Genomic DNA, 72089 nt, shown 5'->3' with positions numbered 1-72089 from the left:
TGTATATACCTCACCAGACACCTGCAGCAGCTGGAGAGACCTCAGAGGTTTCTGACCAAGAAAATCCAGGGCCTTCAACACATGACCAACCTGAACAGATTGAAGGCACTGTCACTGTACTCTGTATCTTACAGGCTACTGAGAGGTGACTTGTACTTGGCCTATATAGTAGTCTCGGATTCGGCCCTAATGGAAATCCTGCGCATCCACAAGTCAAATGGAACAAGATTCACTTGGTCTAGGGATTTTAACATAGAGTGCAACATTAACAAGACATGCTAGAGAGACAGATATGTCTCCCAGAGATTGCCACTCCTCTGGAACAAACTCCCAATTCATGTAAAAAAGAGCTCCTCAATGATCCTATTTAAGTGTAACTTAGACAACTGGATGAGACACCATAAATTTACCCTAGGGTGTCACCTATATCCCTCTTATATAAGGGCAGTCAATGCTGATCATAGACTCATGCTGCAAATATAGACTATACAGCTTGGTCAATAACGGAACAAGGGTATAACATGACTAGGCTTATAATGGCCATAGTGCCAATAGCCTAGTAACCTCCTATGAACCTATGAAGGAGATTGGTATTGCCTTATGAGAAACAATAAAAAAGTGCAGCTGTAAAGTTAATGCATGAGATAATGGGCTGTCATAATCTTTTCTTAGGACCTTACATAAGGCTAGCTTATCACATAGGTAAATCATCCACTGAGATAATTTTTTTTAGTACTGATTACATTTCTTTAATGTATTCTGTTCTTATTCATTTGAATATAACTTTGTATATGGCTTCGGTTTTTGAGCGTGTTAGCAATGTATCTAGTTTAACAGTTGGTAAATATATTAAAAAGTTAAATGGGTGGAATGAAAAATAATAGAATGGCAAGGTATGTTGAATTTGTTATGAAAACAAATATTCACTTTAATTGACTTTGAAAACTGGTCACAGTAGTGACTATAAAGCGAAATGTAAAACTGTATTTTGTTCTGTAAAAAAACAACTTCTTGATAAAAAAAGAGAATAAGTAATTCTCTCCTTGGAAGAATTATAAAACTTCCTTACAGCCTGTAAACTCTGATGCTTGGCTAGAAAGTGAGAATGTTTTAGAAACACAGCTGCTAGAATATTTTTGTTGGCAAAGCAACACTAAGTTATTCAAAGATCTAAACAATACATTTCTCCCTTTTTTAATAAGAAGTTAAAAAACTTAATTATTGCTAGGGTTGCCTAATACTGATAGGATTGTGGCCACCACCCACTGTGAAATAATGTAGATAGTGGATATTTATGTTTAAACTTTGTTCTCCACCTCTGAATCTGTAACAAAAAGGAATATCCCCCAAATTTCTGCATATGAAATTAAGGTATTAGATGGTCACATAACTTTGGCAGAATAAGAGTCTCCCCAGGATTTAATAATCTTCCGTGTAAGACTGCATTAGTCTTACACTGAAACGCCAGTCTAAGACTATGACGGCAGCACGCCATGCATATTAATGAGGGCACGCTGCCTCAACTCTAAAGCTTACACGGAGCATGGACGAGTGTAGGGGGTGTGTTGGACTGTCAAGCAGTCCAAAAATCCACGCCCCTGCAATTTTGAAACTCAGTAAATGTCGAGTTACATGAATGAGTAAGCTCACATATGTACATTCTAACACTACACTCCCCCATGTAGTAAACCCTGTACAAATATAAAAAGTAAAATAAATGTTTTTTTTTTTTTCATTTCCGATATAGTTGCCCATATTTGCGAGTGTTTGTGTGGGTTTGCCCATTGCTTAGCTACAGTTAGCAGTTTAGACACTGAAGAGGATAATAAGAAAAATATATGCAAATTAAGTGAAATAGTGATAACGTAGAGGTTAGAGCCTTCGCACAAAGAGGAGGCATTCCCAGTTCGAGTCCCACCACTACACGTTCCATTTTCTGTTGGAAATCTGTATGCAAAAGTATTTCCTAACATTTATTATTTAAAGTTTTGTAAAAAGCATTGAAATGTTATATTCAGTAGTGAACCAATTTCACATATTTATATATATATATATATATATATATATATATATATATATATAGGAAGGTGAAATGGTTATGCATACTGATGCATGAATAACTTATTTTAAGCAATGTAAAGCACTGCTAAGCATATTTTTCCAGTATTGAGCATATTTATATTTAATTGCTTGTAGATGAGCACTGCGTTAACTAGCGCAATGTCTTTGCGCAGAGCTGTGCATCGCACTAACTGGCGCAACGTCAGGCGTCAGGCAACGTCAAGCAACACTGAACAAATTTGGGCAAAGATAAGCAAAGTCGGCTAAACATGGTCACATCTTCTTTACTGTACCTTAACCATTCAGGTCTGGCCAGTAGGAAAATAAAAAGCAGGGACAGGGCTCGAACTCAGGATACTGTGCACTATAGTCACAGTACATAACCACTAAGCCATGACAGCATTTCATAACCATGCACTTTCAACAGACACATATCTATCAAAGGAATATTAAATATTGCTAACATCAGCTAAGCAGGTGTGCCTACAGCTGAGTTTTTTAAAAACTGGCCAATCACAAATAAGTGCGGGAAATGAGGCATATTTAAGCTCCACAGGCGGGAATACTTGCCATAACTGGTTGTAGCTCTGTTCTGCAGTCAGCATGGACAGTGTTGGAGAAGGCACTTGATTTTGAGCGCAACGTTGGGGCATTGAGGAGCCCAAAGTAATGGTTTGGCTCCTTGTCCACAATCATGAGGAAAGACTCCTGTGGGGCCAGTACCAGGGCACCCAATACAAAACGGAGGCCTGGAACTGTCTAGCTTGTGATGTCACCAGTGCCGCTGGCATTCCTCGGACTGGTGAGCAGGTCAGGCACCATTACTCTGACCTGAAGTCATGTAAGGAGGATCAACTGGACCAGTGGATCCAGGAGGCCTGTGGGATAGCAAATGCCCCAGTACTGAGTAAATAGCCATTGTATTAAGTAGTTAAGAATTGCTATGCTTGTCTATACTATGGATAGGTATGTCTCAATATCACTGCATTTACTTCACAGCTGCAGGTGTCCGGGCTATGAATCAGCAAGTCCATGAAGATAGGCTGCAAAGGCTGCGTCATCAGGCAGGTTAGTAATTATTCTGCATGTACTGTTATATAAAATAAATGAGAGAGCCTTCAAAAAAGTGTTTTAACCCAATAAATAAAGTTGTAATAATTCATTAATAAAAGTATAATTCCTGGAGTGCGTCTGTGTGATTTTCTTTGATATGTTGTTGTACTGTTGCATTTTAGAAATAGTACTGTTGTATTAAGCAGTGTTAACCCACACTTGGGTAGGCCCATATAAAGTGGATGAAGGGAGTGCCAGTAGCTTTTATGCATATTTACACCCCTCAAATGTTGGTTCATGCCCAGCATGTACAGGTTAATCTGGCACATGAGTGGCTTGGTATTGTGTTCCCCAGAAATGTCAGTGTGCTGCCAGAAATGTAGGGAGCTGTTAACATATAACTGATAATTTCACCTGAACATATCTAGATAATTATATGAAAGTAGAGCTGTCAGTGTACCATCTCAGCAGTAGTGTGTGTGAACAACTCTCAAAATATGTAGCAGTAACATCTGCACCCTGGACAGTTTGTATGTCAGATACAGCTCATGTATATAATGATCTAGAAAAATCCAATTGAACAATATAAGGACATTGGGTAGTGTAATAATACATGTAAGGGACATATAACTGCAGTTAATAGGAATGTAGTGTAAACTAAAAGGATATATAAGTTGTTAATTGAGCTATCTTTTTTCACCCTACTGTATGTGCATAAAAATGCAATTCCACACCTCAATGGGTATGTCTAATCTCAAAACATTTGTTGGGACATATGTCCTATTGGTTTATAAATATTTGCATTTATTTATATGCATGTGCCCTGTTCATATAGCACAATATTGGTGGCCTGTTGCCATCAATTAAACCTGCATGCTGTTGTAATGTCCACTATTGTTCTATATATGCATGTGTTATGCTTGCTTTTCAGCTGTTGAAACTCTGGTGTGTTGGGTTAATGGGAATACTTCTGCATGCTGTTATAACTAACTGGGAATGCTGTTGACTGTTATTATCTCATATCTTTATTAAATTCTCCAAAATATAGTTTGTATGGGAAGGCCAGTCCCAGCGGACCCACCTGTCCCACCTTAGCTGGCCATGGCACCTGGCACCAGCAGGTCCGGTGCCCAGCCTGGGACCTCCTCCTCCATTGGCCCAGTGCCACCTTCTGGTGGAAGTGCTGCAGGGGATGGGGCTCACCCCCCCATGCAAGTGTGGGCAGGGGCTGTGGTGCGTAGAAAGATCGAGCGTTCTGTTGCAGAACCTCTACACCAGCTTGAGGCACGAGTGTCACAACTCCCTGGTCAGCCTGCCCCTCCTACACAGCCCCCAGCACAGCCACCCTCTGGGCTGTGAAGGTGCAGTGGTGACTGCCCATGGGTGGGGATCTCAGTTCCACTGTTGCCATCTGTGGGCTCATGGGCTTGCGATTTCCAAACAACCCTCCCCGTCAGTGGTGTTCACCCACCAGATGTGTCATATTCCGCCCCTGTATGCGTCTTGTTTGTCTTGTCTGTTTACCTCCCCAACCTACCTCCCCAAATATACCTACTTCCCCTACCCACATTCCACTCTCACCTGAAAAAAAAAAGGGCAATCAGCTCCCAAAAAAAAAAATTATGCCCCATACATAGCTACCCATTTTGCACACATGTCCCCTGGACACATAAAATGTAATTTAATTGGCATTACAACATACTTGTTGTCCTCGCCCCCCTCCTCTCAGGGGTTGAAGGTTTCATATTTATCTCCAAATTTATTCCATATGCACAGCTGTTGCTGTTAAAGAAATGGGCAGCTATGGACCTTCCCTATACCTGTCCTGCACATCCCGAGCTATTTTCCCCTACTGTCTTTCCATATTTGTGTCCCTTTTTCACCACTTTCCTATCTCCCCATTTTTCTTTTCTTTCAAAGACATGAGCGCGGGGGTTAGCGAGAGTAAGCACTATTAAGCAGTAGTTAGCGGGCTTGTGCGAGTGTGCGCTTGTTTGCGCTTAGCTAAGCATTGCTAAGCATCACGCAAACCCACTCAAACCCACTTACAACTGCTTAAAAGTGCCTTAGTCACTCTGTATGTGAGGGCCCTTGTTCTGCTCAGCAGCAAAATAACACACCTCTGTCAGTCTCGAACCCCAGACCTTGGACACACTACACTGCATGAAGTACCACTAAACCACAGTAGATATACAACAAGTTGGTGCTGAAATAAATATATCATGCATCAGAATGAGTGAATGTAAAGAAAAAATAGGAATGCCATACCACACAACTTGTTCTGTTGATCTTTACCAACAGTTGTTGTGGGATTTTATTACATGACTGTGATAAGAGAAGCAGCCATTAATGCAGGAAATGTTACACCATCACTTTACAATCCCCACACAGTATCATAGCAGGGCAAACACTGGCATATCTGTTTAGGGCGAGGCCATACCTCCCAACTGTCCCTAATTTTCAGGGATGTCCCTGATTTTGAAAAAAAATTGAGCTCTGTCCCTCTGAATCCCCCCAAAAACTATTGACTTTGGCCAGAAAGGTGGTGAATTACATGTAATGAGTAATGACAATAATTAAGAGTTAGACACTTCTTTTACTTCAGAAAAAGTGTATTAATCCATATGCTCTGGTTCTCTCAAAGTCTCAACTTAATGCCACTAATATTTTAAAGGTGTCTCTGACTTTTTCTCTACTTTTCCCTGAGTCTGTTCAAATATCTACCTGAGTGTTTGAGAGGTCTGGCAGAGGCAGAAACACAGAGGCATATCAGCCTTTCTGCTGTTACACACTGTGCAAATAGCTTTGGAAGGAGTTCTGGAAGCATACCTTTATGTAGGAATACAACACTGAAATACAAAAGGATGTAGCCATGTACTGGTAGCAACCAACTGTAACCATGCCATTGCTCTAGTGCTGAAAAGACCTGTGTGGTGCACAGACAAAGAATAACAGGCTAATCCCTGTCTACCATGTGGATAGGTCCACAGTTGGGAGTTACGCAGACAGACTACTTGCCTTGATAAACTAACATGTACACAGCAACCCTGTAAGTCAAGCAAGATAAAATTCACACAATAATACGTACACTCCCTGTACTTCTGCACCCTACCCAAATGTAGAATATACCTGTGTGTGCAGGGCCTAGCAAGGATGTAGGTAAGCATACTCACAGTACTGAAATGTGTCCAGTTTTCTTGAACAGCTTGTGCTCATGTCAACACTAAAAAAGCACAAACTGTTTAGAACTGAGTAAATGAATACACTAAAAAAGCACAAACTGTTTAGAACTGAGTAAATGAATATTCACAGTATAGCAGTTCACAAACAATTCTTGTGCCAAAGGAATACATCTCAATAACTAGCTTTGTATGGCAGTTAATTGTAAAATTTGAAAAGAAAGTACATCCTCTCATGTATCTTGGGTTAGCATCTTGAGGGGTGAGTACATTTCTACACTGACAAGTGTGTACTGGAAGCAGCAACATTTAGGTTTGAGTAGAAAATGTAAATCACTGGCTACACCCCTGGCTTCTGATATAAGAACTATACCAACCTTCTGTCTTAAGAAATGATGTCCACAGCAAACAAGGATGATCTCCATATTGGAAAGCTGAAAGGGCCACACCTACATGAGTTAGCAATTTATAGTACTGGGTAGTTATGACAGTGATTACTGCAATTACTACACAGCAGGCTGCATGCAATTAGCAAATGGTGGCCACTAATTGGTGCAGTGGCCATCACATGCTCATGTGCAAATACCTACAAAAGCAGGCTGCAATCGCTGCCAACAAACTCAATCACTCTATTGCAGAGACTGACAGAGAGAGAGAGAGAGAGATACAGAGAAAAGGAAAAAGAAAAATAAATAATACCAAATCATACAAAGAAAAGGTATGTGACACATATGTATTTACTGGCATGTAGTAGATGTTTTTGAAGAGTAGTCTACATAATGTGAACCATTCATATGTGACAGCAGTACTTATCAATGCACAGATGTCCTGCTTAACTACTGCTATGGACAATACAGTGTGTACCTGTGGGCAGTGGGACATACCTGTGAAATGTGTATCTCAGCATTAAATTTCAAAGATCTGATCCATGTTATCTGTGTTCTGTACAGTAGTGTGGCCAATGGCTGTTGGGGGCATTAGTGCTGCCATTATATAAACATGGGTGTGATAGAGCAACACATGCATGATAGTCCTATTAAAGTGTAGCTTAGCATTGGCAACTGCTGTAGCAGTCTAGTATGCTTACCTAGCATTTGTAACTATATATACCCTGTGGCACCTGTTTGTGTTGCAGCAAGGCCCAACAGTTCAGCTGTGAGGTCCAGAGACTTACAACAGTGTGGACCTTGTGTGTGTATGCCACACACATATGGAGAAATATATATGTGTCATATATATATTCACATCTGTATAAGTGCATAGAGCAGGGGACATATTGCAACTGTTTGTGAAGGGTGGAGATATATATGTTGGTGAAGGTTAGTATGCACATATTTGTATGTAGGTTTGTGACAAATAAGACAGCATACAGTGCTGGTGTATGACATGTGGTGGTTAAACAGTGTGGGTGGTTTCTTCAGTTTGCAATGTTGAAGCCAGTGAGGCCTGCTAAAGCTACCTGGGCTGTGAACACTTTCAACACATTTATCACAAGACTATGCAATATTATTACATTACTGTACACCTCACATCCTTTGTATAATTGATATTCCCACTATGAAAGGATGAAAGGTGAAATGTATATGTGCCTACACATATATATATATATATATATATATATATATATATATATATATATATATGTACACCAATAGATGTGTATATGTATATACATATATATATATATATATATATATATAGAGAGAGAGAGAGAGAGAGTCATATATACTCATACACACCTACATCTACTTGTTGCAATAGATTCTCTGTACTGTTGACTGACTGTGATGGTCAATGTGTTTGTGAATACGTCAAATATATGTATTTGTGGGATAGCTTAGTGGGAAACTGTTTATGTCATGGTATTATGGGTCCTTGCTTTGATCCCAGCAAAAGCTGTGTATTCTGTTGCTAGGCAGAAAAAGTGCTATGGCATACAGTGTGATTAAGTCCCTTGGTTTTAACTGGGGTGTGTCATTGGAGGCTAAAGCACTACATCTATGATTATTGATTGGTACTGATGTTGAATCCAAATCCTGTGTGTACTGTAGTACTACTTGAAGTTCTGGGCCTGTACAGCAAAGTAAGGTGTATGTCCACATTGCTTGCATCCACTGTTTTGTGTGGTCTCTGTATTCATCACAGATTACATTCCTCAAGATTAAGGTTTTGCAAGTACTGACACACAGTACTGTATAGTACACATGTAAAGCTTATCTGGGTTGACACACCTTTGTGTCCTGTAATTATGTCTGATGTGTGTGTGGGTATGTCTGTAACATGTCCTCTGTCATATGTGTGGTAAAACATATAACTGCGTATCTAGCAACATTTATAGTGTACTACAGCAGTATGCGACCTATATTCCCAATTGTGTACATATTTTGGCCACGAGTTTGCCATTAACAAGTTGTGTGGTATAATAATAATACATTTACTTGACCTTACACTCATTGTGATGGATGGCATATTTCTTTACACATCAGCTTGATGTATATCTGCTGTGGCTAGGTGGTGCATTGTGTTGCATACAGTGTGCCAGGTACTCTTGGATAGTCTTATATAGTTATTTTATTTTGTTGTTGTGCAGAACATGGTTCATTAGATAGAGTGAGCCAGGCACTTTCAAGCGGTTGTGGGGTGAGCAGTGATAAGTGGTAGTTAAAGTGGTTCACTCTCAGTTAGCTAATAGGTTGCTATATATGGCAGTTCAGTGATATGTGTACTGTATAATGTTAAATGTGCCATATGACTTGCTCAGACATATTTTTTTCTTTATGTCTTCCAGGGATTATGGCACATCACAGAAATCCCAGCTATAGTAGTGCTGAAAATGAGATCATTACTAGCTGTATGATTCAGCACTACAGTCTAATGTTCTCACGAACCAGCCAGGACCAGCAGGAGCATACTGCAATGTGGCAAGATGTTGTCAGGAGGGTAAATGAGGTAGGCCTGCATAACCAGACATATGAGCAGGTACGCCACCACTGCAGTGATCTACTCAGACATGATCGTCAGCATGCTTCTGATGTGCAGAGACAACAGCTTGCAACAGGAGGTGGTGTTAATATCCATTTCCCCCTCACCAGAGTGGAGGAGCTGCTCCTGAGCCTCGTGGCACCTGCCAAACAACAACAGCAGCAGACATACACCATGATGGAGGTTGGAGCCACCCAGCAAGAACACATGGAGCATGCAGGCAACATGGCATATCTGTAGACTACTGTTATCTGTATTGGTAGATCATACATATGTGAGATGTGGAGTGTGTAGTTAGAAGATGTGGAACCTATTGTTGTGCAACACTGATAATTTGGAACATAATCTGTAGGCCTGTGAATGTAAACTCATGTTCTACTGTAAGATTGCAAACACACAGTAGCAATGCCACAGTTGTGGCCACTGACAAACTGTCTCATCTCTATGTAGGTCCCTCTGGGGTGACATCAAGACAGCAGACAGATGCTGGTGAGTGTGTTCTACATGTATTATTGTAAATAAAAAGTGTATGTCATAGTTAAGGTGTAGGTCATGTGCACACCTACCCATAATGCATGCTGTGCATGTTTGGTGTAAGACCACGCACATCTCACTAATGTGATTAGCTGCCTTAAACACATGCAATACCCAGACCATCTAAAACAAATGTGGCTACAATGTAGTGACCATTGGATAGGCAAAGTTGATACTCAACATGCACATAACATACACAACTATGTCATACACACAGCATTTTAACATGCTACACATAAAGGATTCAAAAACCCTCTGTAAAGACGCACTCCAGTATCCAAAATCTCACCCACACATTACACATAATATACCTGAGGGGTAGAGGCCTATCATGGGGCATTTAAACACTCTGCAACACACTACACATTCATGTAAGGGAATGCTCCTTATTGGCCTCCTTACAAACCCATGTAACAACTGGTTGTGAAATGGTGAATATAGCCAAGGTAGTACAGTTCCGGTACAGCATGATTAGTGCTGGTTTGGGAAACATTTGTAGCCTTGAGTGACCACATGATGCTTCATAATGATCGCCTGTGGTACTATACCCCATCCAGTTATTGTAACCACAGTACTACACATAGCTTTCATTGCTATACACCTCAATGTTGTGTGTGTGCAAACATATACACCTCTAAACAATATGCATACCAATCACCATTTGCACAATTGAAACATATATGTCTTGTGATGCTATTGAGTGGCTAGGTCATATAATACACACTGGGTATGCGTGATGTTTAAATATGCAGTTGTGTTTTAGCATGCCATGTCATGGATGACACTGGCATGTCCACAATATGATCTACACTCACCATAACTACTGTACATTGGGTATGTGGACGAATGATATTCCATCAATTATACATGCACCACTGATGATGTTGTGTGAATACTCACCATGCATGTGCTAAAACTGTGTCCACAATTATTTGCTAAAGACAAAGAGGCTGTAATCAGCATTGGATGCCTATCTGACACACAGATACATATCTAGCCATGGTATGTACACCTGTTTGTTATAGTGCACAGTACATTACAGAGTTTTGAATACCTGCACAGCAATGTTGTGTCCATGTATGCATTAATTTCCAGGGGGAGGCCCATCACCTAATAACAAAAACACAAGCATCAAAGCCATGTATACTGTTAGTAACAAGGACTGTCTACACTTGCACTGCATGATGCTGAGCAACACATGCCCTGCATGCTGACATGTGTGATATGACTGTTTTGCTTGTGATACTGTACCCCACCATCACCTGCTATTGTGTATGTGCTGAGATTGCTGGTGTTGTGTGTGTGTGTGTGTGTGTGTGTGTGTGTGTGTGTGTGTGTGTGTGTATTTGTGTGTGTGCATGTGTGCATGTACGTATGTGCATGTGTGCATGTGCACATGTGTGCATGTGCAGGTGTGCATGTGCGCATATGGTCTGACATCATGTTCAGGTCTTAAAGTGTGTTTCCTCTTTTCCTCTCACAGGTGCTGAGATGGGACTGGTTCAGTACAGCAGGGAACCTGATGTCACTGAGACAGACAGTGATCATGAGGATAGGTGTGTTGAGGCACAGGCAGGTTTGTCAGGGTCTGTTGTTGGGCCACCAATTGACAGTACACAAGTCTCCACCCCATCCATGCACACAGTCATACTGCCTGTACATCCATCATCACCATTGCCCTTAGCTGAGGGACAGTGTACAGTTGGCAATGGCCAGGGCAGTGTGGTATCTATGGCACATATATCAGGACACAGCAGCCATAGCCAGATGTCTGGAATGGTACCACATAGGCAGATAGCCACGGATTCTCATCACAGCACTGTTGGTCATCATGCCCCTGGCAGACGTGCCACAACTCTTTCAACCACATGCATGTTCCAGGCTGTCATGGCATCATAGGCACCAATGGAGTGGTACACCAGACATGGACTAAGGGCACAGAGGGCTCATAACACCTCTGTAAATGACAGTATCCATGACCTAGCAGGTGCCATACGTAATTGCACTGAGGTCATTGATATACGTTGGGGTGAGACATTGGATGCCCTCCACAATGTCATGTTCATGTGTCAGGACAGTGCAGGATGGTTGAGATGTCAACATGGATGTATGCCAGCAACATCAGCAGCTGGAGGTCACCATGGACGTCCAACAAGTCACAGCCTCTCCCGTAGTGCCAGTACCAGCCCCAGCAATGTTGGGGGGGCTGTCCATAGACCGTCCTAGAAGACCACATGCACATGGCTCTGGCCAGTCCCAGCAGGGACCTGGCTCCAATGGACATATGTCAGACACTTTGGATAGTACCCAGTCTGGATTAGTACCTGATACTGTCTGTAGCAGCCCTGCCAGGCACAGGTTCCATATCCATGGCCAGAGAAGGAGATCTATAAAACCTGCCAGGTACAGTCTGTTCCTGTCCCACAAATCCCCGTATATGGCAGCCACATGGTGGAACTGTGTGCATGCAGACACACACACACATAAACCAGAAATCTAGGGCAAACACATACCCGCACATATTACATCAACATTGGCCCATAACAGTACTCATGGCCCTCACACACACACACACACACACACACACACACACACACACACACACACACACACACACACACACACACACACACACACACATGTCAATTGTATGGCTCAGTGTAGGCCTCTGGCAAACCAACAACACACCCTGTGCATATGGTGAAACCTGTGCCACCTCCTGTCATCTGTAACATTGATGCAAGAACAGGCTAACATGGTGGTGATGCACAGGGTGACTTTGATAAAGTATAGCAATGGTTGAATGTGTAGCATGTTGTCAGCAGTAAAGTGTAATGATATCCTTGAAGGTGTAGCTGAGCAGGCATGATGCATTAAAGCTGTAATTAGCAATGTTGTATTGTTCACACTAGTGTTTATTCAAATTGTGTTTTGTTTGCCCATGTTCCACTTGGCTGATGTGTGTAGTTGTGTCAGCATGTGTTATGCAGTGGACAGTAAGTGTGGGGTGTGTGCAGCACAGGTTTGCAGGTGTACATTTGTGAACATGGTGGAGGTGCACTGTCTGCATTTACGTGCATATTGGACACATGGCAAGGGTAACATGCCCTGTATTGGCCAGTGTTAACACTCCATAGTTTCTATTGGTGGCCAGTATGCATTGTACTGCACACATTGTGGAACTTGAGTACGCATGCGTGTGTATGGCATGGGTTGACACTGTGCTGTGGGTGATGCTGTTGTTACTATCTGTCATTGGTTTGCATTACTAAGGTTAACACTGTCCCAGCTGCATAATCCTGTATTAATGCACACTGTTCATCTACAGGGTTGCATGGACTGTGCTATCACAAACACAAGAAATTCTCACTTATACAGTAAAAGTGCATTAGTCTCATGGACCCCTGCCATAAGCTAAATATATAATAGAAGGTGTGATGTTATACCAAAAAAGAGTTACATACCAAGAAGGGATAATCTCTCTGGTCAGTATCATTGGGAAAATTCAATCCCAGAATAAACATACAAGACAAGCTTCAAAATACAAAATGGCAACAATTCCAAAGGTAACACTAAAGCTTTCCTTACTGTTGTTCATAATCTGCAGGGGAAATCTCAGATTGGGTCACAGTTAATTTAAATGGTTACAAAGTACACTTATCTGACTGACATTACCAATTCCTTGTCAGACAGTTTGAATGTGGATTTCACCACCCTGTCGCTACACAAGGGCCACATTTCCAGACCTGCAGAATGTAATACCTGATGAGTCACAGACACTCTAACTGAAACATCTCTTTAACAAGGTCCACACCACAGTGGCAATGGTACTGGACAGTGTCCCTGGCTGTGTCACACACAAGCTGACATATGAAGTCACCACTCACCTAAACGCTCTGTCCAGATGGAGCCTCTATACAGGTTACATACATGTGGAATGATGTACGGTAATGGTGTTCACAGTCCACAAGGGTTGAGCTACAATGTCTTCTTCTCCTTTTGGATGGTCCCATTAGGGGTCGCCACAGTACATCATCTGTTTCCATGTCCTTCTGCCCTCTGCATTTTGCACTGTCACACAATCAACCTGCATGTCCTCTCTCACCACAGCCATAAACCTCATCTTAGACATTCCTCTTTTCCTGTTACCTGGCAGCTTCATCCTTAGCATCTATTTCACAATATACTCTGCATCCCTCCTCAGCACATGTACAAATCAACTTAATCTTGCCTATCTGGCTTGGTCTACTAACTTTCAAACCTGGCCTGACACTCTAATATACTTTACTCTTAAACCTGTCCACCCTCATCACACCCAGTGCAAAAGTTAACATAAATTGATTAAGGGTAGAACTACAATAGGTCCTGGAAACTGTCACCCTATAAGCCAGACAAATGTTATCTGGAAGGCTATGGAGCACAGCATTATGGAACTCATTAACAGAGATATTATGCGCCTGTAAACACTGTACTATACCCACTTAGGTTCTCTAAAGGCCAGATCATGGCTCCTTCACCTAGTAGACTTCAAGCCAGTCAACAAGGCTATAGCTGAGGGAGGGGAGGTCAACACAGCCAAGCTATAGCTCACCAGCAATTTATACCCATCCCACATTCTGGTATTATACATAACCTCAACAGCCTGCCCAGAAAAGATTGTTACATGATGGCTTGACAACTGACGCACAGATGTAGGACACACAGTAACATTTGCAGCCTGCATGTACTATTCTATGCCAGTAACAACTGGTATTCACCTGCACTCAGTCCTGGGACCACTCCTGTTTGGTATATAGCTTTCTTAGGTACAAGCAAACACAGTAGGGATATGTCTGCCCACATTTGATGACAATGCATACTGTGGGCTATACCTCATTCTCCAGATGACATACACATCTTCCAAAAGGGTATCATACAGACATATACCTGGTGTCAAACTCATGCTGTAAAGCTATAAGTCAAAGAAAGCATAATTTTCCACTTTTACAAAACAAAGTATCCCCAAAGGGTTTTGGAAATCCCTCTCTGGAGCACATAAGCAATAAAGGGTTTGCATGCAGATCCGCAGAGGTTGTTGCACACTTATAATGATTAGTCATCTTTGCCAGACTTTGCTTGCTTTTGAACAGGTTTCAAATATGCCTCAAGCATAAACTCTCACTCACACTGTTCAATAGAAACCGTGATGAGTGGATGTGAAATGGATGACATAGCCCAGGGATTACTGCAGTGGCTAAGCTTGTCACAAGCATACAGAAGTGACCTAAGGTCTGGAAAGTTCCAGCATGCTCTGGCAAAGATAACGGATGTGTTCATGGAGAAAGCAGAGTACCCACCTATGAAATAATTGAGGTCACATGTATGTATATGTATTTGTCCCACAGCTACCTTACATGTGTAATGCACATACAGTTGTCATTGTGATATGTCATACACTAGAAAAAGCAAAACCCACTCTACATTGACCAACAGTGTCACACACCTGGAGCATACACACACAGTCAGCACGTGCGAGGTTCAAACTCCTTCCTAACTACATTATGATACTATAGCAACACGCATTTACACAACGAGCTATACACATTACTGGGAGTTCTTCTTTCCACAGGTATATTTGTAGGATGGTGACATCATCAGACTTGACAAAGATGACTATACCACTTTTAAGGTGTGTGAGTAGTCTCCAAAAAGGTTGCTCTTCTCCAGGGAGACACACACACACACTTGGCAAGTGCAGGATTCAAACCCCTACTTAACTACGTTATGATACGACATCCATATGCATTTACACAACGCGCTATCCACATTACTGGGAGCTTTCTTTTCCACAGGTATATTTGTAGGATGGTGACATCATCAGACTTGACAAAGTGGGTTACATTAGGTGACATTAGGTGGCCTACATAGAAGGAATTTCTAAAAATTTGGCAATGTGATTATCAAAGGAGAGTTTACTATCTACCTGGGTCCCCTGGTCCCTAATTACATTTTCCGTACCTACTGGATTACCACCTATGTGGTAATTTGCGGGCACTTTGTTTTATCCAAAGGGGATGGCTATGCATTTTTTGGCATTCAGCTTGAGGCCATTGTTTTGACACCACGTAACTGTCTCTGTAAGACCCTTCTGGAGGATGTCTGTGTCAGCCAGAGAGTCGATTATGGCCCACAGTTTACAGTCATCTGTGAACTTGGTCAACCATAGTCCTCCCATGCTTGCCTGTACCTCAGAGAAGTATATACTGAAAAGGAGGGGTCCCAGGACCAAGACCTGTGGGATGCCATTTGTGACTGGTTTAGAGTTGGACATGGCACCTGCAACTCTGACCATGTGTGTTCTATCCATGAGCCAGTTGGCCACCCATCTCATGACATAGAGGTTAATGTTCAAGCTGGTAAGCTTGTCTATGATGCCAGAGTGGGGAATGGTGTAGATCTATGGCCTTGGTAACTGTTTCAAATAAATCAACTAGGTTTAGGAGGCAGGATCTGCCTTTAACAAAGCTGAATTGGGTAGAGTCCAGTGTCTGGAGTTTCCCAATGTTTCTGTTTATGAGTTACATGATAATTTGCTCCATAGCTTTGCAGACCAGGCTGGGTAGGCTTATAGGGCAAAAGTTCCCAGGTTCTGTTGTGGAACCACCTTTGTGGAGTGGGATGACTGTTGCTGTATGCCATCCGTTGGGTACATAGCCTGTGGTAAGGTTGAGTCTGAACACTGAATGTTGGAGAGGGTTTAGTTCCTTTTGGAGCTTGTGTAAGACGCAGCCTGAGACACCATCCAGTCCCATTGATGCTGTGTTCTTAGCTTTGGAGAGGGCTGTTTTTACCTGCATGTCCATGAAGTCTGGGGCTCTGCATTCTTCTGGGATGGATACGGGCCCTTTTGTGGGTGAGGGGGGGGGGTTAAGTTTGCACTGAACTTGTCCACCAGGATGTTGGCAATGTCAGTTGGTTCAGTGTATTTTTTGCCATTTTGCAGTAGCTGAAAGCATATCTGAGAGTTGCCTCCTAAATGTTTGATATAGCTAAAGAAGGCTTTGTGGTTATCTTTAAATTCCTTGGCAATTTTTCTTTAGAAACTGGATTTGGATTATTTTATGAGCAATCGTAGTTTCTTGCTAATAATGATCAGTGATGCCTTTCCTTTTTGGAATTTTGCTGTATCATGTGTTAGTTTCCTCCTTCCATTGTATAGCGTATTTATGGGCAAGGACCATCAGATTGTTTTTTTCTTTTTGGAGAAGTGAGTCTTGGTTTTATTTGGGATGGCTCGATCCATGCATCCCTGTAGATGCTCATATAATGCACTTGCAAAGGATTCTGCAGATTGGATGCTGTAGCAAGGGGGCTTTGAAACTTTTCACTTCGGTCTTGAGAAGTGTGAAGTTTGCTTTTGAAAATTTTTCACAGTGGTTTCATTGACTGGGGGGGGGGGGGCTGTGGATGTCCAGTGTGATTACTTCATGATCTGATATTACCAGCAAGGGGTTTACCTCTGGTGTGGAACACTGATCCCCCATGATGGTGATGATTAGTTCCAGCACGTTGTCACCTCTAGTGGGCATGGTGACCAGCTGTTCCAGGCCGTTTGAGTTTATAAACTCTAGGAAGCATTGGGCAAAGGACTTTGTACTCAAGTAATTCTCCCAGTCAGTGTTTGGGTAGTTGAAATCTCCTCATATCATGATGTTTGGTAGGACCTTTATATTTCCCAGTGTTCTCAGAAATACTGAGTGAGGGTCCTGAGACAAGGTATGTGATCTGTAGCAGGCTACAATCTGATAAGCAGCTTTGCCCAATGTTAGTTGCACTTGCATGGTCTCCAAGGCCTCGTGCTGTGCCACTAACTTGGAGGTGTGGGTATCCTTTATGGAAATGGATACACCCCCTCCTTTTGTATTTCAGTCTGGGTTTTGGGGCCAATGCTTGGAGGGATTGGGATTTCTTTAAGTGGAGCATGTCCAACAGCTCTGTGTTTGACATAGCTTTGTATGTTAGGCAGAGATCATCTCTGAGTAGGCGATATGTGACAGAGTAAAGCTGGAGTGTTTTGAGATGGTCTGTGTATGGCATGTATTTGAGGCTGCTAATCCTCTTTGTGAGGTATTTCTGCAGGCTTTCCAGTTGTTGTAGATATCTTGTGAGGTACATAACAAAAGGGACATTGTACTCTATAATGGATCTAATGAGTGATGAGTAGAGGGGAACAATGACCTCTTTTATTCAGCATGAGACACCTTTTGTGATGTGGTGTGCCACTTAGAAGGATTTCCTGACTACTGTGGCAATGTGATTATCAAAGGAGAGTCTACAGTCCACCTGTGTCCCAAGGTCTCTTATCACACTTTCGGTGTTAAGTATACTCCTGCCTATGTTGTAGTTCATGGGTACAGTGTTTTTACCAAAGGGGATGACAATGCACTTTTTGGCATTGAGCTTAAGGCCATAGCTTTGACACCAGGCATCTGTCTCAGTGAGGCCCTTTTGTAGGATGTCCACATCATTAGTAGTCTCGATTATGGCTCCTAGTTTGCAGTCATATGGGAACTTCATTAGCCATGTTCACCTGTACACAGTGTGGGTTCTGTCAGTGAGCCAGTTGGCAACCCATCTTGTGCCATAAGGATTTATACCTAGTTTAGTGGGTTCATCCATAATTCCAGAGTGGATGATGGTGTCGAAAGCCGTGGCAAGATCTAGATAGGCTGTGTGAACCACCTTAACCTTGTCTATGGCTTTGGTGACTGCTTCAAAGAAGTCTATCAGGTTTAGGAGACATGATTTGCCTTTTACAAACCCAAAGTGGTTGTGGTCCAGAGTTTGGAGATTACCAATGTCTTTGTTTATAAGTTCCATGATGATACGTTCCATGGCCTTGCAGACCAGGCTCATCAGGCTAATGGGGCACTAGTTCCTGGGTTCCGTGGTGGCTCCCCCCTTGTGTAGTGGGATAACTGTCGCTGTGCGCCATTCAACAGGCACAAAGCCTGAGGTGAGGCTATGATTGAACATGGTACGTAGGTGTGTTGCCAGTTCATTCTGTAGTTCATGTAGAATGCAGCCTGGGATGTAATTTGGTCCCATGGATGCTGTGTTCCTGGCTTTGGAGAGTGGTTTTTACCTGTGCAGCCATGATGATAGCAACTTTGCATTCTTCCGGTATAGAGATGTGCTCTTTCATGGGTGAGAGGGGCATAAAGGTAGCACTGATCCTATCTGCCAGGCTGTTGGCAATATCAGTTGGGTCTGTATATTTAGTGCCATTGTGCTGTAACTCAGAGCAGATCTGAGTGTTGACATTGAGATTCTTGACATAGCTATAGAATGCTTTGTGGTTGTCTTTAGAATCAGTGTCAACTTTGTTTTCGTAACTAGCTTTGGAGGATTTTATCAGGGATCGCAGCTTCTTCCTGATGCTGACCAGAGAGCTCCTCCACTCATGGGATTTTACCCTCTTTTGCAAGAGTTTCTTACTTCTGTTGTGCAGTTTGCTTATGGCAGTGGACCACCAGATTGGCTTCCTCTTCTTGAAGGATAGCGTCTTGGTTATGTTTGGGATAGCACGACGCATGCACTCATGTAAGTGCTTATAAAGTGCAATTGTGAAGGATTCAGTAGTCATAACAGTATTGTCCATCTGCATGGGTGCCCTGAAGTTCAGCACTTCTGTTTTAAGAAGCATGAAGTTGGCTTTGGAGACATTTTTTAACATGGTTTCCTTAATGGGGAGGTGAGTCCAGAATGTGGATATGTAGGGTAATTAGCTTATGGTCAGATGGGACCAATGAGGCGTTGACTTTAGGTGTGGAACCCCGGTCAGTCAGGACAAACCAAACCCCATAACCAATAAAAATAACCACAAAGTTAGCTAAATGCTACTCATTGCCAAAAGTATCAGCCTCCTGATGCACACAGTCGAGGCACATCTCAGTATGGAGAATATTGATATCTGTGCAGTAACAGAAACCTAGTTCAAGGCTCCAAGGTGCACACCAGCACTACCAGGATACTACTCATTCCATACCTTCCAGCATCAGTACCTGGATCATAGCACATAGGGTGGAGATGCATCCATATTCATCAAGGATACCTACACCTCTCTCTACATGCTCTGTACAGGATATGTACCCATAGAATGTTGCACAGCAACATTCTTCACACTCCACAGGGGTGGGGCCACAAAAAACCCTTGGCATTCATGCTCTATGAGCCTGATGAGTCTGATCTTTAAGGCAATGGAGCCAATCATAATGGAAGTCAACAATAAAGAGATTGTGAACCTTCACACAGTTGTGCACACCCAGTCTGGCTTCATCATATGCAGATCACGCCTCCTGAACTGGGTGGATTTCTTTTAGACTGTTAGCCAGGCTACAGATGATTGAAATGAGCTCAACACAGCCTACCTATACCTCACTACAGCCTTTGACACCATTCCCCAGTCAGGTATCATAGATGAACTCACCAACCTGGGCATGAATCCATACATCAAAAGATGGATTGCAAACTGGTTCACAGATAGATCCCACAAATTAAGAGTTGCTGGCTACATGTCAGACTCTACGCCAGTAACAACTGGTGTCCCCCAGTGTTCAGTCCTGGGGTCCCTCCTGTTTGGTATAGAATTCTCAAATGTACATGCCAACACAGGAGGGTTGTGGTTGACTAAGTTTGCTGGGAACTGTAAAGTGTTTGCCATAACAGATTCCCCGGATGACACAAATATTCTCCAGAAGGGACTCCATGAGACAGATATGTGGTGTCTCAGAATCATGGCCTCAAGCTCAATGTGGAGGAATGCATAGTGATCCTCTTTGGTGAAAACAAAGTACACACAAACTACCACATAGGTGTTACCCCATTAGAACTGACAAGGTAATAAGGGATCTGGGGACACAAGTAGATAGTTATCTTTCCTTTGACAACCATGTTGCCAACGTGATTGGGAAATCCTATGTGGCCCACCTAATCAACAAAGTGTTTGCATCAGAATCCGAAGACGTAGTGGTGGCCCTCTACTCTTAAGTCATCAGACCTATCATTGATTACAATGCACCATTTTGGATGTACTCGAGTACGCATATCCAGCAGCTGTAGAGACCACAAAGGTACCTCACCAAGAGGATTACTGGCCTCAAACAGTTGTGTTATGCAACACAACTGGTAAAACTAAATCTTTTCTTTGTTGCATACTGCCTACTCAGAGGCACACTCTGCCTAACATACAGAGCCATGTCCAACACATAACTGCTGAGCATGCTCCATCTACAGATAACAAAATTGAGTCACCCTACACACTCCAGGGATATGTACCTCATCACAACAATGAATACAACATGCTGGTGGGATAGAGTACCATCCCAGACACTTGCCTTACTGTGGAACAGAGTCCCGATGTACATCAGACAGAGCCCCTCGCTGACACACTTCAATATGAACCTTGATGAGTGGATGGGAAACAGACAATTCAGGCCAGGCATCACATCAGCAGCCCCACTAGAAAGGGGCTTAGAGTACTGACTATTTGAACAAGGGCTTGGGAGACTACCCAATGGGGTGGTGAAAGCTGCACAACTTGCCTAGGCTAACATATGCCTTATTGAAGATAGGTTCATAGGTATGTAGTAGACTATCTGACAGGTACATGTCTACAGATAGTAGATGTGTACTTCATTGTACCATCATGTTGTACAGCAGGCACATGGACCACATACACTGTAATGCTTACAGATACTGTTGGCTGTTATGTACACTGGATGAGATGTGCGCTTCATGTCTTTTGTGCCATTGGGATGTTTGCTGGGTGGGACAGTCATGGATGGCTCCTTGTCATGGTCATCCTCTTACACACATCTCTGCCTATATATATATATATATATATATATATATATATATATATATATATATATATAGGTACATAGGTAGGTAATAGGCTATCTGCCTGAAGGCATATATTAGTATGGCCAGAGTGTGCAGCTATCACCACCCATGGAGTTAGTTCCCTAGGCCTCTGTGTAGTACAGCTGATGACGTGATCTATGGTGTGACAGTTCAGTTTCACATACACTCATCAAGGCTCCTCTGGAAGAGTGTCAGTGGGGGACTCAGCTTAATGTAGGTTGGGAGGGAGCCTGTTCCAAAGAAAGGGAAGTCTGTGAGTTAGTAATTTATCCCTCCATGTTCTATTTATTGTTGTGATGATGACATCCCTAGAGCATGTAGTACAGTTAGCTTGGGGTTACTTCAGATAGCACATGTACATCAGTTCTGCATTGGACATGGACCTGTCTTTTGGGCAGAGATCACCTGAGTAGACAGTATGCAACAGAGTACAGATTGAGTTAAATTCAGTCTTGTTGCATGGGGCAACTGTTTGAGGCCAGTAATGCTCTTGTTGAGGTACATCAATGGTCTTTCCATCTGCTGAGGGTGCCTAGTCAGATTCATCACAAGTGTGCTGTGGTACTCTATAGTGCGTCTGATGACTGATGAGTAGAGGGAATCCCCTTTGACCTACATGCAAAGACCTTGGCAGTTTGTGGGAACATATAGCATGATTTTCTAACCACTTTGTGAATGTGTTTCTGGAAGTAGTGATGACTATCCACATGAGTCCATAGATCCCTTATTATTACCTCCATATTTAGGGTGTTGGCACCCATGTGGTATTTGTATGACTGTAGCTCGAGCCCATAAGTTTGACACCACAACTGTCTGACTGAGACCCTTTTTAAGGATGTCTCTTTTGTCCCAAACATCAATTATGACAAACTTTTTACAGTCATCCACAAACCTTGCTAAACATAGCCCTCATGTGTTTGACTGTATATTGGTGCTGTGGTAGCGTTGTCGCCTCACAGTTAGACACTGCCCGTTCGATTCTCAGCTAGAGTGTCATATGTGTGGCGACATGCGTGAATGGGAGTTCCTTCGTTGAAGGTTGTGCGTTAGGCCCGGCAAGCCAGTACGTAAAAATCTACTGCCAATCATTAGCGGACCGGAGTTCCACTGTGGCGACCCCTAACCGGGAAAAGCCGAAAGAAAGAAACAAACAAACATACACCAGACAGGAGGGGTCCCAGGACTGAGCCATGGGGGACAGCAGTTGTTACCAGCTTAAACAGGAGACCACAATTCTTACCTTGTGGGATCTATCTGTGCCCCAGTTGTCAATCCATCAGATAACATACGTATTTATGCACAGGTTGTTGATTTTGTGGAAACGACATATGTGTGGGATGTTGGAAAAGGGCTTTTCAAGGTCTATGTAGGCCATGTGTAGCTCATTTCATTGATGTATGTCCTGGGTGACTGCCTTGAAAACTGTCTAGCAGATTTAGGAACCATGATCTGCCCCTGACCAAAGAACAATGGGTAGGGTTTGGTGTTTGTAGGCTCCCAATAGCTCTGCTTATGAGTTCCATAATGATGGTCTCTATGGCCTTGCAAATCAGGCTTATTAGGCTTATAAGACTATAGTTCCCATGGTCTGTTGTGCACCAACACTCATGGAGTGTGCCAAACGTTGCTGTAACCCATTTAACAGTTTCATATCCTGTACAGACGGTGAGTCTCAACAGACTGTTCAGGTGCAGGGTCTGTTTGTTTTGGAGTTCACATATGACACAAGTGGGGAAACCATGCTATCCCATACACGCCATGTTTTTAGGTTTGGAAAGAGCTGTTTAACCATTGTATATGTGATTTCTTGGTTTTCACAATCTCCAGGTATGATAATGGGCCCTTTTGTCAGTGAGAAGGGGGTAAATATGTATGAACCTGTCTGATAAGATGTTGGCAATGTCAGTCATGTACATGTATTCATTTACAGTTTGCACTGACTCAGAACATATATGAGTTTACATTGATATTTATGACATAGCGAAAGATAGCTTCCCGGTTCTCTATGGACTCTTTGACCATGGCTTGGATAATGTTAGGAGTGCTCATTGTTTCTTGATGATACTGATCGGAGATTTATTGATCTTCTTTGGTTTTTCACTTTTTCTGAACAACTTAAGTACTTAGAGTACCTAGTTTGATTATGACAGGTGTCCAATATATTATATGGGTCTGTTTTCATATCAGTGTGTGCACAAGGCAGGATTGGTGAATAGTGACAAGTGTCTGGAATAAGAACTGCAACTGCCAGATATGTGTGGCCCACTGCTGTACTCAGATATGGCCTAAGTGTGTGAGCATGCCCAGTATGAGCATATATACTATATGTGTGTGAAAATCAAGTTGGTTTTTACTTCAGGGCTCACCTTTGTGTTGTACATCGACAGGAAGCACGGTGTGCCTGCAGGGCTTCCATGAGTCACTTTGCATAGACTTATCAACATTTCTACATACAGTGGGGACAGCTATTATTTGTACATTTCTACCCGGGGGGGCACACCTGATTGTTACTGTGGGTGTACATAGGATGAGGGGTTCACATGACACTTATACACATTTGCTAGGCCTGCACTGCTATGTCAGGTACTCCATTTCAGTCTGTACTGTTGCCTATCGTACTGGCTTGAGGCATACCACTGTACTACAGACCTTAGCTTCCAATTACACGCATATTAGTTTGTGACTTCATAGCCTACCCAACCCATATCACACTGCCTGGCCTGCTGTTATCTGTCTGCATAGGCCTGGGGGAGGTTACTCATATACCTCTTCACAGGGCATGATACAGCATTTGTTTGTGTTTGTGTTTGTCTACATTTGTCCTGCTGGCTGTGACTGTTAAGTATGTGACCCCCCCCCAACTGGTATGTGTGAGTGAGTTAAGTTGTGTCTGTGCCAGTGAAATGCGGTCATGGCTTAGTTGTTCAGTACTGCGACTATAGTGCACAATATCCTGAGTTCAAGCCCTGTCACTGCTTTTTATTTTCCTGCTGGGCAGACCAGACTGCTTAAGGAACAGTAAAGCAGGTGCGAGCGTGTTTACCCGACTTAGCTCAACTTTGCCCGATTTTGCTCGACTTTGCCCACCATTGCCCGATGTTGCCCAATGTTGCCCAAAGTTGTGCTGGTTAGCGTGGTGCGCAGCTACATGCAATTGTATTTAAATATGCTTAATAATGGTAAAATGTGCATAGCAGTGCTTTATATTGCTTAAAATAGGGCACTCATGCCTCAGGTGGTGCTGCAGGACTGCCTATGTCAGATGCACATAGTACACTCCCTATACATGCTTGAAAACAGGTAGTGTCAAGTTAGGCCTCCCTTTTACTGTATGGTATGCATTGCCTCTTTGCCAAGGCCAGGGCATACTGGGCACACCTCCTTCTGCCTACTGGGGCAGGCTCAGGTTGTTCCTCCTCTGAGTCACGCTGTGCCTGTGCAGGCCTTGGCAATGGTGGGGGGCTGTTTGGGCCTGCCCCATGCTGTTCCTGCTGCAACTGTTCACAGGATCATATTGTGTAGCATGGCACATACCATGACAATTTGAGTACATGTAGTTGGTGAGTACTGCAAGGCTCCACCAGATGTGTCCAGGCACTGGAACCTTGACTTGAGCATCCTAAACACACGCTCAATAATGTTTTATGTTTGTGCGACTGCCTCATTATGGAGTTCTTGTTCAGGTGTGTGTGCATTTCTGATGGGTGTCATCAGCCACGGCTTCAGTGCGTATCCAGCATCCCCCACTAGGTAACCATCAGGGATGCCCCCATTGGCAAATCTCTGGTACAGCTGCGTCAGATGCCAGATGTGAGAATCGTGATAGCTTCCAGGGCAGCCAGCACACACATTCATTATTATGCCCTGGGCATTGCACACGACCTGGCAGTTGATGGAGAGGAAGCCCTTGCAGTTGATGTAGACCCTACCCCACTCACCGGGTGGTGCTTTGATGTGTATGTGCGTGCAGTCTATTGCACCCACTACCTCAGAGTATTCTGCTATTTAGTGGAAAAGATGCATATTGCTGGCCAATGCCTCATAGGAATTGGGGAAATATACGTGCTCACCAGCATGTGCTGACTTGGCATCCAGAAACTAGTGCAGTACACTGGATGCTGATGCCTGTGTAATCCCCATCATATCACCAGTTGGTCTCTGGAAAGTACCTGCAGCTAGTATTCTTAGGCCAACACATACTTTGGTATCCACTGGGATGGGTTCCCCTCTGTTGGTTCTGTGTGTGAGGCGTGGCCAGCACAGCTCAACAATTTGCTGCAAGAGGTCTCTGTCCACCCTATTATGCTCCACTATCTCCAGCTCATGTAGCCCCTGGTAGGTCACCCTGGGTCTGTACTCTCTTCTCTGTCTCCTCACTGTGGATTGCTCAGCAGCCTTCACAACATCACCACCCTCAGCACCTTGCACATCTTGGTTTATGATAGCAAGAGTAGCCCCTAACATTTTGTCTGACTTAAGCTTTTTAAGTTTTCACTCTTTGTATACTGCAGTGTTGCAGAGTTCTTGGGAAAAACAGGGAGACTGCTGTTTGCAGAGTTTAAAGTGCTGGGCTGGGCTGGGCTAGTCTGCTGCCTGTGTAATTGGCTGATTCTGATATATTTCACCTGGCAGCTCTGTTAGTTCTCCTTGGTTAACTTCCTACTACTTCTTTTCCTTCCTTTTCCCTTTCTGTTTCTGCCCAGGGCAGTGCCAAGCAAACAAGCACACACACGCTGTGTGCATGTTTGCAAGAAATTTCAGATATATTCATGGTGTATGCCTTTGGTTTCTGGTTTTCAAAAAGGACAACTGTAGACATGCATCTTGCAATCCTGAGCAACTCAGGGCAAACACAAGACACTGTGCTCCAATAAGCTTACAGCCTTTCTGACACACACCCTCATGATGTTACCTATATTCTACTCTACTACTCCCCTACTCCTACACTTACACTCTTGGGACATGGCTCACATGCTGGGGAAAATTGGGATTCACTATCCTTATCCTCATTTGCATAGGATTGCCTACTAATGCTTGGTTACATCTCTCACACTGAGCTTCCCCACTTAGCAGCCACTACTCAGTGGCCATGTTGTCTTCAGCCAGCCACTCACCTGCATGGCAGGATAAGCTTTTTAGTGAAAATGCCTATTTTTGGCTATTTTTAAATTATTTTCTTGTTTTTTAAGCGCCACACGTTTGCACGGCGCTTCGCTACGCTTAAACATGGGAGATTGGGGAAAAAAATTAGATTTTAATAATTTTAAACATTTAAAAATACCAATGGCCTTATATCTGGCCATTGACATGCTTCCTCAACTGGATGCATCTTTTATTTGGAGCTGTCATAGCTCCATTTAGCTATTTGCAGAATGGTACTCCGTTACCAACAGAGTACATTTCTGTAGATAACACTACTCTTCCACGGACAGGTTAGTGTTTCCTGGATTGCAAATTTACCTCATTTGCATAGCTTTCAGCAGCAAATGAGGTAATTTGCATACCATGACACTGTCCGTGCAAGAGTAGCTTTAGAAGCTCTCATGCACGCCCCTGCCAGCTGTTGCTGGATCGCTCGGCAGACATATTGGCTATCTGACGTCTTACTCTTCTCTACAACTCCATGCAAGCTTTCATAAATCTGGCCCTCTGTTTTATACAATTTTTCTGCATATTCATCCACATGCATAGATTGCATTACATACGGCTTCTATCAAAATATATAACCACAAAGCTGTAATCTAGAGGTACAAATTTGTCTTTAACAAAAATGGTACCTAAGTGACTGCAATCAGACAAATACTCCATGGTACACCAGTAACAATCAAGACTTTGAAATAGTTTATTGGTTAAGTGCTTTTGTTTCTAACAGAGACTTCATCAGAACTGAAAATGTAAAGCAATTACTGCTTTTAAAACGTAAGCACCAAGTGGATTGCTAGATCAAATTACATCACTTCCTTTCCCTTGAGGGAGCTAAACAAAACACTTAAATAAGTGAAAACAAAATTTGTAAATGTCGACAAATTTATAACCAACAACAGTACATCTCAAAAATGCATATAAATATTATATACATTACTATCATTAACTATAAATACATAAAATATCCATAGTAATAATAATTCATAAAATACTTCTAACAAAAAAAAATCTTTTTAAGTATTTATAAACTTTTGTTCCGATCAACCTCTTCAATCAACCAATACAGAAATGAGCTAGACTTCTACCTCAATATATGCTTATAAAGTTTATTAGTCATTAGCTGCTTCTTAGTATTATAATTATGTACATTAATTCATGCTTTCAGGGCCTTTTTGTTTTTCCAACATAAAAAAAACATATTCTGAGCAATAAGCCAAATAAACTACTCCTTTTGACCAACAATTAAAATAGTGACTCCACTGAAGTATTTTATATAAGTTAAGTATGTTCAGAGACTCTAAATGGGATTTGTAAGGGTATTGTTTGCACATTCCACACCTAAATGTTTCTCTCCATTTGGAAACTCCATTAATGTTATGATCATTAGTCTTTTCTCTTTCCAAAATATTTTTAATATTTTCTCCCTTCTTCTATGTGAACAAAGGGACTTTAAACAAGCAATGTAAAGTGTTGGGCATTTGGGAAAAAAACATAGGCTCATAGATTCATAGATAGGTACTAGGCTATCAACCCAAGGGCCTAAGAAAGCCTAGCCAACAAGGTTCCCTGGCTGACACCATCCAAGAAAGTTATTTTCCTGTGCCCCTGTCGAGCAGAGCTACCAAAGTGATCCCCAGGGTGTATTTCCTATTTCCCATCAACGTATCAAGATTTTTCTTGAAGAGCGCTAATGAGGAACTTTGCTTGACATAGATGGGTAGCTTGTTCCAGAGTATGGGAAGACTCTGGGACAGGAATCTATCCCTCCAGCATGTCCTGTTTATTGTGGTAAAAAGGTTTAGGTCCCTAGAGCATGTAGCTCAGAGGGATTGGGATTTCTTTAAGTGTAGCATGTCCAACAGCTCTGGGTTTGACATAGCTTTATTTATTTATTTTATTTTTATTTTTATTTTACATTTGTTTACCGGGCTAGTCCAACTGGATATAAATCCGTTTTCAGCAGAGGCCCGGAGAGAAAAGCTCCACAATGATCATACAGACATTGATTTACATACTGAAATACAATTTTGTAGAAGTAAACATAAACAGGGAAAAAACAAAGTATACATACAAATAAATTTAGTAATTAGAAGAAATGCAAGTAATAGAAAAAATAGATTAATTAAGGACAATGTTCAGGAGGAGATAGAAAATGTAGGATCTGAAGATATAAGAGAAAAGAGAGACAATTAGTGAGCAACATGAAGGAAGGCAGGGAATTAAAGATTTAGTCTGGTTTAGTGCAAGGACATAGCCAGTGCGAGTTAAAGAATAGTTTAAGGTTAGTTTTGAATTGGTTGAGAGAGGTAGCTAGTCTTAGGTTATTTGGAAGGGAATTCCATAGTTTTCCAATGGAATTGGCGAAAAGAGCATCGCCACCTGAATTATTGGATTTCGTTGTTTGAACCAGGACACTATTTGAGGAACGAAGACTATTTAGATTGGAATAGGGGGTTAAAAGTTTGTACGATGAGGGTTTTTTTTCTGGTTCTTTGATAATTTTAAATGCTTCACTATGTTGGTTAAACTTGAGAAGATTGGGGAGTTCTAACCAGCCTAGTTTTCTTAGGTTAAGGCAGTGGTGAGTACGGTAAGGTTCACCAGTTACGAATTTGGCAATATGGTTATAAGCTACAGAGAGTTTGTTGAGCTCAGTTTTTTTGAGGAAGGAAAGTACTGGAGAGGCGTAAAGTAGGGTGGAGAGAAGGTGAGTACGTGCGATAGTTAGTTTAGTATGGGGCGTAAGAAAGTTCTTAATTCTATACATGGAACCGAGTTTCTTGTTTACTGTCTTTATAGTTTGGCTAATATGAATATCAAATCTGAGCTTGTGGTCAATTGTGACACCTAGTAGTTTGGTGTTGGTGACAGGCTCAATGATGGTCCCATTAGTGGACTGAACGTGGAAGGCCATATTATTAGAGAGTGGAGGGTGTAGCCCTAAAGAAGAGGCTAAGGTGGGGAGAATTAGTAGTAGGTTCGTTTTTTTCGGGTTTAGGATAAGTTTCCGTTCAGTAAACCATTTTTCCACTGCAGTAAAGCAGTGTTGGGTGGCTTTCTGGAGGTTATTAAGAGAGAGATCAGAGCAAATAAACGTAGAGTCATCTGCATATTGAATGCAGGTGGCTTTAGGGATGACTGAATGGAGGTCGTTTATGAATACAGAGAAAAGAAGGGGGCCAAGTATGGAACCTTGGGGAACTCCTATTGTGTTAGGTAGTAAGTGAGATAGTTTACTTTGCCACTGAACTGCCTGTTGTCTACCAGAGAGGTAAGCATTAAACCAGTTTAGGGCAAGTTTATCAAGGTGAAGGTTTTCAAGGGTTAGTAGTAAGAGTTGATGATTGACCATGTCAAAGGCTTTTGACAGATCAAGAAATAGAGCAGAAGTAATTAGTTTGTTGTTACGGTTGCTGTTGATTGTGTCAACAAAGGAAAGGAGGGCAGTGGTAGTACTATGATGGGGGCGAAAGCCATGTTGAGTTTTGGACAAAAGATTATTTAGAGTGAGATAATGTAGGAGTTGTTTGTGAGCACATCTTTCCATTAATTTTGCTATAGGTGACAGTATTGCTATCGGTTGATAGTTAGAAGTTTCTGTGGAGGAACCACCCTTATGAAGAGGGATGACATAGGATATTTTCCAAAGAGAGGGGATTGTGCCTTCTGTTATAGTCCTGTTAATTAAGATTGAAATGGGGTAGGCTACAGCATCTGATGCTATTTGTAGGTATTCGGCTGGGAGTCGATCGGCCGATAGAGTGGATGGTTTAAGTTTTTTCAATAGGGTTCTGATATAGGAGGTGGATATTGGTTGAAGGTTAAAGGCAGGTGGAACTTTGGCAATAGCAGTAGTAATAGAGGAGGAAGAAGAAGGTAGCTGACTGGCTAGTGACTGGATGGTCTCAGTGAAAAAAGTGTTGAAAATGTTGGCTACTTCTACAGGATCTTTACCAGTGAGTTTCTCTGGGGTTGGGGTAGAGGATTTCCCAGAATAAAGGAGGTTATTGAAACCTGCCCAAAACTTCTTTGGGTTATTCTGGTGTCTATCCTGGAGGTGACAAAAATAGTTATTTTTATCCCGGGTTATGTCTGATTTAGTGGAATTTCTGAGCTGCTGAAATTTAATACGGTCTAGGGGTGCTTTTGTGGTTCTCCACTTGTCCCAAGCTTGGTTTCTAAGCTTAATTTTTAATTTAGTTTCCTTGGTAAGCCAAGGTGCAATCCGGACCTTTGATCTGATAAGTCGATTAGGGGCATGAGAATCCAGTATATTTAGAAATGTGTCATTGAAGAATGACACACTCTCATCAAGGGGAAGTGTTTTTAACATGGACCAGTTACAGGATTTAAGTTCAGCCAAGAATAGTCTTGGGAGAAATTTCTTCTTATTTCTAACATGTCTATATATGGGAGGATTTGTACAGGTCATTTTATGTTTCATGATGAAAGTGACAAGGTGGTCACTGAGGTCATTTGGGAGGGTCCCACTGGTATAGTTTGGTGTATCTTTATTGGTAAGAATCCAATCAATGGTGCTATCTTTTTGATTAGCGTTTCCAAGTCTTGTTGGAGATGTGATGTTTTGGGAGAAGCCATGTAAGTTAATGGGCAGAGGATTCTTCTGGTCAGAGAACTTGGACCAGTCAATGTTAAAGTCGCCCAGTATAATGGTTTCCTGAGGGTAGTTCATTGTTAGCCAACATAGGGTTAGTTCCAGGGTATCTTGGTTATTCCCTGGTGGGATATAGACTACAATAAGGTTGATGCTTTTATGGTTGTTTAGGCAAATTTTTAGGGAAATTAGTTCTATATTGGAGATCATAGGAGGTTGTAAAGAATTCAATATGATATTCAATGGGTTTCTAAACATAACAGCTATTCCCCCTCCCTTTTTTTTTATTCGATCTACCCTAAGCATATTATACCCAGGTGGGAGAATCTCTTCATCCTTTGTGGAAGGTTTGAGCCAAGTTTCAGTTAGACACATGATGTCTGGGAGATGTGTGGCTAGTATAGCATGTAGATTGTGAACTTTGTTATTTATACTTCTAACATTTAGATGGAAGATGAGAAGAGGGCTAGAGGTTCTTAGAGCTGGGTTAGGGGTAATATAGTCTGGGTTTGTGGTTGGGCCTGGGTTGGGGTGAATATCACCATCCTTAGCAATGCATTTTTTCAGGTGGTCTATCAGTCTAAGTAGTTTACATATTATCTTTAGACTATATTTTTTAGTGGTAACTTTAGGGTGATGTAGCATTAGATATACACCTTTAAAGCAGAATGTTGTAGTGGTGTAGTTAGAAGGAGAAATCAGATTAGTGGGAAGGTTTGAGTAATAAGAGGTGAGACCATTGGGGATGTGAATGCCCTGGAGAGTTTGGTTTTCATACCTAGTTGAGAAATAAAGGATGAATAAGAGTAGAGGTATAGTTGGGATAATAGAGTTTATTAGTTTACCCATTTTTCTGAAAGATGAAATAGCTAAAGGAATGGGAAGGGTTAGGTAGACCTGCTGAGATATTGGTAGATAGATGGGATTGTGGGAGGAGATGGTCTAAATTAGAGGGAGCCTATGATTGGTTCAGGATTGAGTGGGATGGGTTTCTTGCTTGATAAATATAGAGATAGTGGGGGCGGGTGGGATAAGGGGGCAGGGTGGGGAGCGGAGCGGGGATACACCAGTCAGGAGTTTGCAGGGTCTTAAGACCTGCTGCATGTAAGTATAGAGACTATGTTTTTAAGCTAAAGTGTTTTCCTTCTTCTAAGACCTAGTGGTTGGGGAATAGTTGGCAAGTTAGGTGAAGGCTTTGCTCAACTGTAATTTAAACTAAGGCTTATTTAAGCACTGCAAGAGGGCTTGGGATATACAAGTTACTAGGGCTGTATAGAGAAGGGCTGCCAGGTTAAGAAACACGATACTGTTTTGTTGCCTGCCTGCAATACGCTTTCGAATACAAATGAAATTGTAACAAGGGTATTTTATTACCCTAATTCCTTGGGGATAGTTATAGTGTAGTTTATTGTAGGACCAGCTTGTGCGTTCGCACCGTGGTAGCAGATCTTCAATCTCACTCCCTGCTGTCTGGGAGCCATGCGGTAATTGTTTGGAGGGGGCTACCTAAGGTGAGAATACAAAGAACAGAGGGTGAATTCTTGAGGAGGAAAAATATATTACCCAAGACTTTTAAAGCCTATGAGCACAGCACACTGATTCAGGCAATTAGCAAATAAAACAAACTTGTCGCTAGATTAGCAAGAAGATAAGGTGAATAGCGTGGCACAGTGCTATGTTACATACATAAAACCACCATAAACTTTAATAAAACAATATGTGTACTGTTCATACAAAGAAGATTAGTCGCCAACAGATACAAAATGATAAGGCAATTCAATTCTGAGCAAAGCTCATGGCTCAGTACCAGGCGATAGCCGTATTATTCAAATCATGAACTGATAACGCTTAATTGTGTCGCACTACCAGAAGTAGGAACAATTGCGACTTTCTACATACTTGGTACATGAAGCACTAGGTCAAATAGTTGCAGAAGTTTGTAAGTTAGCACATAAATATCCCAAACAAGCAATCCGTTTGGTAAGGTTACATACAAAATACTATGCAAAAACCCTTAGTACGCTTGTTCTAAAATAAACAACAACTACTTGGAAAACACAATGAATTTCGCTAACAAACACTCTCATTTAGCATATTATAACAAAGCACTGTCGTTATACCTAGTCGCTGAGAATGCCTCCGTTTGAATAAGCTATAGTCAAATTGTGCACGTGAAAATTAAGCACCTCAAGCTAAAAACACTATGCATACGCTAACAAACATACGCATTGACCGAAGAAATTAGGCTGCAGTAACACGCTAACATTTTCCTGATCATGATAAATAATCCATTCACAACTAGATGCGGTCGAGCTGGGCGCTTACAAAAGCACAGTCGGTTATGACCAAGTGAATAGAGATATAAACCATAGAAAAACAGGCACAATAATACCAGTTTAAAGCATACCTGAAGGCTAGAGCAGGCAAGCAACAGGGGAAGACAACAGTACCAGTAAGGATAAACTTTTGAAAATGGCGGAAAAACCTTGTAGTAACTATAAAAACTCGCTGACGTCAGACACACCAGTCAGGAGTTTGCAGGGTCTTAAGACCTGCTGCATGTAAGTATAGAGACTACGTTTTTAAGCTAAAGTGTTTTCCTTCTTCTAAGACCTAGTGGTTGGGGAATAGTTGGCAAGTTAGGTGAAGGCTTTGCTCAACTGTAATTTAAACTAAGGCTTATTTAAGCACTGCAAGAGGGCTTGGGATATACAAGTTACTAGGGCTGTATAGAGAAGGGCTGCCAGGTTAAGAAACACGATACTGTTTTGTTGCCTGCCTGCAATACGCTTTCGAATACAAATGAAATTGTAACAAGGGTATTTTATTACCCTAATTCCTTGGGGATAGTTATAGTGTAGTTTATTGTAGGACCAGCTTGTGCGTTCGCACCGTGGTAGCAGATCTTCAATCTCACCGCCTGCTGTCTGGGAGCCACGCGGTAATTGTTTGGAGGGGGCTACCCTAATTCCTTGGGGATAGTTATAGTGTAGTTTATTGTAGGACCAGCTTGTGCGTTTGCACCATGGTAGCAGATCTTCAATCTCACCGCCTGCTGTCTGGGAGCCACGCGGTAATTGTTTGGAGGGGGCTACCTGAAGGCTAGAGCAGGCAAGCAACAGGGGAAGACAACAGTACCAGTAAGGATAAACTTTATATGTTAGGCAGAGATCACCTCAGAGTAGGTGATATGCTACGGAGTAAAGCTGGAGTTTTTTGAGATGGTCAGTGTAGGGCATCTGTTTGAGGCCATTAATCCTCTTTGTGAGGTACTTCTGTGGCCTTTCCAGCTGCTGCAGATTTCTTGTGAGGTACTTTCCAAAAGGGGCATTGTACTCTATAATGGGTCTAATGAGTGTCGAGTAGAGAGGAACAATTACCTCTTTTTTCCTAGATGAGAACACTTTTGTGATGAAGTGTGCCACATCGAAAGATTTCCTGACTACTGTGGCGATGTGATTATCAAAGGACAGACTACTGTCCACCTGGGTCCCTGGTCTCTTATTACACATTTGGCATTAAGTAGACTGCTGCCTATAAGGTAGTTCATGGGTACAGAGTTTTTACCAAAGGGGATGATCATGCACTTTTTGGCAATGAGCTTTAGGCCATGGCTCTGACACCAGTCATCTGTCTCAGTGAGGCCCTTCTGTAGGATATCCACATCATTTGGGGACTCAACTATGACTCCTAATTTGCAGTCATCTGCAAACTTCATTAGCCAAAGGCCTTCTGTGTTAGTCTGTACTTCAGTGAAGTAGATACCAAACAGGAGAGGTCCCAGGACTGAACCCTGTGGTACTCCATTTGTCACTGGTTTGAAGTCAGATGTGTAGTCTGCAACATTTACAGTGTGGGTTCTGTCAGTGAGCCAGTTGGCAACCCATCTTGAGATGTAGGGATTTATACCTAGTTTAGTGAGTTTAGCTATAATTTCAGAATGGGGGATGGTGTTGAAAGCCTTGGAGAGGTCAAGATAGGCTGTGTGAACCACTTTACCCTCATCTACAGTTTTGGTGACTGCCTCAAAGAAATCAATCAGGTTCAGAAGGCATGATCTGCCTTTCACAAACCCAAACTGGATGGGATCCAGAGTTTGGAGGTTACCACTGACTTTGTTTATGAGTTCCATGATGATGCATTCCATGGCCTTACAGACCAGGCTTGTCAGGCTAATAGGGTGATAGTTCCCGGGATCAGTGGTGGCTCCCCCTTTGTGGAGTGGGATAACTGTTGCTGTGCACCATTCAGTGGGCACAAAGCCTGATGTGAGACTATTATTGAACATGGTGCTTAGGTGGGAAGCCAGTTCGTTCTGAAGTTCATGTAAAACACAGCCTGGGATGTTGTCTGGCCCCTACGGATGCTGTGTTTTTGGCTTTAGAGAGTGCAGCTTTTACCTGAGTAGTTGTGATTACAGGAACTCTGCATTCTTTCTGTATAGATATGGGCCCTTTAGGAGGTGAGAAGGGAGTAAAATTAGCACTTAACCTATCTGCCAGGACGTTGGCAATATCAGTTGGTTCTGTAATTTTCATGCCGTTGTGCTGTAACTTAGTGCAGATCTGGGTGTTGCCATTGAGATTCTTGACATAGCTATAGAATGCTTTGTGGTTGTCCCTAGAATCAGTGGTGATATTGTTTTCATAGCTAGCTTTGGAGAATCTTATAAGGGATCTCAGCTTCTTACTGAGGCTGACCAGGGAACTCCTCCACTCATGGGATTTTACTCTCTTTTGCAACAGTTTCTTCCTTCTGTTGTAGAGTTTGTTTATGGCAGGAGACCACCAGATTGCCTTCCTTTTTTTGGACATTGCCATATTTTAGAGTAATTCCTTGTATGTATATAGAATATTGATTGTATTTTAAAACATTTGTCCTGTTATTATCATATATGCTGGTTTCATTAACTGATTCCCCTGGAGCAACATTGTTATCTTTGTTTGCTCAAGCAGAGGTTTAAATTTGGTCCCCCAGCCATGAATAACCTCATTCAACATTACAAATACTAGGGACAATTAATTTCTTCAGGCTAGTATTGTGCAAAAACAGGTACCAATGGGACCGAGAGTTTACAAATATCTGAATAATGTGGAAGAAGGATTACAATTCCACAAAGAACTAATGGAGGTGTTTAATAACTGTGGTTTGGACATTATGAGACTGATAATAAAAAATAATGAACAGCAGCTAGAAACGTTATATAAAGAGATTACCATATTGAATAGGGTAAGATGGAATAGTATTATATTATGAAAGAGGTAAATACTAATGTGACAATATAGTAAAGCAGAAAATGGGTAAACTGGAAAGGGACAGATAGAAAGACTATTCTATCCTCTCCCTAAGACTGAGAATAGTATGAGGAAATTTTCTAATTAATATAGGGTAGGAATAATGAATTATGGGGCTAATATTGAAGTTCATTATGGTCACAATGAAAAGTTGCATGCAGAAAATGATGGTGACAGTACTATTGAAGAGGGTGGTTACAATTTGAATGACCCTTTAGAATTTCTCCCATTGAGATGTTCAGAAAGATTGTGGAATAGGCAGAATTATTCAACAGCATACCTGGAGTGCTCTCACAAAGAGAAAACCAATCACTCTAGAATGCCTTAAATCTGATACAAAGTATTTGGTTCAAGCACTTTTTTAACCTACTATTACCTAAGGACATGTTTGATTGGTTGTTTGCATACCACATGAGTGTTTTGGCTACATTTTTAAACAGTATGTTTGAGTTGTTTATTAGACTCTGATGAAGTTCTTGTGTGGATTACTAAAAAAGAATGAAAACACTAAATACAATTTCACTGCATCTGAGTCTTCTCTGATGAGTTGGTACTTGTGGAATTGTTCCTCTGAAGAATTGGTACTTGTAGAATTGTTTTTTTTTTTGGTTTTGTGTTCTTTATTCTATGCCATTTTTGGGATATTATTCTATTTTTTCTTGCACAGCACACCAGTATGTTTGGAGAATCATTTATACAAGATGCAAATTTAGAGTTAGCCACATATCCAGTTCCTGAGGAACTTGTGATTTTACTCAAAAACTGACAGCAGCCATGTCTAACATTTGTGGACTTGTGTAAACATATAAAGTGAGTGGTTTGCAGAGTGGTTATTCTCCTCTTCCTAGGGCTTCCACTGAAGCTCAAGGGTTACCTGAGACAGTGGTACAAGATGTAAGGAGCTCCAGTGACAACAGGAAGCAACTACATGCAGATACAAGGAATTTATTTGAATTAATCTCTAAAAGTGTAGTCAACCCATTCTCTCATAATAGTCTTACAGATCAAAATAGAATGGAAATTGACACTGCAACTGATTATGATAATCACCTTCAAACAGAAGTGTGTAAAAATAGAAATTTATAGACTAGGAAACTTGGTAACCAAGTACAAAATGTGGCAGTATGAAATTCTTTACCTTGAAGAATGCACATGCCTTGAATATATATCTTTTGGCTATGAGTTTATACATTTCCGAATGGTTTGAATACAGGTGCAAGTAGCCAAATACACTATCAATTCAGTATTACAAGTTGCATAGCATTCTATTTTATATTTTTCTTTACTTATAGGATGCTCAAATTCTGTATTACTACATATGTCTTTACAACAACTACAATTATAACATGGCATTGTACCAATTTTACTTCATATATTTATTTATTTTCCATTTAGTCTAAAATCTTTGTAGAATAATTCTCTTTTCAAATTTAAACAGTTCCTATGTGCAAACTTTGGTCTATCTCCTAGAATGAGTGTTAGTTCTGGCATTGATGTTAAAATACGCCCGTTTTTCGTATTATTCTTTCTATATCTTTTGTTATATTACTCTGAGTGGTGACATATCTAAGATGATTTGCATTTTCATGATTTTCCACATTCCTCTCTGTGTTATTACTAAACATAGCTGGTGCTACTACAGCTCTCTGTTTTAGTATTTCATGCATATTAGCATATATCCATGCATCATCATACCCCCTGTCCTTTAGTTCTTGCATTAATATTTCCATTTGTTCTCTACACTTTGTTATATTTGTGTTCAATCTACTTAGTCTTAGCAACTGACCCTTTATTATGCTTCTAAATACATGCTTTGAATGCATACTCATAGCATGAGTATGTCTATTCACTTGCACTTCCTTTCTATACACAGCAATTTCAAGTGTTTCTCCATTTTTATATAACAACATATCTAAATAACGTATTTGCTGTTCAGAATATTCCATTTTAAACTTTACAAATGTTGTTCTACTATTTAAATATTGTACAAAATCAGACAAACCATTCACGTCACCTCCCCAAATTAAAAAGCAGTCATCCACAAAAGTTGGTAAAAGAAGAACATCTCTTTTATATAAGTTCTTTATACCATAGATATATTCATCTTCCCACTGACTTAAAACAATATTTGCATAGGTGTTTGCCATGCGGACCCCCATGGCTACACCTGAGATTTGTAAATATGGGTGACCATTAAACAGAAAGACGTTATTTATCAAAGTCACCTCTATCATACTACAAACAGTTTCTATTCCTACTCCACTCATTCTAGTATTTTTACATAGAAATTCACGTACAGCATCTATTCCATAGTCATTAGGAATTACTGTAAACAGTGCATATATGTCAAGAGTTACCAGGAGATATTTATTATTAAATTTGTCATGCTTATACCATGTATATAGCATTTTCAAAAACACACCAGTATCTTTAATGTAGCTAGGACATAATGATAAATATTGTTTGAGAACATCCTGCACATATATTGATAGTGGCTCTGTTACCCAACCTCTGCTTGACACAATTGGTCTCATTGGGGGTTCCCTAAGGGATTTATGCAATTTGGATATTCCATATATCACAGGGGTAATGGCACATGGTACCAATAAATAATTAAATAATTTTATTGAAATAATTCCTTGTAGTTGTAAATCATATATAAACATATTAACCTTTGTTATCACTTTCTTAATTTCAGCAAAATTAATTTCCTTAAAGTCTTGTCATTCATTAAAAAATTATTCATGCAGGCAATATATTTATTCTTATCATACAACACTATTGCGCCACCTTTATCTGCTTGTTTGATTATCAGATTATCAGCTTTTAGATCACACAATGCTCTGAAATTAAGAAAGTGATAACAAAGGTTAATATGTTTATATATGATTTACGCTACAAGGAAGTATTTCAATATAATTATTTAATTATTTATCGGTACTGTGTCCCATTACCCCTATGATATATGGAATATCCAAATTGCATAAATCTCTTAGGGAACCCCCAGTGAGACCAATTGTGTCAAGCAGAGGTTGGGTAACAGAGCCACTATCAATATATGTACAGGATGTTCTCAAACAATATTTACCATTATGTCCTAGCTACATTAAAGATACTGGTGAGTTTTTGAAAATGCTGTATACATGGTATAAGCATGACAAATTTAATAATAAATATCTCCTGGTAACTCTTGACATAAATTCACTGTTTACAGTAATTCCCAATGACTATGGAATAGATGCTGTACGTTAATTTCTATGTAAAAATACTAGAATGAGCTTTGTAGGAATAGAAACTGTTTGTAGTACAATAAAGGTGACTTTAATGAATAACGTCTTTTTGTTTAATGGTCACCCATATTTACAAATCTCAGGTGTAGCCATGGGGACCCCCATGGCAAACATCTATGCAAATATTGTTTTAAGTCAGTGGGAAGATGAATATATCTATGGTATAAAGAACTTATATAAGAGCAATGTTCTTTTTTACCAACGTTTTGTGGATGACTGCTTTTAATTTGGGGAGGTAACGTGAATGGTTTGTCTGATTTTGTACAATATTTAAATAGCAGTACATTTTTAAAGTTTAAAATGGAATATTCTTAACAGCAAATACGTTATTTAGATGTGCTGTTATACAAAAATGGAGAAATACTTGAAACTACTGCATATAGAAAGTGCAAGTGAATAGATGTACTCATGCTATGAGTATGCATTCAAAGCATGTATTTAGAGGCATAATAAAGAGTCAATTGCTAAGAATAAGTTGATTGAACACAAATATAACAAAGTGTAGAGAACAGATGGAAATATTAATGCAAGAACTAAAGGACAGGGGGTATAATTATGCATTGATATATGCAAATATGCATGAAATACTAAAACAGAGAGATGCAGTAGCACCAGCTATGTTTAGCAATAACACAGAGAAGAATGTGGAAAATCATGAAAATGCAAATAATGTCACCACCCAGAGTAATATAACAAAAGATATAAAAAGAATTATATGAAAAAAATGGCAGATTTTAACATCAGTGCCAGAACTAACACTCATTCTAGGAGATAGACCAAAGTTTGCACATAGGAACTGTTCAAATTTGGAAAAAGAATTATGTTACAAAGATTTTAGACTAAATAGAAAATAAATAAATATATCAAGTAACATTGGTACAATTCCATGTTATAATTGTAGTTGTAAAGACATATGTAGTAATACAGAATTTGAGCATCCTATAAGTAAAGAAAAATATAAAATAGAATGGTATGCAACTTGTAATACTGAACTGATAGTGTATTTGGCTACTTGCACACAATGTGAAAGTTTCTATGTGGGGAAATGTTAAAGATGCTTGAAAGATTGCATAATTGAACATAAATCAGAAGTAAGAAGAATGAGTTTGACTAATGCATTAACTAAACACCATAAAGATAGAGGGTTGATACACGTGTTTAAATTTAAAGTACTACAGGTACTATATAAAGATGTGAGGGGAGGGGACATAAATAATAAACTTGAAACAGCAGAATATAATTGGATGACTATGTTAGAAGCAGATCGGTACCCCGGACCTAATAACTTAGTAAGCATAAAACCTATACTGATAACTAAGCAGAGGCAGTATAAATAATAGATAAAAGCATATGTTAATGTATTGTATTGGTATATTGTAAATGCATTGTTCATGAAAATTCTAGTTTGTTTGATTTTATATAAAATGCTCTTGGTAGAATGCAGTGTGGATTTGGTAAAATAACTTATGTTGCATTGATTTTAAGTTAAATTGAAAATGTTTCTTTATTGCTTGGTAGTGTCATGTATTTAATTGAATGTATTATTTAAAGTGCATTTTAAAATGGATTAAGTATACTGATGAAGGGTGTTATCCAAAAACTTTATCCTGTCTTGTATGAATAAATTGAGTTTGAGCGTTTTTTCATGTTTCGTTTTTGTTTGGAAGTGTAATAATTCAACAGTGAGAACTTTCTGCAGTTGGTTGTTGTATTTAATAATTTCAGTCACTTTACTATTCACCATTTGATTATCCTTCTTTTTAGTTAGTGAACCTTTTATCCAGCCTGCTTTTACCAGTGTTTGTAATCATTAATATTAACTGACTCTAATCTACTACATTTCTCAACAAATAAAATAAATAAAATAAATAAAAGTCCAATTTTAAGAGAGGCTGAGAAGATCTCTGAGTCCACATTGAAGACAGTAAATAATATTTGCATACTGGGATTCTACAAGCTGTGTTGGCAGCTTTACCCCTGAAGAATATTCCAGCATCTTGTCTACAGCCCTTCTTTAAGTTTTACATAATATTCTAGTATTATTATTTTACAGGTATATGAATTCCATCATTAATACCCTGTATGTAAGGGAAGTAGAAGTGTTTGGATACTTCTGAACAGTCACTGATTTTTGCTCAACATTTTGTCCTGTATCTCCAAATCTCTCCTAAAACTGTCAATATTGAGAGAAAGGGTGATGGGTTACATTTAACAAATAATGACAATAATTAGAGTTAAACATGTCTTTTACTTCAGAAAATGCATGTTGTTAACACATTCTGTTACTTTGTCAACTTCTTAAGGTAGTAGTAGTATTTTAAAGAAGTGTCCCTGATTATTTCTGGATTTGTCCTTGACCCTAGAGTTGAGAAGTTGGAAGCTGTGCAACATACCCATTTGGTGCTTTTTAAAGACATCAGACTTCCCCCACCCACAACTTGTACATGGCCACTATGAGGTCTAACATTTATAGTCCAACACTTGGCAACATGTATTTGCTCTTCTCCCCCTTTTCATGGACCCAAGAGTAGCTAAACATTTTCTTTTTGCTCAGATGAGTACAGTTTTTGTTATATCTCAAAGAAATGCCAGCATGCTGATTTTGCACAGGTTTTTGCTTCAGTGATCAATATATATGCAATAATGACATTCTAACTGTCCATGTGCATGATCTGTCATAACATCTGAAAATAGTGTGTATTTAAAATTCATAGCCATCTCAAACTTAATGAGTTCATAAGTTTTTTTGTAAGTTACAGAGAATTGCAGTCCATCAATAATGCATATTGAGTTGCTCTATTAACTTATTCCAGTAATTCGTGTAATATTTAAACAACTTTGCTGATGTAAAACATAACGTTCATACCTGGTAGGGCAGAAAGTAGAGTACAAAGTGTTTTACATGCTCATTGCCTACTACCTCCCTTAAGATGTTTTGTTAATGCTGTAAAGTGACTAACTGGTGTTTCTGTGTGAATGTATATTTTCAGAGTTGATGTTAAATTGGGGAACATTTTCACAATTATTTGAATATTGGTATCCCACAATTCCATTGGAGTTGGTGGAGTCATTATGTTATTATACATGCAAATTTTATGCTGATAAGTGTCCAGATTTTTGGCCAGTTGTACCTACTTTTCATGGACCTTTGTCCAGATTTTTGATGTCTTCAGGTTGCGAGGTGTGACAGGGACATATGTGACATTCAACACACTTGATCCAACCCATTTCATTTTTGTCAAGGGTAGATCTTGCTTATTAAACTTTGTAGACTACCTTGATACTGACTGCAAAGATCTAGATGAGGAATTAACAGGACATACCGCCTATGTTGATTTATCCAAAGCTTTGGACACAATCCCCTATTCATATCTCATATTGAAGATCTCCCACCTGGGAATGAAGCCATACATTACAATATGGATAGCCAACCTGCTCACTGACAGAACACACACTCTCAAAGTTGGGGACTGCACCTCACCACTAACCCATTTGTCAGTGTAAGGGTCTGTGCTGGGTCCTAAACTGTTAGGAAACTACTTTTCTGAAGTCCTAGCAATGGTAGTTGGTCTGTGGTTTACCAAGTTTACAGAAGACTGTTAACTGGACACACTCGTATATAGTCCTCCAATGATGGTAACTTATTACAGAAGGGGCTGACAGAGACAAATGATTGGTCGCAAATTCATGGACTGAACCTTAAAGTAAATAATGCCTCATTGTTCTTTTTGGCAATGATGTTCCCCTGCTAATTATGATATACATTGTGCCCCTTTAAGCTCAAACACAGTGTTGTGAGACTTGGGAGCACATGTTGATAGCAATCTACACTTTCATCACTATGTCCATAGTGATGACTACACACATTCTGCATTGTGAACCTCATACATATGGACATCACATTCAAGATCAGTGAGGCTACAGCTCTGCTGTACTCTACCCTCATCAGGCCAATAATTGAGTACAATGCTCCATTCTGTCTGTACCTCACCAGATGCCTGCAGTAATTGGAGAAAACATAGAGGTTTGTGACTGGGAGAATCCAGGGCCTCAAAGCCTGACATACATGGAAAAACTGAAAGACCTGTCACTGTGCTCAGTATCATGCAGGTTGCTGAGAGGTGATCTATGCCAGGCCTACAGAGCAGTCTCAGAGCCTGCCCTACTGGAAATGCTGGACATCTGAAAATCAAGTGGGTCAAGAATTACTTGCTCCAAGGTTTTTAACCTAACCTGTGGCATAAACAAAACATGCTGGGGAGACAGATATATCCCCGAGTGATTGACACTCCTCTGTAATAGGCTCCCACTGCATGTGAAGCAGTTCTCCTCAATAACTCTGTTCAAGTGCAACCTTGACAACTGGTTGGGTGATTGTAAAGTCATCTCTGGGGTGACATCTGTGTGCCTCATGGACAGGAAAAGCTGGTGCTGGTCACAAAACTGCTTGGCTATCAATGACCATCTAACTATGCTTAATAAAGATGCATGTGTTTTTTACAGAGCTAGGCTTGAAAACTCCCTAGGGCCATTAGACTAGTAGCTGCCTATGAACCTTTGATGCTATGAACCTGTGTAGGCCTCCCAATATCTTATCTCTACATGGCCTGCTGATGTCATCTACTATCAGTTGACCTACATTCTTATAAAAGTCAGACTTGTGCTGTGGCATTTGTATAAAGTACTGTGTTCTGTAGTCTGTGTACTTCAGCAGGAGTTCTATTCTCACTGCAATTGACTGTGTATATGTATGTCTAGACAGAAGAGCAGAACTGTATATCCTGCAGTTACTGCTCCAATGCCAAGGATTGACAGTATTTTGATACTTGCATGTGTCTACACATTCAACATAGCCTGCTGATGTCATCTGCTATAAGTTGACCTGCACTCTTGTAAAAGTCAGACTTGTGCCATGGCACTTGCATAAAGTACTGTGTTCTGTAGTTTGTGTACTTAGGTAGGGGTTTTATTCTCACTGCAGTCATGTGTGTGTGTGTGTGTGTGTGTGTGTGTGTGTGTGTGTGTGTGTGTGTGTGTGTGTGTGTGCTCTTGCTTGACATTACAAAGAGCATTTTATGCCAGCATGTAGGACACTGTTATTAGCATATTCTCCTCAATAAACACTGCTGATTTAATCAGCTATGTGATGATATAAGGTACTTCCAGCCATGCCATGGTGAAGAAGGGCAGTGGATGTATGACTTGTGCCAGCATAGCTAGCTGGAATTTTGTAAATAATTGTATATCATTAGTATATCAAACTGATCTGTACAGATCCTTATGCTGAAAATGTATTTCTGAGCTCTGCTTGTGTTAATTGTGTTGAAATGTATCAACAGTGCACCTGCTGAAATGAAGATAAATGTACATGTATTATGGTATCTGAATTAAATCTATATTTTGTAATAGAAGACACTGGTACAGCAATGGTTAACTAGCTGGCTTATGTTAAGACAATTAAGGGAAATGTAAATGAGCTGTTAAATCATTGAATGGCATCCCACAGTACTAAGTAGACCCATAAATGGTAGGTCTGGGAGCAGCCATTATCTTTTAGCTTTTGTAAAGAAGGGAGGAAGTGTTGTAAATGTTTCTGGCTCCTAGGCATTGCCATAAAGCTCTAATTGTGTATTGTAGCAGTCTGCTAAAGTGCTGAATCAAACTTCAAAAGGAGATATTGTGGGAAGCTAGAGTCAAGTAACCAACTGAGGTCATTCTGCAAGTCATCTTTGATATTATATTTTACAGGGAGTAATCTCAGAATATAGAATATTTTGTTTGGGAGTCTGACTAGAAAGACTGCTCACGTATTTCACCTTACCTTGCCCAAGTAAGTTACTAGGAAACAGTAAATTCTCTTAGATTCAGTCAGGAATATAAGCAAGCTTAGTTTAGAGACTGTTTTTCTTTATTTGTATGAGTCTGTCCTCCAATGTTGTTTTCAATGTTTTCTGTGATTTTAACTCTGTGGTTTACTGTGGATATCTATTTAGTATTTTTTTGTTCTTTTATTATTTATTATTAAATATATTTAATACTTGTCATTATGGCTGGTCCTTTTTAGAAAGAATTTACCTTTGAGAGTACTTATATTTATTTGGTGACACTCTGTGGGCCACTCCAGAAGGCCTAGCTGTCTTGGTGAACTACTACCATTTGTATTACTGTTAATATTACAAAATATAATTGGATACTCTTTGTTAAGGCCCTTAAAATAGCTGATTGTGAAGTGTCTGGTGGCAGTGGTTACTACCTTATAGTCTAGGCAGAAAGGGGGAATTGTTAGGAAACCTGTGCCAGCCTTTCCCAGGTGTGTGTGTGTGTGTGTGTGTGTGTGTGTGTGTGTGTGTGTGTGTGTGTGTGTGTGTGTGTGTGTGTATGTGTGTGTGCAAATCAAATCTCTCAAACTTTGTGTGTGTTAGCTACTTGGGGCAGGGACATGAAGCACTGGTTTACAGAGAGGGTGCTGGAGGACTTGGCTTGGACACTCAGCTGAGGACCTAACCCTACAGCTGTACCAGCAGGAAGTCTTATTGAGGATCTGGAGGGAGACAGATATAGACAGATCCAGACACCAGGCTGAGTGTGTTTCTGTTAGAAAAATATGTATTAATGAATATGTTTAGTGCTTATTAGAAGCTAAAAGGGTTGACACATTTCATTCTATTTTATGTACAGCTTAATTCTGTATGAAATTATAAGATGCTTTTTCAAACTGCAGTATGCTTTCTGAAATTGCAAGATGCTCTCTGACCTAGTATTTGCTAGCACAGCAAAATTCATGTTTATGCCTTTTGGAAATGTACTGAGAGGCAGGTGATTATCTGCTAGGTCAGGAAAATGAATGAATAGTGAATGAATAGAACAATACTGTTTTCTATAATGTGATTGAATATGAGCAATCAGCCCTGTTCGTGTTATGAGAACATGCACAGCTGCGAAAAAGAAGAAATACATCAAACAAAGACTGCTTGAAGAAATTAAGTGTAATCCGTACTTGCTTTGTGCTCGAATTAGCCATAGTACCTTGAATGGTAACATTGCAGAGTGAGAAGTTGTATCAGACCGGTGGTCATCAAGGCCATGTTGTTTTTCTTAGGAAGTTTTTTTGTAAACTTGATATGCCAGCAGAAAATCATGGACAAACAGCTACTGTGAAATAATATTGAAAGAACTTGTGATTTATTACGTCAGCTTAGTAGGCAATACCTTGTAAGAAATGTATAAAAATAGTTTCACTTCCTGATTTTAGTTAGACAAAGTCTGTATTAGCACGTTTTTGTCTCCTTGCTGCAAGATTAAAGTGCCTTAACCTGAACCTGCCGTGTGTTGATCATTTTAAAGTTATTTTTCCTTTGACAGATTGGTCCTTTGGACCGAAACTCTCACTTCACCTCAGGTCAGATGGGCCAGGTGGCATGAAACCATACGGGGAAGAAACCACATTGGTTCTTCTGCTTTGAAAGACCTCCGACTGAATTGTCGTTCAAAAGAGGCCAGCCACTTTTCTGATCTGCGACTGGAGGACGAGTCGATATACGAATCAGAGACTGTCAATCACGGAGGCTCAGGTAAGGTGAGATTTGCCTTTTTTCTGTTTTAGGTCAGGGACTTGATTGAAAATATCTGTCAGGAGATGTGTTTTGTACAAGTCAGGGACAGAAAGATTGCAGTCTTGTCATAGATCAGGGAAACAGAATAGGTAAGACAGTTATTCTAGATAAACTGTGAAACAGAAAATCGTGGTACCACGTGAAAATAAGAAGGGTTACATAACATTCTTTAACAATCAGAACAATATGGGTAATAAGTGCACAAAAAGTTCCCAAAACCCACCGTTAACCGAAGATGCAAAATATATGCAATCACAGCGTGCCGACAATGTTAGATACTATACAAAATGGGTTAATAAATATGAATTTAATGGCAAATTAGAAAAATCCTTGCTTATTAAACTTGTCAAACAGCTTAAAGCTGATGCAAAAGGTCAGGTAAAAAAGCAACGTCAATTGGGGGTTCCTCAGGCACACAGGTGAATTGAGGTAGCAAACCGTAAGGAGCAAAAAAGTAATAATTCAAAAGCTATGTTTCTAGATAAAGAAGACAATAATTTGGTAATAGCATCAGCCCCTCCACCCCCTCTGCTTCCTGCACCGGAATATGAAGTGAGTGGACAAGCTGATCCACCTCCGCTATACCTGGCTGTTACCGCAAAGCCAAGACCATATGTTAGAGATCCAATCGAGACTAGGTCTCAAACACGTAACTTAAGAGGAGATATTGAGTTATATGAAATAAACAAAAATTCATGATCTATGAGTGAAGAAGAGATATGTCCATTCATAGAAATACCAAATCTGCAGGCAGGACAGGCAGGACAGGACCCAACTCTCCTAGTATATAGACCGTGGACACCGGAAGACATCCGGAAAGCCACAGAGGGAATTCCCCATCCCAAAGTTAATTTTAGAAAATTCTTAGAAGACTTACAGGGCATGAGGTTAAGCTATCATTTAAATGGAGAAGAAGTAGAAAAAGTAGTCAGACAGATCGTGGGTCCAGATTGGCACATGATCAGTGGCAACTGGAATCCCTGTGATGCAGAACACAAGCCACTCCCACATAGCAACACAGAATTGGATAACAGAGTGAAAGGTCTAACAGACTGAATCTCTGAGAAATGGAAGCCTAGGGCAGACTGGACTTGCATTAATCAATGCATCCAACAGGAAGGCGAAACTGTTGACAGATATTATGCTAGATTATTAGAGTGTTTCAATAACCATTGTGGAATGCAGGTACCTGAAGATCAAACACATGATTCCCCATATGAGCAGCAATTAAAGAATGCATTTTTGAAAGGCAGTATTTTGCGTATAAGCAGCTTTATTACAAAGCACATGGTAGACCATCATACAAGTAAATTACAGTCACTACTTGAATATGCTAGGCAAAAGAAAGCTCAAGTATTTGCTGTAGAAGACGGAGCAGAAGTTTATGTAGTACAGTCCGGAAAAAAGGGCAAGACAAATGCCCAGGGAAACAAACAATCTGATAAACAATCAGAAGAGTTTGAAGAGAGAAAGAAAAGGGGTGAATGTTTTAAATGCGGAAAAAAAGGACATTTGGCAAGGGATTGCAAGCAAAACAAGAAGGCAGCCATGGAAGATAAGGAGGGTGAGGACTGACTATATGATAGTCAAGAATCACTAGAAGGGAATAACCAAGAAATAGAGACAAATGCAAATGTGATAGAGGGAGTAGAGAATGTGATAAAAGAAATAGAGGAAGTACAAGAAAACACCGATGGTGAAGAAAGTGAAATTTTGGACTTGGCATTATTGAGCCTAGAGCTCTATTTAGCAGACACGAAATCGGAAGTTACACTTCTGGTAGAGGGGAGGGAAGTTAAATTCCTGTGTGACTCAGAGGCTTCACGAACCTTGATACATCCTTCCAAGCTACTAGAAAATTCAGAATCACTTGACTACATATTAGTGAAAGCAGCTAATGGACAGCTGTATCAGGAGCCACTCTCCCATAACATAGCAATAACTGACCCTGTTTCAGGGATGACCCAGAAAAGCAAAATTGTTGTTTCTGCAAAATGCCCAATGAACCTTTTGGGCAGAGATCTTATGCAGATATTTGGCATAGCAGTAGTACCGACTATGCAGGGTATGGAAGCACAGCGACAAATGGATACTTTTGTGGTGCGACCGGAGGGTGAAACATTTTATTGGTACAGCCAGGACTTAGTTACAACTGGTCCAGGGGCAGTAACTGAAGAACTGATGAACTTAGCCATCAGTAAGTCCCCCTCCCTTGACACTGATAAACAGCATTTGTTGCACTGTACTCTGTATTATTGTAGCACACCAGGACCTGATAAGGAATATGAGCAAGAACTGTTTAAAAACCATGCAAACAGATTAGTATTACGTAATCTGTACTGGGACACAGAAGGGAACAGTGCAGTTAGCTGTTCATTGCCCCAGGAATTCTTTGCACTCTATAAATCTAATCGATTACCACATGTTAGTTTAACCAAAGACAAGAATGTGAAATAGGCAGATCTTGGAGAAAAAGTCACAAAGTGGGAGAAACAAACAGAGTTAGAATTGTCAGAACAGGGAATACAAAAACAGAAGTTAAATTGGATAATGCAGACACACCCAGCTGTACACTTGCGGTCTAGCGAGGACAGCTGATTAGCACTCTTACTAGAAGAGGAAGAAATAGCTTTACAGAGCATACCAGAAACTCTCTGGTCAACAGGGAAATCAGATGTAGGACTAATTTGTACAGCAGGACCAGTTACTATTACGCCAAAATCAGCATTTAGACCTCAAAAGAGACAGTATCCCTTAAGAAAGGATGCAGAAATACTAATCAAACCTATAATAGCAGCTTTACTTAAGGAAGGAGTACTGGTAGAATCTCCCGATTCACCATGTAACACACCCTTATTTCCTGTTAGGAAAGCAAACAGAGAATGGCGTATGGTCCAAGACTTATAAGCTGTAAATGATGCAGTAATATCTAGAGCACCTACGGTGCCAGATCCACACACTCTATTGAAAGATTTGAAGCCTCAACAGAAGTATTTCTCTGTGGTAGATATTAGCAATGCATTCTTTTCGATACCGATACACCCTGACAGCCAACATTGGTTTGCATTCACATTTCAGGGGAAAAGGTATACATACACGCAATTACCACGGGGGTATTGTGAAAGCCCAACAATATTTGCACAAGAGATGGCAAGTAACTTGGCAGGATTTAGCCCACCAAGAGGCAGCCAAATTTTACTTTATGTAGACGACATCCTGCTGGCAGTCCCCAGCCAGAAAGAATGCAGAGAAGATACAATAGCATTACTACAATTTTTAGCCACTCAAGGACATAAAGTAAACAAAAACAAATTGCAGCTTTGGAAAAAGCAGGTTAAATACCTGGGATATGTAATATGCAAAGAAGGCAGAACATTAGATGAAGATAGAAAAATAGCAATTTTACAAGCACCCAAACCGATTACCAAAAGGAAATGATGTCCTTCCTGGGCACGACTAATTTCTGTCGGAGTTGGATTCCAAACTATGCCTTGGAGTCTGCTCCATTGACCAATTTGATATACAAGAAGCCTATGGCAGCACAAGATTTATTACAATGGACACCAGAAGCAGAATCAGCTTTCTGCAAATGGAAGCAACTGATAGCATCCTCATTAGTTTTAGGATTACCAAACTATCATAAACGTTTTTTCCAAACTGTAGATTGTAAACAAGGTTACATGACATCAGTATTAATACAGCAGCATAAGGATAAGCAATGCCCCATAGCTTATTATTCATCACAGCTGGACCCAGTGGCGCGATCCCTGCCCCACTGTGTACAAGCAGTAGTTGCAGCTGCAATGGCAGTACAGGCTTCGGCCTCAGTAGTGTTGTTCCACCCTCTCACATTGAGAGTGCCTCATGCAGTCGCAATTATTTTACTGCAAGAAAAAGTAGCATATCTTTCTCCTGCTAGACATCTTTCCTGTATGACTATACTCTTGAGCCAACCTCATATGACAATTGAACGATGTACAACTTTAAACCCATCTACCTTGCTCCCAACCCCTGCAGATGGCACACCACACAGCTGCCTGCAGGAGATTGAGCAAAAGACATTGCCTAGAAAAGATCTAATGGATGTTGCCTTGGATGATGCCGAGGTGACATATTACGTGGACGGCTCATGCAGAAGGGGTCCTACAGGGCAAAATCTAGTGGGGTATGCAGTAGTTTCTGATACTGAGATTTTAGAAGCGAAGTCTTTACCACACAACTTATCTGCACAAGCAGCAGAATTGATTGCTTTGACAAGTGCATGTACCTAGGCAAAGGGTAAATGTGTGAACATTTTTACTGACAGCCAGTACGCTTTTTCTACTGTACATGTTTTTGCACAACAGCGGAAAAATAGATGAATGATAACATCTACTGGTAAACTGATTAATCATGCGCAATTTATTTTAGATTTGTTAGAATCTATTCAGTTACCTCAGAAAGTAGCTATTTGTAAATACATAGCTCATACCAAGCAACAGGATAGGATTTCAAAAGATAATGTGAGAGCTGATATAGCTGCAAAACAGGCAGCTTCAGCTTCAGCAGTATTTCTTTTGAGTGTGGAATTACAACCTTCTGAGGTTTTAGATTTAGAAATGTTAAAAACAATGCAGACACTTACTATAAATGTAGAAAAACAGAAATGGATAAAACGAGGAGCAATTCTTGAGAAAGGGCTGTACATCTCCAAAGAAGGAAAACCAATTTTGCCGTCTAACTTGTTAAGATATGCAGCTTTGTTAAGCCATGGGCAATGCCTTGTCTCAACAGGGGGGATGGTACAGTTAGTTAACTGAGTGTTCACTGCATATGGATTTACAAACTACACAAAACATTTTTGTGCAGCATGCCATGTTTGTAACAGGCATCATGCACAAGGGGCATTGAAGCCTAAGCAAGGGAGTTTCCCATTACCACTGCACCCATTCCATACTATCTGTATGGATTTCATAGAACTAAACAAATGTAAAAATAAGAAATATTGTCTTGTCATTATAGATATGTTTTCCAAATGGGTGGAAGCTTTTCTGACCAAAAATCCAGATGCAGCTACTGTTGCAAAAGTCCTAGTTAAAGAAATTATTCCTAGATTTGGCATACCGGAAAAGATCTACAGTGACAATGGTGCACACTTTGTAAATCAAACCATACAACAGTTGAGTCAATATTTCGGAATTTCCTTAAAGAACCATTGTGTATACCACCCCCAATCCACAGGATTAGTAGAGAGGCATAATGGGGTTTTGAAAAACAAACTTAGAAAATTGATTAGTGAGACACAGAAGAACTGGGTGCACTGCCTGCCTCTGGCACTGTTGAGCATGAGAACTGTTCCAAATGCAAAGGGGTTAACTCCTTTTGAAATACTGTTTGGGAGGGCATACTATATACCTCAGTGGAAACCTCTCATGCCTGCAGACCAGGAGGCTGACAATACACTTGTAGAGTATATGAGATGACTTTTAAGTAATAAACAACTTTTGCAGTTAAATTCTGTTTCAGATAAAGAACAAACCAGACCATCAGAAGCAGCAGTAGTCCCAGGCACGTGGGTCTGGGTGAAAGTTATCAAGAGAAGGAAATGGACCACACCAAAGTAGGAAGGGCCATACCAAGTGCTACTGTCAACACCCACTGCAGTCAAGATCGCAGAGCGAGCATCCTGGATTCATCTGACACACTGTAAATTGGTTAAAAACTTTGAACTGGTCAAAAAACTTGTTACTGTTACACAAGAACAAAATGACCAGATACGGAGCAAATAGAAATGCTGAACAACCTCAGAAGTATTGCATGATCATTCTGTTGGCCATACTGATAACATTAATCTTTTTGTTGTGGCCTTTCCTTTTTCCAGCCGCACGAGCTGAACTGAATAAACGTGAAACATTCATAGACTGGCATCCGAACTTTAACACTTATCAAGCAATTAAATGTGTATGCTGAAACTTTTAATGTTTCAAATAGCTGAATCTGCACAGCTATACCAAAAGCATACGGGGGATTACTAATGACTGCTGTCCCTCTAGGGGTCAATGAGACCTGGGAAAATTTGCTTTTTGATACTACAACTGTACAATCACAAGACAAAATAGCATTGTACCTGCCTGTTACACAAAAGGGAATTGTATGTTTTTACAAAAATGATACTGTTCAGGTAAGATGGAGTAATTGTAATGTGACTATTCCTTACAAATGTTATACCAAAGCCAATAATGCAGGTTATATCTGTGATGCAAACTATGACTCATATCTTGAGTCAATCCATAAGACTATTGATGAGATACAAAATAATTCTGTTCTTTTAAAACAACTATCTATTATTGATAAGAAAATGTTTCATGCAGGGCAAGTGTATATTAATACTAAAGTAGAGAATTGTTATTTTGTTTGTGGGGAAAAAGGCATACAAATGGTTACCTAAGAACTGGTCTGGCAGTTGTTTTTTGGGTTACCTGGTTCCGGCCATACGACACACTGCAGTTTTGCCTCAGGGAAGAATTTAAAACATCAGAGAGGTCACCAAGAAAACCGGAAATCCAATCAGAAGGCCTGAAAATCCAGTGGGACGAATCGAAGCAGGCTGGAGAAATCATAATTCCGTGAAAAACAAAGATAAACTGACACACATGGACTTGAGTGACACTATTATATCGTGGGCAGGTATAGCCCCTGCATATGGCACAGTGAAATTGATATGGGAGCTGAGAAAACTGTCCAAACTTCTTGAAGTAATGAGTAATGCAACTTTTTCTGCTCTCGAGTTAATGACTGATGAACTGAATGCTATGAGAACTGTGGTGCTTCAAAACTGCATGGCTCTTGACTTCACCCTAGTGGCGAAAGGTGGTACGTGCACTTTAATAAAAGAGGAGTGCTGTTTGTATATTCCTGACAACCAGCATGAGATAAACAACCATCTTGAGGTGATTCAGCAAGTGTCGGCCATGACCAAACCAGGCCCAAACCCACTGACAGACTTTTTCCAGAATTTGTTTGGGGGGTGGGTAGCATCCTAATGAATGTCCTGATTGCCATTTGTGTGGGATTACTCCTATTAGGAGTGTGTGTTTGTTGTGGTATTCCTGCATGAAAAGATTGATCAAAGATTTTATAGACATGTCAGTTTCTGAGACTTTATATCAAAGTACTGAAATTGAAGAACTTCTGAAAAATGAAACACTTTCATAGGTTTAAACTGAATGACTCTCTTAACTGTAAATTCTGAATAGAAAGAGGTTAGGAGAAGAAGCAATTGTTTATGCTTTTGAAAATAGAATAAAAAGTATTAACAGGGGAAATGTTAGAAAAATATGTATTAATGTATATGTTTAGTGCTTATTAGAAGCTAAAAGGGTTAACACATTTCATTCTATTTTATGTACAGCTTAATTCTGTATGAAATTATAAGATGCTTTTCAAACTGCAGTATGCTTTCTGAAATTGCAAGATGCTCTCTGACCTAGTATTTGCTAGCACAGCAAAATTCATGTGTATGCCTTTTGTAAATGTACTGAGAAGCAGATGATTATCTGCTAGGTCAGGAAAATGAATGAATAGTGAATGAATAGAACAATACTGTTTTCTATAATGTGATTGAATATGAACAATCAGCCCTGTTCGTGTTATGAGAACATGCACAGCTGTGGAAAAGAAGAGATACATCAAACAAAGACTGCTTGAAGAAATGAACTGTAATCTGTACTTGCTTTGTGCTCGAATTAGCCACAGTACCTTGAATGGTAACATTGCAGAGTGAGAAGTTGTATCAGACCGGTGGTCATCAAGGCCACGTTGTTTTTCTTAGGAAGTTTTTTTGTAAACTTGATATGCCAGCAGAAAATCATGGACAAACAGCTAATGTGAAATAATATTGAAAGAACTTGTGATTTATTACGTCAGCTTAGTAGGCAATACCGTGTAAGAAATGTATAAAAATAGTTTCACTTCCTGATTTTAGTTAGACAAACTCTATATTAGCACATTTTTGTCTCCTTGCTGCAAGATTAAAGTAGTGCCTTAACCTGAACCTGCCATGTGTTGATCATTTTAAAGTTATTTTTCCTTTGACAGTTTCCTGTGTGCTCTTAAGGGAAATTGTACTTGATGCAGAGAGGTCAGTATCTGGAAATACTGAGTATATCCATTTGTATTCCAAATTCACATCCCTCTCCAGTGTCAGTGGAGAGAATTCAGGCTTCTTGATTACTGGCCCAGCATGGGGATGACATATAGTGGTTCCCATCACATATTGGTAGCAGTGGTGAGCATCACAAGCTATATCAGTCTTGTCGATATGCAGTACTCCCACCAGGGCAGGGTCAGAAACTGGCCTGGAGGCTAGACAGATGTCACCTTATCCTATATGAGGCAGATTACAGTGACATGGCTTTTAACCTATCCACATGCATCATGGCATGGTTTGTAGGCCCTTTGTGTTTTCTTGATGAGAAAGCTCTGTAGTTTTTACAGCTGCTGCATGTGTCTGGTGAGGTACATGCAAAAGAGAGCATTATACTCTATTAGTGTTCTGATGAGGTTTGAGTACAGTGCTGTCATACAGTCCTAAGATCTGAATATGATGGCATGACATATTATGTATACAAGATAAGCTTTCAGTACTAGTGTGGACACTTGGTGGTCAAAGTTCAGATTGCTATCTACATGTATTCCCAGTACTTGCATCACTGAGTTGCAGCATAGCAGAACTGTTGTCAATGTTGTGATTAACATGGAATTCCACTTTTCAGATGAGCAATATAAAAAAGACACATTTCTGCATTTATTTGTAGATTGTTTGCCTTTGTCACCAATCATTGTTCTGTGTCACCTCCTTCTGTACTGTTATTATCATTGGTGGACTCAATGATTGCAACCAATATGCAAGAATCAGCAAACTTGGTGAGCCAAAGGCCACATACTTTAGCCTAAATTGTTGAGAAATAGAGTCCAAACAGTGAACAACCAAGCACAGATTCCTGGGGTTTGCCACTGGAGACTGCTCTACTGGTACAGGTTGATTCACCAACTTTCAAAATATGTGTTTTGTCGGTGAGCCAACTGATTACCCATCTAGTGATGTAGGGATTAATCTCCAGCTGGGAGGGTTTCCTCAGTGATACCTGTATGGGGGATTGTGTCAGAACCTTAGGCCAGATCATGATAGGCAGTATGCACTGTCTTACCTTCATCCAGACCTATCACATGGAATCACTGGGCTGTGACAACATCACAGATCGCTTATGACATGACTCAGGAAATACACCTTCCTGATACGGCTAAATACAGACTTCAATACATCCTCCACAGAGGCTATGTTCCTATAGAAGGGAGTACATCAACATGCATCCATCTGAGTTGGGGGTACACCACCTGATGCATGCATATAACAGATATTTTGACTCTCCTCAACTGGCAGGTAGACCAACATGTCATCATGGACCTCTTTTACATGGACACCAGTAATATTACAGCTATGTGTAACAGACCTGTGTGAGCTGTTAATGCTAAACCATGTCTGTGACATCTGATAGATGTCCTCTAAGAGGTCATTGAGGGCATGCATGATGAGAACAATATTATCTTGTAGAACTTGACCAGGTCAAGGCATTTGACATGCATGCTGAGGTATTCAATCCACACTGTCATATATGGCCGTAAACAGCTATATCACCAAGTGGGTAGACTAGTGTATCACATGCGTGGCATCTCACTATGTTAAATGTGTGAAGTGACCTATATCTCAGGTACAGTGATCAGGTCTGTACAACAGGGCTGTCTGCTTGGTGGTTTTCTGTCCATTATTTAAGTGATGGACATCACAGATGACATACACATCCTGTGTCCAAACAGCTGCCTGAAGGCCTACAGATTGTGGGCAGTCATTGACTTCAACTGTGATATTAGTATAATACAGACAGTATCAACACGTACCAAAAATTGCTGCCACAGCCATAACAACACCTGCACTGAAAAGAAAACATGGGGGGATTTGTTAAGTCAGGAAAACAAACACACACAACCCAAGTATAATGTGGACATCACACCCTATAATCAGACCAATAGGTATGTGACCCATGTCCTGGGGTACATGGTAGGTGGACCATCCACCAGCATATGATCACTGTGCTGACTACTCCCTTGAATGTAACACAATACTGGGTATGTGAAGGACATCCACATCAGAGGCCATAATGCCTTCATAGTTCCCAGACTTCATCATACCAATAACTGAGTACAATGCACCCTTCTTCATGTCTTTCCTTACACATCTTCCAGTGAGGTGTAACTGAAGTGTACCACGTTTGTCATAGAGAGCTGTCACACAGCTTACTGGCCATACCTAGGTATTCTTTTTGTGGAATATACATGACTGTCTGATGGCGCAGAACACCAATAAAACTGTTACACCAGATGCATGTGTGGTACCTGTTCTGCTGCTGCACACACTACATACATAGGTGTTTGACAACATTAATGGCATGTATATAATTCACAACAGTGTGGATTGTACCATATATATGCCATGCACACTGGTCAACTAGCCTGTATTGCTCATAATGTTGCATACAGGTATAGCAGTGTCCCTCCTAACACCTCCAGCAGATATTACAGTGCCAGGACAGCATGCATGGTTACCCTCATAGACTGTGGATGTATCATAATAGTTGTTCAGGTGTGTGTGTGCAGACTCATCTCTTATCACTCTGCATCACATATGTTATGTCAGAGGCATGGGATTACTGGTGGTATTACTGATATTGTCCATGATTGTGGTTGGTTCTTTCAATGTTTTCCATGAGCCTTTACCTGTGCCCCACTTGCTGGAAACTTCTGCTGAGATTACACCCATATTCAGGCATATCAGTTTCCACTGCTTCACAATACACACCCTACCTGAATTGTATGCCATATTCCTGATAGATGTCCACTGCATTATTCATGTAAGGATGCTTATCTCACAGAGACATCCTCCCCATTGTTATGTCACCTTGTATGATGACGTAAAATATTTTCATTGTACAGTCCCTACTGTACCATATAGATATGTGACTAGTGTTGCTGCTACAACCATCTTCCATTGACATGCCCTCATCTGCTGTACATTAGGTTGTTTCTCCTGCCTCTTCCCCTGTGTTCATTCCTACAATTCATCTGTGTGTCCCTATTTAATACACATACTTCCCCTGAGTGTTCATTTTACATGGCAGTCATAGCTACACTGTCCTGCACTGTGTTTGGACCATATACTTCACATTCATATCTCTCAACTGCCCAGATATTCTCAGGATGTCCAGGTGTGCTCCTTATCATATTTGTGGCTCTCTGTGACATCACTGGGATGATCTCAGGACTGATGTGACTCACACATCTCAGTTCATACCTTTCAACTGTCCTGATTTTTGCAGAATGTCCAGTTTTTGTTGCATATTTTTGATAGTTTCCTCATACAACTTTGGTTTTCTGGCAAATCATTGGCATGTCATTGCAGATTGCAATCAGAAAGTAATGACAGACATTTGAGTTTCAAACTTCACACTCTTCAGAAAATTTATTCTATCAACTTTCTATATTTGTAAGAGCAATATTAAAATCTGTCCCTATTTTTGGCCTTTTGCCCCCCCCCCCTATTATTTACGTTTTTGTCCAGCTTTCTAGCTAAGAGGTTGGGAAGGTATGCTTTTGACCAGCTCAGATTCCAGACCTTTCTTTCACTTTTGTGCATTTTTGTGTTTTTTCTTATGGCTTTTTCTCCTTGTTCCTTGTTGACCATCAGCTTCCCACCATAATCCTGTTATTCTTCTTAGAGAGGGGATGCCATCCATACATCCATTAGGGTTTTTTTGTTTGCACTAGTTCATGTTGACTTCCAAGATGCCGTATATAAGGCCCACTCACACTTCTACAAAAGTATGTATTTCCGTCTGGCTGCAGGATGTGTGCTGCTTGTTTGGAGAACTCATCCTCACTCATTTACACTGACTGCTGGCACAGCTAGCTTCTTCCAGCTATCATGTTATGTATCAGATTAGGTTGATTTCTTCCCCAGGGATGGGTGAGTTAGCTTAATGCATTTATTCCCATTTTCCCAGGTTAGCTCCACTATTGCCTAGTATGCTAATCTATCCTGCATTGCATTGGTTGGAGTCAAGCTTTATTATTTTGTGATATGGAGCTGTCATGTATTTTGTGCTTTTTGATCAGGAATGCTATTTAGAAATGTCATTCTTGCTGCATAAGAAACATCATGCTCTTGATTAGCATGTTTTCAATTTTCAATGAAGTAATGATTTCCCATCTAGGTACTTACAACAGGTTTCTTATACAAACTATAAATCTGATTTCAGTGGAAAAAAATTTTGGTACTTTTCCGTTAACGGGACAGCAGGCAAAATGTGAGTTAATACAATATGTATGGTGGAGTCTCATAGCATTTGCATCAGTGCCAAAATGGATGTAGGATTTGCTTTGATTTATTCAGTGGGAAAGCTACTTTGTGAAAAATATGATCTGGAGACTTTGCAGAAGGTGGTATAACGTTTCCGTTAATGGGACAGCAGTTTCGGGAAACAGACAAGTTGCCTCAAAATATAGATGGAGAACTACCTCGACTGTTAGCCTAACTACAGGGTGACATTTTCACTTGATGTTCCTGTTTTTCAAAGTGCTTTCTCCCCATTCTCACTTCACACTTTCAACAGATGTTCCTCTTTTTTAAAGGGCTTTGTATCCATTATCTGTGTGTTTCGGTTGACAGAAATGCATCACACAATTACAATTCTTAACACAGTTACCCTTACAAATCAGGAGATGTTCAGCAAGAGGAGCACTTCCTTATTTTTTTAACAAAATAAAGTCTGTGATTTATACCATTTTTAGGAAGTAACAGGGATTCTTTCTAAAACTATCAGTGTACGCGGCACTGACTTTGGACGAAATGAGTAACAGTGCGAGATGAAATGCAAAATGAGAACCACAATACAAAAACAAAATAAGCAGCAGTGAGTCTTGATGAAAAATCAGTTGTACTCTGAGAACATAGACAAAATTAAATGCAGAACACAGCAGTCCAGCATGCAGTACTGACATCTGACCAAATCATTGATTTTCACAATGAAGACAAAAGTAAAACCCGCAAAAAAAACAGCATCAGTGACTTCACATCAAGCACTAACGTCCGAGCAAAAAGCCATAGTACTCTGACAACAAAGGCAAATTTAAAACCAGGCACAACAATGAAATAAGCATTACTGAGATGTCACAAAATCAGTGGGACTGTCGGGATGAAGAAAAAGTTAAAAGCAGGGAAAACTAAGCAGCAGTGAGTTGACATCAACCATCCATTTTGCCTGCTGCCCTGTTAACGGAAAAGTACCTAAATTTTAAAGTACTTTTGTTGATTGAGTTCCCTATAATAAGTAAATGCATTTAAAGTGCAAAGAATAACTGCACATCAAGCCCTCTAGGTACATAGACACACAACATATAAATTACAACGATGTCTTAGCAGATCCACGTTTTGTTAAGATTTAGGAACTTCTGGTGTGAATTAGCCACATGACTCTTGACCTAAGCATAATGGAAAGGGATAATTCCCATCATCATCTTGCTTGTATGTTCATATTGTAATAAACAGCATCTATGGAATACTTTATTTGCAAAGTATGTTTTAAGCTTTCACTGTATTCTCTACATACAAGTTCCATGGCTGAGGATCAGGACAAGAAAAACTGCCTTCATTTTTTATGTGAATATTTTGGGGTCTCTTCCCATTTGACAGCACCAGGTATGCCCACTATGCACATTCTTTTCATCTCTTAATTGTGAGACCTGAAAAAAAAATGATGATACAGGTCAAATGAAACTGAACAGTGGGATATTTTTAACCATACTCATAATGCCCTCTGAATGCTTGATGTCCAGTGACTTCACTGAAAATCCACCAATATTCTTTCATTTACATGGCATATTACAGAACCATTTCAATAATATCTCTTAGACCTACTTGACAGTATACCCTTTTAGCCTCTATTTCAGAACATGAAAGTGATCAAAACACATTTGCTTCCACTGAGCAGGACATCAATAATTCAGCTGTTCAGGTTTACCTCCTCCATGCCTGATCCTCCTGCATCTGAGCAATTACTCAGGTACATGTTACTGATGTTTTGAGTGTGAGCCCCTTCACTGTCCCACAAGTTAATTCTATTATGGTTAAATTTGTTTTAATGGTAATACTTTGCTCAACACATGTAATAAAGTCACATTTTTTTCTCTTTTATCATGCATTTAGAAGGGGAGGTTGGCGTAATGGTTAACACATTTGCCTTACAAACACAAGTGCAAGATTTGATTCTCACATGGGTTAAGTGGCTAGGCTAAAAATGAACGACAAGGGCTGTTAGCCAAGTATCTAATCTAATCTAGTTGGTAAACCTTGGTGGCATTTGACCTACAGCCTGTGTGAAAAAGAAAATTCTAGGTTAGTGCACTTACATTGTTAACAAATAAAAATAATACATAAATCCAATACAAGACCACAGGGGTAGCATTTCTCAAGAAGAAGGTACAAGGTGATACATTTTAAAAAGAGAGGGTGGAAAGCTGAAAGGCTCAAGAAAGCATTTGTCAAAGAAAGAGTGGTGTTAGCACAAAGAACATTTCAGAGGAGGCTGAAAACTCAAAAATACCATGGGAATATTAGAATAGTTGAGTAATACAGACAGAAATTATTGCAAAGAGTATGAAGAATTAGGATCTAAGGTAGTATTACTTCTTAGTTGGTTAGAGAGGTGATCTTGCTAAAAACTTCATTTTTTCTCCATTTAAATCTATTTAATCTAGTCATTTGCACATATATATATATATATATATATATATATATATATATATATACACATATATATGTGTGTGTGTGTGTGTGTGTGTGCGCGTGTGATACAGATGTGTAAATATATATATCTATATATATATATATGTGAAGAAATACTTGTTTATTTAGGGCTTTCGACCAAAGTCTTCATCAGAATAAAAAAAACATATTTTCCATCTACACTTAAATACCCATTTCAATTAACAATATCCAATGAAAACCTTAATAAAATATTCAGGGAACATATAACATATCAAAATTCACATATCATCATGCACAGATAACATTTAGGAAAGTATTTATAACAAACATTTAATACATATGGTTTCATTTAAACCAGGCTTTTTATCAGCATGTAGTCTTAATTGCCAGAAAGTCTCCCTTTCTACCATAGATTTCTTGTAATCACCCCCTCAGAAAGTTTTAGGGACTGCTTCTAATATAGAAAACAGAATTTTTTTGTAAACATCACATGTTAAAGTATGCTTATAAAGTGCATTATTGCCATCTTTACTTCTTATAGCATATAAATGCTCTTTAATTCTAGTTCTTAGTTTTCTCATGCTCATGCCTACATACAATGAAGAACATCCTGGGCATATGACAATGTAAATAAGCCCTGAAGAGTCACAGTTATAATGCCCTTTCTCTTCCAGTACATGTTCAGGACTGTGCAGAAATATACTAGGACCCACAAAAAATGTAGGTACACACGTCACAAAATCCACATGGAAACTTCCCGTTATTTTTGTTAGTTTCTACATTGCATATTTCAGTATTATCTGTCTCCAAATATTGTTTAATAGATTTGGCCTTTTATACTATAAACTGTGGTTCTTCCCCCAATATATTTGCAAAATCTTTATTATCGAGGGAACCAGAACAGTTGAACACAGTTGCTCCTGACTATTGTTTGGGACATTGCACTTTGTTAACTGAAAATACTTATAATTTTATTAATGAGAATTTTACTAGTGATCAGGTTGCCATTTTAAGGAAAGCTGTCTCTTTTGTACCCACATCTAGAGCAAATGTAAGTCAAATGTTTATTAGATTTATGTCTGTTTTGCAGAAAGCTTAATCTAGCTTATTTATTTAAAGATGTTAAAACTGATGAACATCTTCCTTTTTGTAAAAAAAAAAGTTCTTACAATCCTGTCCACTGCAACACTGTTCATGTTTTCTATGAGATGTGTGAGAAACAGATTTTTAAGTTGAGAAATGTTAAATATAAACCATGGTTTTGTAATTTAGATGTTAAAGAAAGAGAAGCTTTAATGCAACTGTCTAAAATAACTGATTTACATTTTATGAGAACTGATAAGGGGAATGGGTTAATTGTGATGTACCAAAGTGACTATGTAAATGAAATACAGAAAGTTTTGGACGATTGTGATGAATATGAGAAAGTCCCTTTATTTGTGGTTAAAAAAAGTTATGATTTTTATATACAGTGTACTTTTTGATTTATTAGTCAATGGAGACATTCCTCCCGAAGTTTATCAGTTCTTGTACAACTCAGAGCCAAAATGGAATACCTAAGTTACATAGTAAGGTATATCCCATCCCATTTAGGCTGATAGTGGCTGCTAAGGATAGTTCTATGGAATTCATTTCTAAATTTTTAGATTATTTTCTCAACCCATCAGTGCAGACGTTAGATAGTTATGTTAAAAACTCTTGGCATTTTTAAGTTGTATACATAATTTATCTGTTAATGACACTTTTACCATGTTCACATTAGATGTTAAATCATTATATATTTGTATTCCACAGGAGAGGGGATGGAACTCCTGAAGTTAATTTTGCCCACATTTAGCTCCTATAATAGCCACACCATAAGTACCATCTGCAAACTGATGGAAGTAATGTCAGAAAATAATTTGTTTCTTATTTCAGGAAGAGCTATATCAGCAGAAAAAAAGTGTGACAATGAGGGCCCACTGTGGCCCCTTCTTTTGCACAAATAATCATGGGGTGGTGGGAGACCAAAGTACTAAAAGATTTTTCTTGGTTTGGAAAAGTAGCTGTATATAAAAGATTTGTGGATGACTTGTTCTTTTTAGTAAATGGTGGCACTGAGCAGGTTGAAAAAATGCTTTCAGAAATTAACTATAGTAGTGAGTTTTTATCCTCAACCAAAGGGGATGTAGGTTTAAGTGTCAGGTTTTTGGACATTAGACTCACATGGGACTGTGAAAACTCATAATTTCAGAGCTGCACATATAGAGAGGAACATTTTGCTAACAATTGCCTACATTATGAGAGTGCTCATCCTGCATAAATGAAAAAGAACATTCCTAGAGGACAGATGATCAGGGCTTCAGGGTTAACTACTAAGGACAGTGATTTTTTTGTCTGCTGTTCAAAATATCGTGTATATATTTATTGAGAGAACATGATCCCTAGTTGTTAACATCTACTGCCAAGGAAATATTTAGTAAAAGAGAAAACAAGCTTCCCCCTATATTAATGGCAGGTATGTTCAACATAGTAACAAGCAGGAATCGCAGGGTGAAAATAGATTTAACAGTTTGTGTTTAAGAATGATGGTAGATGATGTCAAAATAAAAGTATTGTTCATCAGAACTGGAAGATTTTCCAAGATAATAAAGATTTTGCAAATATAGTGCGGAAAAAACAGTTTATAGTAAAAAAGGCCAAATCTATTAAACAATATTTGGAGACAGATAATACTCAAATATGTAATGTAGAAACTAAGAAAAATAACGGGAAGTTTCCATGTGGATTTTGTGACGTGTGTACCTACATTTTTTGTGGGTCCTAGTATATTTCTGCACAGTCCTGAACATGTACTGGAAGAGAAAGGGCATTATAACTGTGACTCTTCAGGGCTTATTTACATTGTCATATGCCCAGTATGTTCTTCATTGTATGTAGGCATGAGCACGAGAAAACTAAGAACTAGAATTAAAGAGCATTTATATGCTATAAGAAGTAAAGATGGCAATAATGCACTTTATAAGCATACTTTAACATGTGATGTTTACAAAAAAATTCTGTTTTCTGTATTAGAAACAGTACCTAAAATTTGCATGGGGTGATTGCAAGACATTTACGTTAAAAAGGGAGACCTTATGGCAATTAAGACTACAGGTTGATAAAAAACCTGGTTTAAATGAAACACTATATATTAAATGTTTTTATAAATGCTTATATAAATGTTATCTGCGCAGGGTGACGTGTGAATTTTGAAATGTTCCTTGAATTTTTTATGAAGGTTTTCATTGGATATTATTCATTGAAATTGATATTTAAGTCTGGATTGAAAGGATGTTTTTTATTCTGATGAAAACTTTGGTTGAAAGTGCTAAATAAACAGGTATTTCTTCATTGTGTGGTTGCCTTTGGATGTTTTTGTTTTGGATTTGTGTTTTGTACATCTGTGGAATTTGATGTTTATAATGGCAACTGTGTTCACACTTGCCTGCGATAATGTTTTCCTCTTCAAGATAAAAATATCTAACTTGTCATTATTTAACTCATTAACTTTGATGTGGTATGGAATGTCACACCTCTAGAAGCCTGCACGCATCTTGTATTCCAGTGCATTTTCTAAAAAATAAACTTAAAAAGCATAAGATAAACAAATGTAAGTATTTTGTGAGCAATATACGCTATTTAAACTGTACAAATAGCAATGTTATCAGTAAGAAATATTCTTTACTGTAATAATAGTTAGTGTATTCATTGTCATTTCCATAAGAACTGTAATATACTATAATGTATACAATCAATATACATATATACAACTAATTATTTTTCCATAAGAACTGTAATATACTATAATGTATACAATCAATATACATATATACAACTAATTATTTTTTTCTAAGCTTTCACAAACAAATTTTCATACCTTGAAAATTATACAACCTGGACATATATTGTTAGAACATTTTTGTTAACCAGACATAAGCTTTCACATATCAAGAAGACATTTCCTTATAAGCGCATGTTTATTGAGATATTTACAGAAATATGCAAACATGTTTAATTGCACAATTAGCAATGCAAATAATATGGGATGTCTCTCAAGTTGTGCAACTTACAGTGCAAATATTAAAGACAGTTTTCTTCAACAACATCCAAGGTTTCACCTTGTGTCATACGACTGTTTGTAATCACTTTTTTTTTTTTTTGAAGTATGAAGTACATATGAAAATATTGAATATTTTTATAATTGCTAACAAACAACTAGCACTATTTCCAGTATAGTGTGGTATAACCAACATTTTCAATGAAATTATCTATCTCCCATATCGGTGTTTCACACCATACACCTCAATAAGGTCTCTCAGTAATGAAAATATGAACATAAATATGAGAATATGAATAATAAGTGGCAAACAAAGATTCATTTCTCCACTGCAGGAAATCCCAGACTAACAATCTTAGTATTCTTTTGTTAATAACTCCTTGTACTTTCTAATACTGCCTATCATTAGCTGGTAAGTCACTTAGTTAAAGAAGACAGACTTAGAAAAGTTCTGGATGCCATAAGAAGGTATGGGTGTGAACTAGAAGTACACAAAATAGGCATTTTTGGCTCGAGTGAGTTAAACTTTAAATTAAGTTAAAATATTCATCAATAAATATCCTTCATACTTTGAACAAAACTGTGTAAACAAACTTAGAAATTATATACAGTAACTTAAACTGCAGATGGCTTGCCAGTAGGAGTCATATACAATGAGTTACCAGAGTTTTCAAGCTACAATACACAGACAGTGCTCCTAGCTATAATCCAAAATTAGCTAGATGAATGATGAACACAGCATTTTAGACACAATTTTGTAACAGGAAACAGTAGGGAGTTTATCTTAATAAGTTTCATGAGCCCAAAAAAGAAAAGCTTCATAGGGACAAAGAAGACAAAAGTGCAATAACTTTCCAAGTAATGTGAAAACAATGACTGGAACCTGAACTATAGATGATATAAGTAACATCCTGCCCCTTACTATTGCCCATAAGAGTTTGTTTTCCTAGGTTCATGAACTTTGAAAGAATCCAAGCAGCATGTCAATCCAAGAATACTTGATTTATGTCTGAAAACTAATGAAATTATTTGTGTGAAGGAAAGAAAATCATGAGCCATGCCAGACAGCAACACAAGTTTAAACAAAGAAAACAATTGAGAGGGTTTGACTTATTCCATCTATTGACTCAGCATACCATATTCAGCAGTGGTGTGACATTGTTTTATCCTCACACACAAAAAACTTCATGGGTTGCCGAGGGTAAAAGTGATTCCCAAGTCCTTCCATTAAAAAAATAATATTTCACAGATGATACAATGCTTTGTTAATCATAAGTAAAAAAAGCTTCCAAATTTCAAGTCCTCATTGCAAGGCTAACATTAGCCCTTAAAACAAAAAGCAACTTCCACAGAAACATAAACCACAATGAAATTGTATTCACCTCTAGCTCCTCAGCTAAAAAGCCTTCAACATTATCACTTACCTCTTGATATATTAACAAGTTCACATTGTGAAGCTAGTGATATGTATAAATCCTTTTCTGAGACTGTTTAATTCTGGAATTTAATTATCATTGATTTAGTCCAAGGAAAAATGAGAGAAATCACAACAGAATAATTCCTGTAATAGATATTAATTTTATCAAATATTGTCCCCAAGACATCATAAGAGATGCAGGGTAAGCTTCGGATTATAGCTATGGTTAAGCATATGGCCACTTCAGTAACACAGTAGCACACAGACAAAACTTGATTCTTAAAAACAATAAAGATGACAGTGTTATTTTCATACACAAAAGTCAATATTATTGCAATGAAGCAACTTGCAAGACTTTCACAATTCAGAAACGGTGTTTAAGAAATGATGACTTACAGTAAAGGATATCCAGATAAGTATGGCAAGAATTCACTGTAATACATATATGTGACTATAAATTACAATACAGAGCTGTCTGTAGATGGTTTTAAAGCAGTGATGCTGAATGATACAGCTCTTGAAGGAGCTTACTGATATGCCAGTCAGAAAGGTGATTGTGACACCCCTGCACTGGCCTAGTAAACAAGGAGCCTCAATCCTCATCACTAACACCAGTGAGAGATGTGCACATTCAGAGGATGACAAGTACACACACAGTAAAGTACAATTTCCCTTAAGAGCACACAGAGATCACAGCCAGTATGAGGCTGTTTTTTCCCTCACTCTCCAGATCCCAAATAAGACTCCCCCACTGGCACAGCTATAGGGTTAAGATTTCAGCCAAGTGGTCAAGTCAAAACCTCCAGCACCCTCTCTGCCCAACTGGTGCTTCATATCCCTGCCCAAGTAGCTGATACACATGCACACAAACACACACACACACACACACACACACACACACACACACACACACACACACACACACACACACTTTGAGATTTGATTTATACACAAACACACAGACACTCCTGGATAAGGCTGACACAAGTTCTATAGCTATGTCCCATTCTGCCCTGACTATAAGGTAGTAAACACTGCCATCAACCAGCTCTTTATCAGCTACTATAAGGCCCTTCTCAAAGGGTGACCAATTTTCTGCGCAATGTTACTATTATCCAATTGGTTAGTTTGACCAGGACTAAGGCTATTCAAGAGTGGCCTATATAGTGTCACCAAATGCATATGCAAGCACTCTAAAAGCTTAAATATCTCTAAACAAACCAGCCACAATTAAAAGGTTTTAATATATTTAATAATAAATAATAAAAGCACAAGACAATACTCAATAATTCAACATAGTGACAACAGAGTTTAGAATCACAGGAAATACATTAAAACAACATTTTAGGACAGTCTCACATAAATACAGAAAACATCTAGACTAATCTTACTATATTCCTATCTATGTCTAAGAGAGGTACTATGATCTAAGTCTTACTTACAGAGCAAGCAAATACAAGTGCTGAATGGATGTTTACAGGTCCAAAGACAAATACAATATGCCCAGACTCACTATCTGAGAAAGTACTTAAATTACTATCAAACATTTCTGCTGGGTTATCTCAGATTACATCCTTCTTGTCACTCTGCCTTTATATCCCAGGCTAACAGGAACTTAAAATATAACACCACTGTGTTAAAAATACTTATCTCTCAGAAGTTTTGCCTAGAACTGGAAGTTGTAAAACTGTTAAACACTGTTACCCTTGAAACCTGTAATTATTTGTTTCCAGACAATATAAAGAATTTTTAGCTGTAGATATTCTGTCTCCAAGCCAAGCTGAGATAAACACCATTGTAAACAATTCAACTTATTTTCTTAGAGTTTTGCTCTTTTTCAGTAGGGTACACTGTGGTTAGATTTTTGAAGCTCAGCACATAACATACAGTTTACTTACATTTCTAAGACAAGCCTATGGATCATGTTAATATTTACAAATGACATAAGATTATTTACAAAATTCTAGCTAGCTGGGCTGGCAGCCTCAAAATACCCCCCCCCCCCCCACGAGGACTCAAGCTAGTTTTTCAAGTGACCCTTGAGAAACGTTGCTTGAGAGGGTGAGCCTATCTGGAAATAATTTACCCCATTCCCTGTCTTGAGAGCCATCTGCATTTGCTGTGCTAACCCCACTGTAGTGCTACATTGTCGTATCATATGCTTGCAATCCCAGACTCCACCTTAGTAACTTGGAATTTTTCTGGCTGGTTTGATGTAGCCATGTTAGGGGATTGTGATCTGTAACTACAGTGAATTTCCTTCCATACAGACACGGCTGAAGTTTCTGTAGTGCCCACACTATGACTAGACATTCCTTTTTGACAGCTGCATAGCATTCCTCCCTGGGTTGGAGCCTACAAGTGAGATGGTGCTCTTCTCCCTCTGAAGAAATCTAAGTATAGCCCCCACCCCATGGTTTGAAGCATCCACCTGCACAACAAATTCTTTGCTGTAATCTGGACTGACTAACACAGGGGGTCCTCCCAAAGCTCCTTTAAGCTTCTGGAATGCCTGCTCACATGCTGGGGTCCACACTACCTTATCTGACCTGCTTTTCTTTGTCAGGTCTGTGTGGGGAGCAGCTATGGTAATATAATTGGGGACAATCTTTCTGTAGTAACCTGCTGTCCCTAAAAATGCCCTCACCTGCTTTTTGGTAACAGGTGCAGCCCATGCTTGACTGGCTTCCAATTTGGCAGGTTCTGGCCTGATCTTACCACTCCTCACTCTATACCCTAAGTAGGAGACCTCTGCCATACCCACCTAGCATTTGCTGGGCTTAATGGTCAACCCTGCCCTCTGTAGTCTGCCCAGCACCTCTCTGACATGCTGATGGTACTCTTGCCAGGAACGGCTGTAGATGGCAACGTCATCTAGGTAAGCAAGGGCAAAATCTCCTGCCCCTGCTAGGATATGATCTACCAGCCTCTGGAAAGTCGCTGGGGCATTTTTCATCCCAAAGGGCATCTTTGTGAACTCATACAAGCCAAAAGGAGTCACAAAGGCTGACCTCTCTCTAGCACTGGGAGTCAAGGGCACCTACCAGTAACTCTTGGTAAGATAAGTGGTGGTAAGATACTTAGCCACACCCAGCTGCTCTAGGGCTTCATCTGTCCTAGGCATGGCGTAAGCATCTGACTCTGTGTGACTATTTAATTTCCTGTAGTCCACACAGAACCTGGTGCTGCCATCCTTCTTTGGTACCATTACCACTGGGGAGGCCCAGAGACTGCTGGACCCCTGAATGACCCCTAGTTCCAACATTTCCTGTATCTCCTCCCTCAGAGTCTGTTTGACTCTCTCAGGCACCCTATAAGGGACCTGTCTAATAGGCCTTTGGGGTCCTGTATCCACATGGTACTGCACCAGATGGGAGCAACCTGGTTTCCCAGTGAACATGACCCCAAACTCCTGTGACACTACTCAGATTTCTTGAACCTGGGTAGGAGATAGTTGCTGGGACATTGCTACCCCTTCCACTGAGGTGTCAGTCCGAGCCTGACTGAGGACATCAGTCACCAGATCTCCCTCAAACTCCTCCTGCAATCCACTGCAAAGACTCAGCACAGGGGCCTCCCTATCATGGTAAGGTTTCATCATGTTAGCATGGTACAATTTGTGCACCTGCCTCCTGTCTAGCAGTTCTACCATGTATTTAACATTACTGACCTTCCTTACCACCTTCCTTACTACCTTGTAGGGTCCCTCCCATGTGTCTGACAGGAATTAGAGCCATTACCTGCTGCCCTGCATCATACTCTCTAACTCGAACATTCCTTTCATACCAGACCTTTTTCTGCTGTTAGGCTTCTGAAAAGTCCTCCTGGGCCAATCCCATGAGTTCCCTGAGCCTTGTCCTGAGATTTCGGACATATGCCACAACAGACTCCTTGTGGGATTCACATTCACCCTTCCACTCATTTCAAATTAAATCTAGAGGTCTCCTCACCCAATGCCCATACAACAACTAAAAGGTTGAAAAACCTGTGGGTTCCTGGGGAACCTCCCTATAAGCAAACAACAGATGGGGCAAATATTTGTCCCAATCCATCTTAAACTGGTCTGC

The sequence above is a fragment of the Protopterus annectens genome, chromosome 2.part0 (genome assembly GCF_019279795.1).
Source record: "Protopterus annectens isolate FY-2018-M chromosome 2.part0, PAN1.0, whole genome shotgun sequence".
Classification (NCBI taxonomy): domain Eukaryota; kingdom Metazoa; phylum Chordata; order Ceratodontiformes; family Protopteridae; genus Protopterus; species Protopterus annectens.
Note: the sequence above shows the minus strand (reverse complement) of the source record.